At 43.7% G+C, this 72,089-nt stretch overlaps 1 long non-coding RNA gene across 1 annotated transcript; it reads left to right on the top strand.

Annotated features, from left to right (window-relative positions):
• Positions 1-36,725: 36,725 nt before the first annotated feature.
• LOC121570605 lies at positions 36,726-47,716 on the top strand. The gene is made up of 3 exons (XR_006001487.1): positions 36,726-36,766; positions 46,666-47,357; positions 47,480-47,716. It is a non-coding gene; the product is annotated as an uncharacterized LOC121570605 (long non-coding RNA).
• The last annotated feature ends 24,373 nt before the right edge of the window (positions 47,717-72,089 follow it).

Below are 72,089 nucleotides of genomic sequence, written 5' to 3'. Positions count from 1 at the left end.
CTGCAACAATGGCCCACTTTGATTCCCTCTTTCCCTAACAACAACAACATTGTGTTTTGTTAACAATGCGTACGTTGTGTTAGTGTGTGAGTTACAGTGAGGGAAAAAAGTATTTGATCCCCTGCTGATTTTGTACGTTTGCCCACTGACAAAGACATGATCAGCCTATAATTTTAATGGTAGGTTTATTTGAACAGTGAGAGATAGAATAACAACAATAAAATTCTGAAAAACGTTAAAAAATGTTATAAATTGATCTGCATTTTAATGAGGGAAATAAGTATTTGACCCCCTCTCAATCAGAAAGATTTCTGGCTCCCAGGTGTCTTTTATACAGGTAACGAGTTGAGATTAGGAGCACACTCTTAAAGGGAGTGCTCCTAATCTCAGTTTGTTACCTGTATAAAAGACACCTGTCCACAGAAGCAATCAATCATATTCAAAACTCTCCACCATGGCCAAGACCAAAGAGCTCTCCAAGGACGTCAGGGACAAGATTGTAGACCTACACAAGGCTGGAATGGGCTACAAGACCATCGTCAAGCAGCTTGGTGAGAAGGTGACAACAGTTGGTGCGATTATTCGCAAATGGAAGAAACACAAAATAACTGTAAATCTCCCTCGGCCTGGGGCTCCATGCAAGATCTCACCTCGTGGAGTTGCAATGATCATGAGAACGGTGAGGAATCAGCCCAGAACTACACGGGAGAATCTTGTCAATGATCTCAAGGCAGCTGGGACCATAGTCACCAAGAAAACAATTGGTAACACACTACGCCGTGAAGGACTGAAATCCTGCTGTGCCCGCAAGGTCCCCCTGCTCAAGAAAGCACATATACAGGCCCATCTGAAGTTTGCCAATGAACATCTGAATGATTCAGAGGAGAACTGGGTGAAAGTGTTGTGGTCAGATAAGACCAAAATCGAGCTCTTTGGCATCAATTTAACTCGCCGTGTTTGGAGGAGGAGGAATGCTGCCTATGACCCCAAGAACACCATCCCCACCGTCACACATGGAGGTGGAAACATTATGCTTTGGGGGTGTTTTTCTGCTAAGGGGACAGGACAACGTCACCACATCAAAGGGACGATGGACGGCGCCATGTACCATCAAATCTTGAGTGAGAACCTCCTTCCCTCAGCCAGGGCATTGTTAATGGGTCATGGATGGGTATTCCAGCATGGCAATGACCCAAAACACACAGCCAAGGCAACAAAGGAGTGGCTCTAGAAGAAGCACATTAAGGTCCTGGAGTGGCCTAGCCAGTCTCCACACCTTACATTTAGCAGACGCTCTTATCCACAGCGACTTACAGTTAGTGAGTGCATACATTATTATTTATTTTATTTTATACTGGCCCCCCGTGGGAATCGAACCCACAACCCTGGTGTTGCAAACGCCATGCTCTACCAACTGAGCTACATCCCTGCGGCCATTCCCTCCCCTACCCTGGGCCAATTGTGCGCCGCCCCATGGGTCTCCCGGTCACGGACAGCTACGACAGAGCCTGAATTCGAACCAGGATCTCTAGTGGCACAGCTAGCACTGCGATGCAGTGCCTTAGACCACTGCGCCACTCAGGAGACCATAGAACATCTGTGGAGGGAGCTGAAGGTTTGAGTTGCCAAACGTCAGGCTCGAAACCTTAATGACTTGGAGAAGATCTGCAAAGAGGAGTGGGACAAAATCCCTCCTTGTAACGATCCCGGCTGTCTGAGTCGGGTCCTGGTCATAATCTCCAGTTTCCCGAGGGTTCGGGAACGCTCCGGGGAGCGCTCTGGTTTCCGCACCTGCTTCCCATTAGCAATCTGCACACCTGGGCCTAATCAGCACCTTTCTTAGGCTCTGGCCCAACATCCAGTTCCGGCCGGATCGTTAGCCATGAACAGTAGGTGTATCTGCGTATCAGTTAGAGTATCTAGCGTGAGTTTTTGTTGTTTTGTACTTTGTTGAGTTTTGTGTCCTTACCTCCGTTTTTGTTTCACCTGCAGTCACACGTCCGGAACCTTCACCCCACCTCTGCCTGATGGTCGGCGGCTGCCGAGCCATCACTGGACCTTGCACTGCACCCCCAACTACTCATCCACGCCGCCCGCTCTGTCCCTGGAATATTCTGCACCTTTTGTTTGTATCCGAATAAACCCTCACTTTCGTTCAACTCTCCTTGTCCTGGTCTGCTTTTGGGTTCTGGCTGAGGGAACTGTGACAGAACGATCCGGCCAATTATGAACCCAGCGGACCTGGACTCCGTTCGCCATGCCATCACCCAGCAGGAGAAGATGTTGGGCCATCATAGCACGGTACTACAGGAGATCGCGTTGGCAGTTCGGAACCTCTCTACCGGTCTGACGGAGGTCCAGGACCAGCGCAAGTTTCCGGTGGAGGATCCACTACCGGTTTCACCCATCCCGCCTGCCGCTTCTGGAGCTGTGTCCTTCCGTGAGCCCGAGGTTCCGACGCCGGATAGATATGAGGGGGAGCTGGGAAGATGCCGTTCCTTCCTTATGCAGTGTGGATTAGTGTTCGATCTACAGCCCTACTCTTATGCCACAGACAAGGCTAGGATAGCCTTTGTGATTGCGTTGCTGCGTGGTCGAGCGCTGGAGTGGGCTTCAGCCGTTTGGGAACGACAAGACCCCTGCATGGCTTCATACCAGGGGTTCACGGCCGAGATGAGGAAGCTCTTCGACCATTCCGTCCGAGGGAGGGACGCAGCTAGGCGCCTGTTTTCGCTTCACCAAGGTACTCGCAGCGTGGCCGACTTCGTGATCGAGTTCAAGACGTTGGCTGTGGAGAGTGGGTGGAACGAGGAGTCTCTGCAAGCGGCCTTTTACCAGGGTCTGTCGGAGCAGCTCAAGGATGAGTTGATCTCCTATCCGGAGCCTAGTGACCTGGACAGCTTGGTAGCCTTGTCTATTCGGGTGGATAATCGAGTCCGTGAGCGAAGGAGGGAGAAGCAATGGGGTCCATCCAATCGATCAGCTTCTCAGTTCCCAGTCGGGTCGGGTGGTGGTCCAGAACACGTCGATCATTCTCCTCCACAAAGGATTAGTGGAGAGGTCCTCTCTCCCGATTCTGAACCCATGCAAGTGGGGCGGCACGGGTTAACCAAGGAGGAGCGTCAACATAGACGTAGGACCAACTGCTGCCTCTACTGTGGTCGCTCGGGACATTACATCTCCACTTGCTCCCTGCGGTCGTCAAACTGCCCGGCTCGCTAAAGTTGGGAGGACTTTTAGCGAGCCAGTTTCAACCTCTCAGTACCTCTGTCAGACCCCGCTTCCCGGCTACCCTTGTGAACAGGAATCAGAGCTTAGCGCTTAACGCTTTTATCGATTCAGGTGCCGATGGAAGCTTTCTTGATGCCGAGTTGGTGGAACAGCTGGGGCTTTCCAAGGAGCAATTGCCGGAAGCCATTGAAGCGACCACTCTGAACGGCAGTAGTCTGGCACGTATCACGATGAGGACTGAACCGGTTAAGATGCGGTTGTCAGGGAATCATTCTGAGATGATTTCATTTTTTCATTCTGCCGTCTTCCCATGTTCCTCTGGTCCTTGGATACCCCTGGCTGAAGGAACACAATCCCACGTTCGATTGGGTGACGGGCAAGGTAACGAGTTGGAGCCTGGATTGTCATGCTAACTGTCTCAAGACTGCCTGCCCTCATTCGGTTACCAGTCAGGTGATTGAGGCTAAACCTCCAGATTTGTCCCTGGTTCCCGAGACATATCACGATTTGGGGAAGTTTTCAGTAAGCAGAAGGCTCTGTCACTCCCCCCCACCGACTCATATGATTGTGCCATCAACCTGGTTCCTGGAGCTGTCTACCCCAAGGGAAGGTTATACAGTATCTCCCGACCTGAACGTGAGGCGTTGGAGACCTACATCAAGGAGTCCCTAGCTGCTGGTCTCGTTCGTCCCTCGTCATCACCCCTGGGGGCAGGATTCTTCTTTGTGGGTAAGAAGGATGGCTCTCTTCGACCATGTATTGATTATCGGGGGTTGAATGACATCACGGTCAAGAACAAGTATCCCCTGCCCTTGATGAGTTCTGCCTTCGACTCTTTACAGGGTGCTACGGTGTTCACCAAGTTAGACCTACGCAATGCGTATCACCTGGTCCGGATCAGAGAGGGGGACGAGTGGTTGACGGGTTTCAATACACCGATGGGGCACTTCGAGTATCAGGTGATGCCGTTTGGACTGACCAATGCTCCAGCGGTATTCCAGAGTATGGTGAACGACGTCCTGAGAGATATGATCGGTCTCTTCGTGTTTGTTTACCTGGATGACATTCTGATCTTCTCGAAGGAACCTTCCGACCACGTCCAGCATGTCCGGCAGGTTCTGCAGCGATTATTGGAGAATCGCCTGTTCGTGAAGGCCGAGAAGTGCGAGTTTCACGCCCACACGACATCCTTTCTCGGGTACATCATCTCCAGGGGTGAGATTAGGATGGACCAGGAGAAGGTTAGAGCGGTTCTGGAATGGGCCCAGCCCGGTACGAGATTGCAGCTCCAGAGATTTTTGGGGTTTGCGAATTCCTACCGCAGATTCATCCGGGATTACAGCCGTGTGGCCGCTCCATTAACTGCCTTGACTTCCAGCATCAGGACCTTCAAGTGGAATCCGGAGGCGGATCGAGCGTTTCTGGATTTGAAGAGGCGATTCACCAACGCACCGATTCTCTCTCAACCGGACACGGCCCGTCAGTTCGTCGTTGAAGTGGACGCGTCTGATGTGGGAGTTGGCGCCATCCTGTCGCAGCGATGCTCCACGGACAGTAAACTCCATCCCTGCGCCTACTACTCTCGTCGCCTTTCGCCTGCGGAGAGGAATTACGATGTGGGTAACCGGGAGCTGCTCGCGGTGAAACTTGCCTTGGAGGAGTGGCGCCACTGGTTGGAGGGGCGGAGCAACCGTTTATTGTCTGGACTGACCACAAGAATCTTGCTTACGTGCAATCGGCTAAACGTCTCAACTCCCGTCAGGCCAGGTGGGCGTTGTTTTTCGGACGATTCAAGTTTGTCCTGACGTTCCGACCTGGATCTAAGAACGGCAAGGCGGACGCCTTGTCCCGGATGTTCTCCAAGACGGAGGAGAGTGGGTCCAAGACCGAGACAATTCTCCCCCGGAACTGCGTCGTGGGAGCAGTTATGTGGAGGATTGAGGAGGAGGTGCTGGCGGCCCTTCGGACTCAGCCCGGTCCCGGTAACGGTCCACCCGGTCGGTTGTTTGTGCCTGAGTCGGTTCGTCCTGCTGTTCTCAAATGGTCCCACGCCAGTAAGATGGCTTGTCACCCTGGCGTGGCTCGGACTATGGCGTTTCTTCGCAGACGTTTTTGGTGGCCTGCCATGGCCGAGGATACTCGGGGTTTTGTTGCTGCCTGTCCAGTGTGTGCGCAGAATAAGAGTACCAATCGGCCCAGCTCTGGACTACTTCACCCCCTTCCTATTCCCCGGCGTCCATGGTCGCATCTGGCCCTGGACTTCGTCACGGGGTTGCCCGCTTCTGAGGGGAACACGGTCGTTCTGACTATCGTGGACAGGTTCAGCAAGTTCGCCCACTTTGTGCCTATTGCCAAGCTTCCCTCTGCCTCGGAGACGTCCGAGATCCTGGTCAGGGAGGTTTTCAGGGTCCACGGTTTGCCCAGTGATATCGTTTCCGACCGTGGCCCTCAGTTTACCTCTGCTGTCTGGAAGTCCTTCTGTTTGGCCATTGGAGCTACAGTCAGTCTCACATCTGGTTTTCACCCCCAATCCAATAGTCAGGCGGAGAGAGCCAACCAGAAGATGGAATCCACGCTACGCTGTCTGGTCTCTTCCAACCCCACCTCCTGGGCCTCTCAGTTGCCTTGGGTTGAGTATGCCCACAATACTCTCCCTACATCTGCCACTGGGATGTCTCCCTTCCAGTGCCTGTATGGCTACCAACCTCCCCTGTTCCCTTCTCAGGAGAAGGAGCTCTCTGTGCCTTCTGTTCAGGCCCATATTCGTCGTTGCCACCGGACCTGGCATCGGGCCAGAAAGGCACTCCTTAGAGGTTCGGACCGGTATCAGCTCCAGGCGAATCGTCGCCGGACCCCCGCTCCCACCTATACCATCGGAGATAGGGTTTGGTTGGCCACACGGGATCTTCCGTTACGGACTGAGTCTAGGAAGTTGTTACCGAAGTTTATTGGTCCGTTTGTGGTGGAGAAGGTGATCAATCCAGTGGCAGTGCGACTCAAACTACCGAGGACGCTCAGAGTCCATCCCACCTTTCATGTCTCCTGCCTCAAGCCTGTCTTCCTCAGTCCTCTGTTGCCTCCTCCGCCTCCTCCTCCTCCTCCTCGGATGATCGGAGGTGGTCCTGCCTACACGGTGCGTCGCATTATGGATTCCAGACGGCGGGGCCGGGGTTTCCAGTATCTCGTGGACTGGGAGGGGTATGGTCCTGAAGAGAGGAGTTGGATTCCGCGGCGACAGGTCCTAGATGCGGATCTCATCAGGGACTTTTACCGCCTCCATCCTGGCGCTCCGGGAGTCCGCCCGGTGGCGTTCGTCGGAGGGGGGTACTGTAACGATCCCGGCTGTCTGAGTCGGGTCCTGGTCGTAATCTCCAGTTTCCCGAGGGTTCGGGAACGCTCCGGGGAGCGCTCTGGTTTCCGCACCTGCTTCCCATTAGCAATCTGCACACCTGGGCCTAATCAGCACCTTTCTTAGGCTCTGGCCCAACATCCAGTTCCTGCCGGATCGTTAGCCATGAACAGTAGGTGTATCTGCGTATCAGTTAGAGTATCTAGCGTGAGTTTTTGTTGTTTTGTACTTTGTTGAGTTTTGTGTCCTTACCTCCGTTTTTGTTTCACCTGCAGTCACACGTCCGGAACCTTCACCCCACCTCTGCCTGATGGTCGGCGGCTGCCGAGCCATCACTGGACCTTGCACTGCACCCCCAACTACTCATCCACGCCGCCCGCTCTGTCCCTGGAATATTCTGCACCTTTTGTTTGTATCCGAATAAACCCTCACTTTCGTTCAACTCTCCTTGTCCTGGTCTGCTTTTGGGTTCTGGCTGAGGGAACTGTGACACTCCTGAGATGTGTGCAAACCTGGTGGCCAACTACAAGAAACGTCTGACCTCTGTGATTGCCAACAAGGGTTTTGCCACCAAGTACTAAGTCATGTTTTGCAGAGGGGTCAAATACTTATTTCCCTCATTAAAATGCAAATCAATTTATAACATTTTTGACATGCGTTTTTCTGGATTCTTTTGTTGTTATTCTGTCTCTCACTGTTCAAATAAACCTACCATTAAAATGATAGACTGATCATGTCTTTGTCAGTGGGCAAACGTACAAAATCAGCAGGGGATCAAATACTTTTTTCCCTCACTGTAGATGGCGTTAGAGATCGTTCAAGATCCTGGCAATAAAACAACACTTTGTTACCTCTGCTGCCGATTCTTGAAAAGTGCAGATCTGGTACTTTTTAATGATTTGACTCTTTCAAAACGAAATCAATTATCTTCTTTATGGATAACATATGTAGGCTAGTTGCTCAGTTAGCTAAAAATGAATCTAAACCATATGCAGGACAGACCAGACCTGGCCTTACACAGAACTGTACTCTCATTCTATGTAGCCTAGTCGGCGAAACGGAAAATGAATGTAGCCTAACCCTCATAGAAAATTATAAAATCACAACTATTTGTTATATTACTAGATAGCTTACAAATACTAGTGTCCAATTAATAAAGTAGGCATGGGGGGAAAAAATTGATTGTATATCGATACTATGACTCCAAGTATTGATTTGTTTAAAATGATGTATTTCTTGCTAGGTAGTTAACGTTAGCTAGCGCAAGTCAGCTGTACCTGCACCAAAACTCTGGTAGTTCTCATCCTATAGCTTGTTCTCAATATTATTTTTCAATGTTTTAAATGGTGTGCCAACATGTTTTGAGCACTTTTATCGGCAAAACAAATTTTCTCATGGCTCTCACTTGTTCCTCTGCTGCAGACATATAGTGAGCAATACGTTTGGAACATCAAATCACAATAAATCACAATCTCGAATCGCAATACATATAGAATCGGCACCTAAGTATCGTGATAACATCGTATCGTGAGGTCCGTGGCAATTCCCAGCCCTATAATAAAGCAGGGTGCTTTCTTTTAGAGTCAAGTGTGCTTCTGGCAAGGGCATGACTTGTTTGTAATGAAATAAATAAAGGTATTTTTAGATAATCTCGGAGAAGAGAAGAAGGCATCCGCCCTGACTGGTGGCTAGTGGCTACAACACCATGGTCGCGTCCCGATTGGCACCCTATTCCCTATATAATGCACTACTTTTGACGAGAACCCAATGGGCCCTGGTCAAAAGTAGTGCACTACATAAGAAGGTTGGAGGAGGATGATGACAGTTTCCAGGTTGACAGTTTGGTGTCAGATCCTTATTCATGGCCTCAGTAGGAGGGTGGAAGAGACTGAGAGAGAGAGGAGAGAGAGAGAGAGAGAGAGAGAGATACCTAGATTAGGGCTTAGAGGACACAGATGAAGAGCCCTAATCAGGAAATTGATGTTAGGTTTATAGCTACTTTAAATAAGAAAAAAGTAACAAACAAGCAACAGTGAAGTCTAGATTGATGGTATCCAACAGATAGCCTAAGCAGAAAGGATAGTGCACTGTAGGCCTATATAAAGAATGTGTTAAGCTGTTTGTACTTGATAGCCCTCAATAAAAATATCTGCACGCAGACTAGCAGGCAGACATACGCTCACATCCAAACAATTTTGTGGAGAAGACAACATCTGACATTCATCATTATAGCTCTGGGCGTTGTAATAGTTTCTGGAACTGAACGCTGACAAGGAATGAATGAAGGACAAATTGGTGTTGGTTACTCATTCCTACATAAGCATTAGTGATTAACTATTAATGTTTCTTCAACTTATAGCCTATCTACTTGACTACATATAAGCCTAAGGGACAGTTAGAAATTTACTGGTGGGGGGGAGGGGGGCGATTGGGGTCCAAAATGGGGGAGGGCATTTTTTTTGCTTTCGGGAGGGTTGTGTGTTTTTTTTATTGAGCACAGGGGAGGGTAGTACGTTTTTCTCCTGGTTTACATTCACAGTTTTGCAGGTTTTCCTATATAATTTATTCCATCCTAACCAACTTTCTCCATCAACTTGCATGCGCCTTATACACCAGCCTACATCACAGTACCCACATGGGTTGCTGCTGTCGGCTCCGAGCTCATATTCGTCACACTCACACCTTTGATATTTGCCTATCCAAAGACATGAAACAACATCTTTCATTGCCCATGGTGAGGCTTTTTATCAGAGTTATTGACCTCACAACAAGCCAGATTCCAGTAACTTCCATGACAGCTTTGTGGTGCTGAAACATGAAGCGGCAGCCGCGGTGCAATCGGGAGGTGGACAGCACATGGTGCCAAAAATGTGGCTAATTCAAATAATTAATTTACTAATTAACAGTCTTACTTTTAATTCTAAAAACTAACAAGAAGAGGGCTTTGTGTTGGAGCTTATTTATGGCTATTTAAGAAATAAGAGGTAGGCCTACCTGTTTGACAGATTAAATTATAGGCTATCTATAGATTTGTCCGCCAATTCCTCCAATAGTGTCACCTCTTTGTCCGTGAAGGGCTTGGCCTGTTAAGTTAAAACCAGTGCGCGAATTGAGGGGGTAGGCCTATGTGAGCTTATGCCATAGCCTACAATTTGTTAAAGAAAATGGCAAAAAGCTTAGGATTTTGAAGAAACTAAAACGGATTCTGACTATATCAAGTGATCTACAGGTAACTGCCAAAATAAAGAAAAAACTTGAATAATGAGGGGAACCAAGTATATTGATAGCAGGTGCTTCCACACAGGTCTGGTTCCTGAGTTAATTAAGCAATTAACATCCCATCATGCTTAGGGTCATGTATATAAATGCCCAGTTGCCTATTATTTTGGCTACCATGGCTAGAAGAGATCTCAGTGACTGAAAGATGGGTCTCAAAGAAGCATAGGGGGTTAAAAGGGTTTCGTTTAGTTTATTTGCACAAATAGAAAGACTGTTTGTACCAGTAAAAAAAAAAACGATGTGCAGGAGGGGGAAAAAAGTTGAGTACCCCATTGGTCATAAAACACAGATTCAGCAGTGTGGACAAACAAACAAATGATAAATGAAAAAATTGACGTACCGATCCCATGGCATAGTGTTTATGAACTGATACGCAAAACGACACCAGATTAAAAAATTATAATCTTTCAATTTAAATTATTATATAAAATTCTTGCTACCAATAGAATGTTATTTATATGGGGGATACAATCTTCCCAGCTCTGCAGATTTTGCTGTGAAGAGACAGAATCATTAGATCATTTGTTTTGGTACTGTCCATTTGTAGCTTGTTTTTGGACACAGGTCCAGGAATGGCTAAAGGATTGCAATATTTACCTGGAGCTAACCTTGCAGATAGCATTACTGGGTGATCTGAAAAGTCATAGTCAATCGATCAATAATTTAATAATAATTTTAGCAAAAATGTTTATTTTTAATTCACAATCTGTAGAAACAATGAGAATAGAAAGGTTCAGAATTTTTGTAAAACATCACAGTACAGTTGAAATATATATGGAAAATAGAAATCCTATATGGATGGTGTTAAGAGATAGATGGGAGATGTTGAATGGAGCTGAAGGATGGGACTAATAACAACTAACAACAAAATAATAACAAGATAACTAATAATGTAAGCATACTATGTCCATAATAAGTATATATGTTGTATGTTGGGAGCTTTTTGGAAAGAGCACAGTTAGAAAGATATGGCATATAGAAGCAAACCGGATGGACATCATGAAAATGATCGGAGAGGTTGAGAGTAGAAGAAGTTCAGGAGAAAAAAACAAACAAAATATAATTATTGTAAAATTGACTGTGGAAGTAGAGGCCTAAGCATTGTTGTTCACTAGTTTACCCCAAGTAGGGAAAGGATGGCGGGGTTGGAAAGTAATAAAGGGGAATATATATATAAAAAACATGGGGGATTGGAAGTGATGCAGACAATTACATTGATGGAAGTTACAATCTATCTGCAATATTAAGCTGATCTACCCCCCAAGAAAAAAAAGAAAAAAAATCAAAAAAAAAAAGATAAAATAAAAATTAGACGCAAAAAAGATAAAGGAATAGAAAATCAAAACAGAAAGTCAAACTACTGGGCGTGTAGAACTGTGATGGACAGTAGGTGCCTCTTAACATTGTTTTTAAACAAAGACGGGGATAGCTTGGTAAAATCAGTTCCAGATCATAGGGCCTCTATAGGTAATTTGGAATTGAGAATTTGGTTGTTCTTAAATATTGGTGACGTAGCTGTTGTCTGTTTCTTGTTGAGTAGTTACGGAATTCATATGTGGCTGTAAAATAGTTTTTGAAGAAAGAGCGTCAAAAGTGATTTAAAGTGCCGTAAACAAATTGAGCAACTTGAAAATAATAAAAAATTTGAAAAGTGGTGCTGAATGGTCTCAAAACCGGCAGATTATATTATTCTTACAGTGTGTTTCTGCAGGCGATAGATTGATAGTAGTGTCACGACTTCCGCCGAGGCTGCCTCCCCTCCTTGTTCGGGCAGGCTTCGCCGTTCGTCGTCACCGGCCTTCTAGCCACTGCCGCTCCATTATTCATCATTCCATTTGTCTTGCCTTGTCAATCACACACACCTGGTTCATATCACCTCATTAGTCTGTGTATAAGTGTTCCCTCTGCCCCCTTGTCCTTGTGGGTGATTGTTTTATGTGAGTTGAGTGTAGCTCGGTGGAGCTACTCGTACCTTGTATTGCCGGGGTAGATTATTCCCCTGTGCCTGTATTTTGTTGGAGCTACTCGTACCTTGTATTGCCGGGGTAGATTGTTCCTCTGTGCCTGTATTTTGTTGGAGCTACTCGTACCTTGTATTGCCGGGGTAGATTATTTCCCTGTGCCTGTATTTTGTTGGAGCTACTCGTACATTGTATTGCCGGGGTAGATTATTCCCCTGTGCCTGTATTTTGTTGGAGCTACCCGTACCTTGTATTGCCGGGGTAGATTGTTCCTCTGTGCCTGTATTTTGTTGTCGCTATCCAGCGCAACTGTGTACGACGGAATAAACTCTGTATTCGGTGATTCACCCTCCTGCCCTGACTCCTTCTCATCAAACTCATCACAAGTAGTTTGGTATGGTGTGTGCTGGCCGATATAATGTTACAGTAACTGATGAATGGGAAGATCATTGTGTAATAGAGACTGAGAGCAGTGCTTCTGTTTAGGGCAGGGGTGTCAAACGTACGGCCCGCGGGCCGGATCAGGCCCGCAAACGGGTTTAATCTGGCCCGCGAGATGATTTTTAAATAAATAAATAAAAATAAAAAATATATATATATATTGTAAAGTATAAAAATGCGCTGCAATTTTTCAATAAAATAAACTGCTGTTACAATTACGTCCACTGGATGGCGCAATAGCAATTGTGTTAAGCAAGCAAACTGTTTATACCGGGGCAGAGCAAGTAGGTCAAGCACGTGCAGCCAATGAGCTACTTTGTTTTGCCCGCGATATTTATTACGGCTTCTACTTTTAACATTATGTGCTTTGGCACCCTCATTGCCCCAATATGTCTCTGTCAAAAAAGAGAAAAGTGGACGCAGAGTGTTCCAAGAAAAATGGTCATCCTATTTAATCACGGAATTGAATGGAAAAGCTGTATGTTTGGTGTGTTCAGAGCATGTTGCAGTGCTGAAAGAATATAACCTTCGTCGCCACTATGTGAGTCTTCATGCCGACAAATATGACAACTTTCAAGGACAGCGGAGATGAGAGAAGGTGAATGAACTGTTGGCGGGTCTAAAGAAACAGCAGTCTGTGTTTACTCACAGCCGAGACATCAGTGACGCTGCAGTGAAAGCTAGCTACCTCATTGCTAATGAAATCGCAGTGGCTTCAAAACCATTTAGTGAGGGTGAATTTGTAAAAACATGCATGATGAAGGCAGCGGAGATTGTGTGCCCTGAAAAGCGGCAGGCTTTTGCAAATATCAGCCTGACAAGAAACACAGTTGCAGACAGGATTTCCGATCTTTCAGTGGATTTGGACAGCCAGTTGAAGCAAAAAGTAAAGTCATTTATTGCGTTTTCGGTTGCAATTGATGAAAGCACGGACATTACAGATGTTGCACAACTGGCCATTTTTTCATCCGCGGAGTTGATGACACATTGACCGTCACCGAGGAGTTCGTGGAGTTGGTGCCGATGACAGATACAACGACAGCAGCTGATATTTTTACCGCACTCGTCGGCGCGCTGGACAGGGTCGGAGTGGACTGGTCCCGCGCTGTCAGCCTGGCTACAGATGGTGCGCCCTCAATGATCGGGAAAAAAGCAGGCGTTGTGACAAAGTTCAGAGAGAAAGTGCAATCTGCAAATGGAGGACGTGATTTTTTGACTTTTCACTGTATTTTGCACCAGGAGGCTTTGTGTTGCAAGTCATTAAAGATGGATAACGTCATGAATGTGGTCATCCAAACTGTTAATTTCATCCGATCCAGAAGCCTGAATCACCGTCAGTTTGACAGCCTTCTCAGAGAGAAAGACCACATCTATGGCCTGCCATACCACACTGAGGTAAGATGGTTAAGCCGAGGTGCTGTGCTGAGGCGTTTCTTTGATTTACGAGAAGAAATTGAACAGTTCATGGAAGAAAAGGGCAAACCAGTGTTAGAATTTCATTCCGCAGAATGGATGCCGGACCTTGCATTTATGGTGGATGTTACAGAGCACCTGAATAACTTGAACAAACAGCTGCAAGGGCGCAACAAAGTTGTCACGCAGTATTATGACAGCATACGTTCTTTCAAGTTGAAGCTGTCATTGTGGGAGACGCAACTTGCCGGTGGTGATGCAGCTCACTTCCCCTGTCTGAAAAATGTGTGCGCGACTCAACATGTGGCAGACATGAAGCGGTTCAAAGATAAAATAACGGGACTGTTACGGGAGTTTGAGCAACGCTTTCAGATTTATGTTTATATGTTTTTATGTTGATGTGCTATTGTTTTTAATTGATTTTATTTTATTTGTATATTTAACCTATTCTTGACTCTGTGGTTCTTGCACTTGTTTGGGGAACAGGATTTCATTATTTTTATCTACATTTCTGCCTGAGAAATGACACCCTGATATAGTTCTGTGATCTGTGAAACAGTTCTGTTAATCACTGAGGCATTGTGTGTTTGTGTGTTCTTTTTCTTTAGAATTTTCAAATAAACTTGACGTGTTTTATGATTAATAGTGATGTTGTGCTTGTACTATTTTGGACACACTGTCCTCAGGCTCCAGCTTTATGTTGTATGTCGATCGTATTAAAACAAAGAAAACAATCTGAAGTTGTTGTTTTTAAGTTATATATACCATGATTTTTCCGGTCCGGCCCACTTGGGAATAGATTTTCCTCCATGTGGCCCCTGAGCTAAAATGAGTTTGACACCCCTGGTTTAGGGGATATCACATTTTGCCAAGTATCCCCGTATTTTTGGCGATCTTAGAGGTTATTGTCTTTTTGTGTGGTTTCCATGACAATTCATCATCAATCAGAACACAGGGTTGTACAGGCATGATCAACAGGTATATTATCAGTATGGATCCCTATATAATCTGTACTGTATTTTCTAGTCTTTGGACCAAATAATAATTTGATTCAGTGACAATTTGTTAATTTTAAACCACCCAACCCAATTGAACACTTATGGGAGATTCTGGAGTGGTGCCTGAGACAGCGTTTTCCACCACCATCAACAAAACACCAAATGATGGAATTTCTCGTGGAAGAATTGTGTCGCATCCCTCCAATCGACTTCCAGACACTTGTAGAATCTACAGCGCCTTTCGGAAAGTATTCATACCCTTGACTTCATCCACATTTTGTTACGTTACAGCCTTATTCTAAAATTGATTCAATAAAACATTTACCTCACACACAATACCCCATAATGACAAAGTGAAAACAGGTTTTTAGAAATATTTTGCAAATTTAAATAAAATAAAAAACAGAAATACCTTATTTACGTAACTATTCAGACCCTTTGCTATGAGACTCGAAATTGAGCTCAGGTGCATCCTGTTTCCATTGGTCATCCTTGAGATGTTTCTACAACTTGATTGGAGTCCACCTGTGATAAATTCAATTGATTGGACATGATTTTGAAAGGTATACACATGTCTATATAAGGTCCCACAGTTGACAGTGCATGTCAGAGCAAAAACCAAGCCAAGGCACAGATCTGGGGAAGGGTATAAAAAAAATTCTGCAGCATTGAAGGTCCCCAAGAACACAGTGGCCTCCATCATTCTTAAATGGAAGAAGTTTGGAACCAACAAGACTCTTCCTAGAGCTGGCCGCCCGGCCAAACTGAGCAATCGGGGGAGAAGGGCCTTGGTCAGGGAGGTGACCAAGAACCCCATGGTTACTCTGACAGAACTACAGAGTTCCTCTGGAGATGGAAGAACCTTCCAGAAGGACAACCACTCTGCAGCACTCCACCAATCAGGCCTTTATGGTAGAGTGGCCAGACGGAAGCCACTCCTAGGTAAAAGGCACATGACAGCCCACTTGGAGTTTGCCAAAAGTCACCTAAAGACTCTCAGACCATGAGAAACAAGATTATCTGGCCTGATGAAACCAAGATTGAACTCTTTGGTGTCACGTCTGGAGGAAACCTGGCACCATCCCTACGGTGAAGCATGGTGGTGGCAGCATCATGCTGTGGGGATGTTTTTCAGCGGCAGGGACTGAGAGACTAGTCAGGATCGAAGCAAAGAGGAACGGAGCAAAGTACAGAGAGATCCTTGATGAAAACATACTGGGGCGAAGGTTCACCTTCCAACAGAACAACGACCCTAAGCACACAGGCAAGACAACGCAGGAGTGTCTTCGGGGAAAAGTCTCTGAATGTCCTTGAATAAATCCTGTTTTTGCTTTGTCTATATGTATCACAGCTCAGGCTAACACCCAGATGCAGACACAGGAGGCGGATAGTACGAGTCTCAGAGTTTATTATAGTACAAGGGGCAGGCAAAAGGTAAGTCCAGGCAGGTAAATAATCATAATCCAAATCAGAGTCAGGCAGGTACAGGACGGCAGGCAGGATCAGGGTCAGGACAGGCAGAAAGGTCAGAACTGGGAAGACTAGGAAAAGCAAAAACTAGAGCACAGGGAACACGCTGATAGGACTTGACGGGACAAGACGAACTGGCAACAGACAAACAGAAAACACTGGTATAAATACACAGGGGATAATGGGGACAAATGGGAGACACCTGGTGGGGGGTGGAGACAAGCACAAGACAGGTGAAACAGATCAGGGCGTGATATTATGGGGTATTGTTTGTAGATTGATGAGGGGAAAAAACAAACGTACCAAAATATTTTCAGAATGCACTGTATGCCAATGAACATTGAAGCTGTTCTGGCGGCTTGTGGTGGCCTAGCCCTTGATCATGACTCAGTTCCATTACATTACATTTAAGAGTCATTGAACGAAGACATCTTCTGTACGGGGTTTTTGTTTAGAGCCCTGACACTCAATCTGAACATTAACACGCGTCGTTTGCGGCACGATTTTGGAAGCATAAGGACCTTATCTTTCATATCAGCTAGAAATAATAATAAATACAAAAAAAGGTTAAATTGATACACACCTTGATAGGGTTATGGTTAGTGTTCCCACTCCGCCATATATCCATGTTACAGCGCTTGTTCACGGAACAACCACCTGTGCTAATTAGCTATCTAGCATGCTCTGAACACCTGTGTGTAAGCGTAACTTGGGAAGTATAGCAGAAGTGTAGTTTCGGTGGATGGAGGCACCCATAGCTGTATGGATCTGTGCAAAACTATTACAGTAAGTGTATCTTTTTTATTTGAAGGATTCTTTCTCGCTGATGAAAGTAAGGGCCATACTGTATGTTTCGAAAGCCTTATCACAAGCGATGATAATTGACGTTTCTAAACGTTAAAACACAGCGTCGGTATTGTAGTTCACATGAGCCAGTCGTGGGCGAAGCTAATGGCTGAAAAATGTATGGAGAAGGCAGAATGCCCCCTAGAGTTTTTAAGAGCTAGTGGTGGCACAAAACCCTATTAAGGCACTTTATGTTGGTGTTTCCTTTATTTTGGCAGTTACCTGTATAGAGACGCTTTCCTCCGCAAAGCTTAATGCTAGAAACGAGCAGCAAAATGCAGAAGAAAGACGCAACTCCGATGCATATGGGGTTATATATTTGGTTAGTCTCTATGACATTTAGAGGTTGAGCTACAAAGTTCTATAGCAGAGAAGTACAAACATGTCCTTTGCTTGGGAAGTAATCTAATTGGCCTACAATGTGTAACTCTGTCACTATCAATTGAGCTAGGCCTATTCACTTTCTGTAAAAGAGAACATGTTTAAACCCAGGGAGCTTTTAGGGACGAACTTGTGACCTTCTCATGTTGGGGTAAAGCCACGGAAGAGTAGCCAGGAGTTAAAGCTTATATTTTTCTGCGTCTGGCCTCTGTCTGGGGTGGAAAGGTAACTTTTGAAAATAGGCTACAATTCATGACGGCTCAGATTGAATTATATGCAAACATTGAAAGTTTAATTGCAAACAAAACACTGGTTTGGCATTGGAGAAATCTGGTAAGATCAACGCATATGGCATATCTCTCTGTCCATTCTTCCCTGAAACGTATATTTTCTAAGTCTGCATTTTGAGAGTTTTTATTGTATTATTTATTTATTTTGCGATATTTTCTCTTGCAAGCAAGCTGATTGTTTTGAGCTAATAAAAAGTAGGGTAGACTACTATCAACGCTACTATCAGCACACAGAGAAATAGACATAGGCTACAAAACTCATTTACTAGAGACATTGGTTATTTTATCTAAATTATTATTTTATTGTCATTGAATTGTTACTAACAAGATGTTTTAAAAATGGTGTTCAAAATAGTGTAGGTCTATGAATTGAGCTGCTATTATAGTATGATAGTGTTTCACAGTTTTTCTTACCCGCCAGTGTTGTGATTGGCTGTACATTTTGCCTATTGATTTCTCCCACCGGAGCGGCATCTGTTGTCAAAATGGGAAAGCTGTTCTAACTTTGTGGCTGTGTTATCTAGTGGAAATCGCTCTGTCATTACCTGGTTTTAAAAATTCTACACTGTTTGCTCAATTTCAGTTTATGTGAGAAAACAAGCACTGAATAGTGTAGGGAATCATTGTACCATCTAAATCGCTGTGAAATATATTTTCAATAACAACAAAATCTAGTTTTTACAGCTGTTTGAAGCTGGTGGACCAAAACTGAAAGTAAACGGCTCAACTAGCGCTTGACAACAGATGCCGCTCCGGCGAGAGAAATCAACAGGCAAATATCACAGCCAATCACAACACTGGTGGGTAAGTACTACTGTGAAACACTATCATTACACTATTACCAGAGATATATTATAGACATTTTCTGAAATTACAATGCAAAGATTCAAAAAATATGTGTAGCTCGTTTAAGCTAGGCTTTATTGAGATTTTCTGTTGCAATAGAACTAATAGAATAGTTGCAAAAGGGCAAACCCCATCCATCTGGCATGGTAAAGCAAACTGTAAAAGTATTTTAAAGATTTTAAATAGTATTTGAACCCAGGTCTAGCAGAGACCCAGAGGAGGACATCCCATCCGCTCGCTGCCCCAAATATTCCTTCAGATGAGCCACAACTCTGTATTGATCCAAACATCATTGGCCAGACCAGACCACTGGGGGAGGGGCCAACAACATTCCGCTAACAGCCTCTTTATTGTTTGGCTTTGTGACACGGAACGGCTCGGCGCTTCCTGAGGATGTGCGTCGATGGCTCGAGGAAACAGTGGCGGTTGTCGCAAGTGTTTTCCAATCAGCTCTCTCAACAGGACAAGCCTCTAAGTTTCTCTGAGACGCTGTGGCGAAGGCTGAGAGGGAGTGCTTCCCAAATGGCACCCTATTCCCTATATAGTGCACTACTTTTGACCAGGGCCATTAGCCTGAGCCCAAATGGAACAAATGGCCAAACACAGGGCCATATTTCATCCACACCGTTACCCCAGCCCAGAATAATGTGGTGCTCCCTCCACTATAACTCAGAGAGGGCCGGGTGGTGTGGGAGTGTGACAGGGAAACTATCCGGTCCCCTCTGTCCCGAGCCCAGCTCACTGTGTCCTCTCTCTCTGTCTCAATCCTCTCTTTGTCTGTCTGTCTGTCTGTCTCTGTCTGTCTCTGTCTGTCTGTCTGTCTCTGTCTGTCTGTTTCTCAGCCTTCTATTAAACAACTGAGGGTGAGGGACCCTGGCTGGAACATGTGTACTACTTCCATAATGTTCAAGTCCATCTGGCTGGCTACTTCTAGCTGGCTACTTGCATTGTTTACAGTTTAAGTGACACCAGTTGAGTGAAATTATCAACTACATGACAATGATTGATCTCATATTGACACAATGTTTAGCAAATAGAGTTTGACAAAGCTATCGGTTTGTCCTTTTCTATAACCACTGCAACGCCACCAAATTGCAATCAACCGACGCTGCCTCACTCTGTCAACAACATGCCATCTTTCTATCTATCCACACCCTCTCCTCAGTAAGGGTAGGGTACAGCTCTAGACCTAACAACAATGTCGTCCACTGATTCAATTAGTTCATGAGGTAATACTTAAAACACCCACCAACTTATTTTGTTTAACTGCTCCCATGACAATGTTTTCCTTTTGTGAATCGCAGATTTCTTACGGACAATAGCATGTAGGCTGTTCGCTCCACATATTCTGCGTCCCAAGTGGCACCCTATCCCCTACATAGTGCACTACTTTTGACCAGGGCCCATAGTAGTGCACTCTATAAGGAATAGGGTACCATTTGGGATACATACAAAAGTAGTGTACTCTATTTGGGATGCATCCATTGTTTCCCTCCAAAACTTGACAGAGTGGGAGTGAGTGAGCGAGTCAGTGGCTGAAGTATCAAAGACCCTGATGGATCAGGTAGGTTGGGACGGGATGTTATGTTCTTCTTCAATGGAGTCAGTAACACATTACAGACCACAGACTTAATTCACTATAGACACACTAGCGTGATCTACTCAAACAGTATCATACATCTTTTTAATGCTCTGCTGATTTGTCAATTATTGTTAAACCTAATTCTGATGAGGAAAAACCATAACGGACAGTATTGCAGTGTGAAAAAAATCCAAATTGAATGTTTTGTTGCATATTAGTGTTGTACAATAGCCCACTGGGCACAAACCGGTTGAATCAACGTTGTTTCCACATCATTTCAACCAAAATAACTCTATGCCCAGCAAACAGGGAACATTCCCAGAACATTAGCTAAGATTCCCATTGTTCTAGTTACGGTTTTATCTAACATTAGGATAACATCCCAAAAACATTCAGTGAATGTTTTTGATAACAAAATATGTATCTTTTTCAACAACAAAAAAATATATACAGTTGAAGTCGGAAGTTTACATACACCTTAGCCAAATATATTTAAACTCAGTTTTTCACAATTCCTGACATTTAATCCTAGTAAAAATTCCCAGTCTTAGGTCAGTTAGGATCACCATTTTATTTTAAGAATGTGAAATGTCAAAATAATAGTAGAGAGAATGATTTATTTAAGCTTTTATTTCTTTCATCACATTCCCAGTGTGTCAGAAGTTTACATACACTCAATTAGTATTTGGTAGCATTGCCTTTAAATTGTTTAACTTGGGTCAAACGTTTCGGGAAGCCTTCCACAAGCTTTCTACAATAAGTTGGGTGAATTCTGGCACATTCCTCCTGACAGAGCTGGTGTAACTGAGTCAGGTTTGTAGGCCTCCTTGCTCGCACACGCTTTTTCAGTTCTGCCCACACATTTTCAATAGGATTGAGGTCAGGGCTTTGTGATGGCCACTCCAATACCTTGACTTTGTTGTCCTTAAGCCATTTTGCCACAACTTTGGAAGTATGCTTGGGATCATTGTCCATTTGGAAGACCCATTTGCGACCAAGCTTTAACTTCCTGACTGATGTCTTGAGATGTTGCTTCAATATATCCACATAGTTTTCCTTCCTCATGATGCCATCTATTTTGTGAAGTGCACCAGTCCCTCCTGCAGCAAAGCACCCCCACAGCATGATGCTGCCACCCCCGTGCTTCACGGTTGGGATGGTGTTCTTCGGCTTGCAAGCCACCCCCTTTTTCCGCCAAACATAACGATGGTCATTATGGCCAAACAGTTATATTTTTGTTTCATCAGACCAGAGGAAATTTCTCCAAACAGTACGATATTTGTCCCCATGTGCAGTTGCAAACCGTAGTCTGGCTTTTTTATGGCGGTTTTGGAGCAGTGGCTTCTTCCTTGCTGAGCGGCCTTTCAGGTTATGTCGATATAGGACTCGTTTTACTGTGGATATAGATACTTTTGTACCTGTTTCCTCCAGCATCTTCACAAGGTCCTTTGCTGTTGTTCTGGAATTGATTTGCACTTTTCGCACCAAAGTACATTCATCTCTAGGAGACAGAACGCGTCTCCTTCCTGAGCGGTATAACGGCTGCGTGGTCCCATGGTGTTTATACTTGCCTACTATTGTTTGTACAGATGAATGTGGTACCTTCAGGCATTTGGAAATTGCTCCCAAGGATGAACCAGACTTGTGGAGGTCTACAATATTTTTTCTGAGGTCTTGGCTGATTTCTTTTGATTTTCCCATGATGTCAAGCAAAGAGGCACTGAGTTTGAAGGTAGGCCTTGAAATACATCCACAGGTACACCTCCAATTGACTCAAATGATGTCAATTAGCCTATCAGAAGCTTCTAAAGCCATGACATCATTTTCTGGAATTTTCCAAGCTGTTTAAAGGCACAGTCAACTTAGTGTATGTAAACTTCTGACCCACTGGAATTGTGATACAGTGAATTATAAGTGAAATAATCTGTCAGTAAACAATTGTTGGAAAATTACTTGTGTCATGCACAAAGTAGATGTCCTAACCGACTTGCCAAAACTATAGTTTGTTAACAAGAAATTAGTGGAGTGGTTGAAAATCAAGTTTTAATGACTCCAACCTAAGTGTATGAAAACTTCCGACTTCAACTGTATATCCTTGGAATGTTCTCCTAACATTCACTAAAATGTTGTGTACAACATCTGTAACAACCAGCACAGAACATTCCCCAAAAGTTCTCATTAGGTTTCCAGGTAATTGGTTCTGTGAAAATTCCCAGAACATTTCTTAGGTCGCGGCAAATGTTTTCATAACACAAAAACTGTCAATTTGTGGTGATGATTATAGAACGTTTGTAAAACATTCACCACAGAACCAATTTTGGTTTGCTGGGTGTGATGACGTTGAATCAATGTAGAAAACTGATTAGATTTGAAAAAAGTTATCAACGTAAGGGCATTTAGTCTTTTTTTCACACAACTTTTAACCTAAACCCAATGACATGGTGACATGTTTTGTTGATTTCACATTGAATTCATGTTAATTGACAATTCAACCAAATGTAAATTAAAACTAGACGTTGAAATGATGTCTGTGCCCAGTGGGAGGCTTAATCCCCATTGTTTCAAAAGGCTTAGCCTTATTATTCTGAAACGTATTTAAAATAAATTAATTGACGTCATATATCATGTTTTTCAATGGAATCCAGTCCACACCCCACTCCAGTTTTAAAACAAAACATGTAAAAGCATTGGCAGAAACTCGTTGTTCCAAAATACTTTGCCAATGCAAGCATATGATAACATTTACAGTGTAAAAGACTTCTTGGAACATATTGAAAAGCCTCTGTCTGAAACATTAGCAGGTTAAAGCCCCTGATATACAGTTCTCTGCAGTTCCCAAAAGAATTGCATCAAGTATGACTAACTCTCCAAGGAGATGTTGTTTTGGTTTTTGACACATATAAATAGAATTACGGAACGTTGACTTGAATGGAGAGGTTCCAATGTTCCATTCTAGTAATTATATTTCTATGTGTTTTTGACCTGGTCCACTGCTCAGCTTGTCTTCACATGGTCATTAGTCCTCATCAAGGTTCTGGGGCTACCTTGAGATGACAAAGGCACGGTTTATCAGACAAAACCACTGTGATCAAAGGATTAACACACTACAGTACACTAGCACGCTGCTAATCAGGTATGGACAGACTTGGCAGGCAGCTGAACACTCAGTCTTCAGTGAAGGGGGGAAGAAAGGAGAAAGAATCAAAACAAGTTCTGAGACAAAAAGTCCAGAACTCAAAATGAATGACTGATATCATACTCTCTGATAAGGCAAAATCTGTGTCAGCTGCTATCTTATGAACTACTCAATAACATCCTACAGAACAAGTGCAGGTCAACAGACCAAAAGGTGGTGGGGGGAGTCTCTCTGGCTAACTGACTTATTGCTGTATGGCTCCTTGAGATACAGTGGGGAGAACAAGTATTTGATACACTGCTGATTTTGCAGGTTTTCCTACTTACAAAGCATGTAGAGGTCTGTAATTTTTATCATAGGTACACTTCAACTGTGAGAGACGGAATCTAAAACAAAAATCCAGAAAATCACATTGTATGATTTTTAAGTAATCATTTTATTGCATGACATAAGTATTTGATACATCAGAAAAGCAGAACTTAATATTTGGTACATAAACCTTTGTTTGCAATTACAGAGATCATACGTTTCCTGTTGGTCTTGACCAGGTTTGCACACACTGCAGTGGGATTTTGGCCCACTCCTCCATACAGACCTTCTCCAGATCCTTCAGTTTTCGGGGCTGTCGCTGGGCAATACAGACTTTCAGCTCCCTCCAAAGATTTTCTATTGGGTTCAGGTCTGGAGACTGGCTAGGCCACTCCAGGACCTTGAGATGCTTCTTACGGAGCCACTCCTTAGTTGCCCTGGCTGTGTGTTTCGGGTCGTTGTCATGCTGGAAGACCCAGCCACGACCCATCTTCAATGCTCTTACTGAGAGAAGGAGGTTGTTGGCCAAGATCTCGCGATACATGGCCCCATCCATCCTCCCCTCAATGCGGTGCAGTCGTCCTGTCCCCTTTGCAGAAAAGCATCCCCAAAAAATGATGTTTCCACCTCCATGCTTCACGGTTGGGATGGTGTTCTTGGGGTTGTACTCATCCTTCTTCTTCCTCCAAATTGTCTCATCCTTCTTCTTCCTCTATTTTTGTCTCATCAGACCACATGACCTTCTCCCATTCCTCCTCTGGATCATCCAGATGGTCATTGGCAAACTTCAGACGGGCCTGGACATGCGCTGGCTTGAGCAGGGGGACCTTGCATGCGCTGCAGGATTTTAATCCATGACGGCGTAGTGTGTTACTAATTGTTTTCTTTGAGACTGTGGTCCCAGCTCTCTTCAGGTCATTGACCAGGTCCTGCCGTGTAGTTCTGGGCTGATCCCTCACCTTCCTCATGATCATTGATGCCCCACGAGGTGAGATCTTGCATGGAGCCCCAGACCGAGGGTGATTGACCGTCATCTTGAACTTCTTCCATTTTCTAATAATTGCGCCAACAGTTGTTGCCTTCTCACCAAGCTGCTTGCCTATTGTCCTGTAGCCCATCCCAGCCTTGTGCAGGTCTACAATTTTATCCCTGATGTCCTTACACAGCTCTCTGGTCTTGGCCATTGTGGAGAGGTTGGAGTCTGTTTGATTGAGTGTGTGGACAGGTGTCTTTTATACAGGTAACGAGTTCAAACAGGTGCAGTTAATACAGGTAATGAGTGGAGAACAGGAGGGCTTCTTAAAGAAAAACTAACAGGTCTGTGAGAGCCGGAATTCTTACTGGTTGGTAGGTGATCAAATACTTATGTCATGCAATAAAATGCAAATTAATTAGTTACAATGTGATTTTCTGGATTTTTGTTTTAGATTCCGTCTCTCACAGTTGAAGTGTACCTATGATAAAAATGACAGACCTCTACATGCTTTGTAAGTAGGAAAACCTGCAAAATCGGCAGTGTATCAAATACTTGTTCTCCCCACTGTAAGTGATGGAAATTAAACTGGTACAGTATGAGTCACTTAGCTAGGCTACATCTACGCAACGCCTTTGGAACGTTGTGGCTGTGCTGACCAGCCCTTTCCTTTCCTCTCCTCTAGTACTGCCGGAATTAATGAGCCACTTCCCTCTTTACCCCCGTCTCCCGGGGGCATCCAACGGGCCTTACTTTCTCACACCAACCCTGCCAAAGGAGGGTATGTGTCAAAACACACACTCACACACAATCTCTCTCTCTCTCTCAAGCACACGCACACACACACTGAACTCAAACCCCAGAGCCAAACTTGTGAAGGTGCATCTCAAGGAGTTTCTCCCTCTCTATTTACATGGCCAGTGTCTGTTCTGTTCTCTTTCGAAAACTACAGTGATGTTACCAAAAGACAACAAAGTGTCAATCTAAGAATGCCAGAGAAATAAGATTGTAATAACATTATTACAAATGTAACTGAAGAAGTCACAGCTAACATTAACCTCTCACACTGTGCCTGTTGTTTGAGTATCTGTTCTCTGTCTAGACAATGCAGTTTAGTCTACTGCTTCCTCTAACTGTTGTGAATCAATGGGCTCACCTATTTGTGTTTGTATTTATTAGGGAACCCTATTAGCTGCTGCCAAGGCAGCAGCTACCCTTCCTGGGGTCCAAACACATTAAAGCACTTACATTACATATAAAACAAAATATAAAACAGCACATGACATTATTACACCACTACCTATCTACAATACAAAATGTTCAATACCACCATACAACAATCACAAAACAGTCCTGTAGCGTAGCATCCGCGTCATCTGACCACTTCTGTATTGAGCGAGTCACTGGTACTTCCTGCTTTAGTTTTTGGTTGTAAACTGGAATCAGGAGGATAGAATTATGGTCAGATTATAATGGCGCCGGAGAGGATGGCTGCCGTTTTACGGGCTCCTAACCAACTGTGCTATTTTGTTTGTTTTTTCGCATTGTTTGTAACTTATTTTGTACATAAAGTTGCTGCTACTGTCTCTTATGACTGAAAAAAGCTTCTGGACATCAGAACAGCGATTATTCACCTCGAACTGGACAAAGATTTTTTCTTTAATGAGTCCAATGTGAAGGATATACTGCTTTCTGGAGACCAGGCCCAAATCCCTGTCATTCGTGTGAAGAAAACGCAGAGATATAGAGGGAAAAGTGTTGGGGTGCCTTGTGAGGATTCGGAGGAGAGTGAGTAAATCGCCACTACCATTGGTTCTATTGGCCAATGTGCAATCACTGGAAAACAAACTCGATGATCTACGGTCGAGACTATCCTACCAACGGGACAATAAAAATGTTAATATCTTATGTTTCACCGAGTCGTGGCTGAACGACGACACAGATAATATAGAGCAGGCTGGATTTTTCGTGCATCGGCAGGACAGCGAAGCTACGTCTGGTAAGATGAGGGACAGGGGTGTGTGTCTATTTGTCAATAACTGCTGGTGCAGTTATTGTCTAATATTAAAGAAGTCTCGAGGTATTGCTCGCCTGAGGTAGAGTACCTCATGATAAGCTGTAGACCACACTATCTACCAAGAGAATTGTCATCTATATTATTCATAGCCTTCTATTTACCACCACAAACCGATGCTGGCACTAAGACCACACTCAACGAGCTGTGTAAGGCCATAAGCAAACAAGAAAATGCTCATCCAGACGTGGCGCTCCTAGTGGCCGGCGACGTTAATGTAGGCAAACTTAAATCCGTTTTACCTCATTTCTACCAGCATGTCACATGTGCAACCAGTAGGGGAAAAAAACTATAGACCGCATACAAAGCTCTCCTTCACCCTCCATTTGGCAAATCTGACCATAATTCTATCCTCCTGATTCCTGCTTACAACCAAAGACTAAAGCAGGAAGTACCAGTGACTATCTCATTACGGAAGTAGTCAGAAGACGCAGATGCTACGCTACAGGACTGTTTTGCTAGCACAGACTGGAATATGTTCTGTGATTCATCCAATGGCATTGAGGAGTATACCACCTCAGTCACCGGCGTCGTCAATAAGTGCATTGACAACGTCGTCTCCATAGTGACCGTACGTACATATCCAAACCAGAAGCCATGGATTACAGGCAACATCCGCACCAAGCTAAAGGCTAGACCTGCTGCTTTCAAGAAGTGGGACACTAATCTGGACGCTTATAAGAAATCCCACTATGCCCTCAGACGAACCATCAAACAGGCAAAGCGTCAATACAGGACTAAGAGTGAATCCTACTACACCGGCTCCGATGCTCATCGGATGTGGCAGGGCTTGCAAACTATTACGGTCTACAAAGGGAAACCCACCCGCGAGCTGCCAGGTGACGCGAGCCTACCAGACGAGCTAAATGCCTTTTATGCTCGCTTTGAGGCAAGCAACACTGAAATATGCATGAGAGCACCAGCTGTTCCAGACAACTGTGTGATCACGCTCTCCATAGCCAACGTGAGCAAGACCTTTAAACAGGTCAACATTCACAAGGCCACGGGGCCAGACGGATTACCAGGTCATGTACTCAGAGCATGCGCGGACCAACTGGCAAGTTGGAAACCCTAGACCCACTCCAATTCGCATACCTCCGCAATAGGTCCACGGATGACGCAATCTCAATTGCACGCCACACTGCCCTTTCTCACCAGGACAAAAATAACACCTATGTGAGAATGCTGTTCATTGACTACAGCTCAGCGTTCAACACCATAGAGCCCACAAAGCTCATCACTAAGCTAAGGACCTGGGACTAAACACCTCCCTCTGCAACTGGATCCTGGCCTTCCTGACGGGCCGCCCCCAGGTGGTAAGGGTAGGCAACAACACATCTGCCACGCTGATCCTCAACACCGGGGCCCCTCAGGGGTGAGTGCTTAGTCCCCTTCTGTACTCCATGTTCACCCACGACTGCATGGCCAAGCACGACTCCAACACCATCATTAAGTTTGCTGACAACAAAACAGTGGTAAGCCTGATCACCAACAACGATGAGACATCCTATAGGGAGGAAGTCAGAGACCTGTCAGTGTGGTGCCAAGACAACAACCTCTCCCTCAATGTGAGAAAGACAAAGGAGATGATCATGGACTACAGGAAAAGGAGGGCCGAACAGGCCCCCATTAACATCGACGGGGCTGTAGTGGAGCGGGTTGAGAGTTTCAAGTTCCTTGGTGTCCACATCACCAAAAAACTATCATGGTCCAAACACACCAAGACAGTCGTGAAGAGGGCACGACAACACCTTTTCCCCCTCAGGAGACTGAAAATATTAGGCATGGGTCCCCAGATCCTAAAAAGGTTCTACAGCTGCACCATCGAGAGTATCCTGACCGGTTGCATCACCACCTGGTATGGCAACTGCTTGGCATCCGACCGCAAGGTTCTACAGAGGGTAGTGCGTACAGCCCAATACATCACTGGGACCAAGCTGCCTGCCATCCAGGACCTACACTACCGGTCAAAACCACCTTAATTTGGTTGAGGTCGGGGGATTGTGGAGGCCAGGTCATCTGATGCAGCACTCCATCACTCTCCTTCTTGGTAAAATAGCCTTTACACATCCTGGAGGTGTGTTGGGTCATTGTCCTGTTGAAAAACAAATGATAGTCCCACTAAGCCCAAACCAGATGGGATGGCGTATCGCTGCAGAATGCTGTGGCAGCCATGCTGGTTAAGTGTGCCTTGAATTCTAAATATATCACAGACATTGTCACCAGAAAGGCACCCCCACAACATAACCCCTCCTCCTCCATGCTTTACGGTGGGAAATACACACGCGGAGATCATCCATTCACCCACACCGCGTCTCACAAAGACACGGTGGTTGGAACCAAAAATCTCCAATTTGGACTCCGGACCAAATGACATATTTCCACCGGTCTAATATCCACTGCTCGTGTTTCTTGGCCCAAGTCTCTTCTTCTTATTGGTGTCCTTTAGTAGTGGTTTCTTTGCAGCAATTCGACCATGAAGGCCTGATTCACACAGTCTCCTCTGAACAGCTGATGTTGAGATGTGTCTGTTACTTTTTTTTGCATTTATTTGGGCTGCAATTTCTGAGGCAGGTAACTCTAATGAACTTATCCTCTTCCATTCCTATGGTGGACCTCATGAGAACCAGTTTCATCATAGCGCTTGATGGTTTTTTATGACTGAACTTTAAGAAACTTTCAAAGTTCTTGAAATGTTCCGTATTGACTGACCTTCATGTCTTAAAGTAATGATGGAATGTCATTTCTCTTTGCTTATTTGAGCTGTTCTTGCCATAATATGGACTTGGTATTTTACCAAATAGGGCTATCTTTTGTATACCCCCTTACCTTGTCACAACAGAACTGATTGGCTCAAACACATTAAGAAGGAAAGAAATTCCACAAATTAAATTTTAAGAAGGCACACCTGTTAATTGAAATGAATTTCAGGTGACTACCTCATGAAACTGGTTGAGAGAATGCCAAGAGTGTGCAAATCTGTCATCAAGGCAAATGGTGGCAATTTGAAGATTCTCAAATATAAAATATATTTTAATTTGTTTAACACTGTTTTGGTTACTACATGATTCCATGTGTTATTTCATAATTTTGATGTCTTCACTATTATTCTACAATGTAGAAAATAGTAAAAATAAAGAAAAACCCTTGAATGAATAGGTGTTCTAAAACTTTTGACCGGTAGTTTATATACTAGGTGGTGTCAGAGGAAGGCCCAAAAAATTGTCAAAGACTCCAGTCACCCAAGTCATAGACTGTTCTCTCTGCTACCGCACGGCAAGCGGTACCGGAGTGCCAAGTCTAGGTCCAAAAGGCTCCTTAACAGCTTCTACCCCCAAGCTATAAGACTGCTGAACAATTAATCAAATCAAACTTTTTACTATCTATGCATAGTCACTTTACCCCTACAAATTACCTTGACTAACCTGTACCCCCGCACATTGACTCGGTACTGGTACGCCCTGTATATAGCCTCGTTATTGTTATGTAATTGTATTGTGTTCATTTTTATTTTATTTTTTACTTTAGTTTATTTAGTAAATATTTTTAAAACTCTATTTCTTGAACTGCATTGTTGGTTAAGGGCTTGTAAGTAAGCATTTCACGGTAAGGTCTACACCTGTTGTATTCAGCGCATGTGACAAATAACATTTGATTTGATTTGATTTAAAGCTTTGCAAGAAGCCTACTGGTTCTTCTAAATGAATAAACCGCTCAATACTGAAGTGTCTAATCATTCTATTAGAGTGCTCCACAGGCTCAGTCTCATGCAGAGTTGTTTTAGCCACACCTTATATGAGATCCAATAAGAGTGAGTTCAGACCAATGATGTATATAAACCCTGGATTGCTGATGCTATTTATTGGCCAGTGAGAGGCTTTGACCATCCTCCATAGAAATTAATGTTTCAAGGACAGAATGACATGTATTTACGTTGTTTTGTTGTAGTGACATTATAACTTTTAAAAATTTATACTTTAAGGATAATGTTTTTTTATTTTTTATTTTATGTTTAGCTCACATAATATAATTTAAAAGTATACATTAAGGTGTCTGTAATACAATAAACGTGGCATAAACAAATGTAGACATGAATAAATGCATTTCTATAGCTTCCAAAATATGTTTTACAATGGTGACAAGATGGAGGGGCGGTGGCTTCAAAATAGTGCCCCCTGTAAGTGTATCTAGTGTATATATAAATAATTGTATCAGACTAGAGTATGTGAGCAGAGTGGAGCTTGAGGAGCGGAGCGTGCCTAATTTGACTGGAGGGCAGTGCGAGTTTTCCTAAGGCTGGAGCATCAGCCTTCTCGCCCACTCCAATTTCGCTCCATACCACTCCAGTAGTGCTCACTTCACTACACAAGTTCAGGACATGCCCAACCCAGCATGCATTTGTAGGCTACTTGTGTACTGTTATAGCCCCTTGCTTTAGCTACTGTCATGGAGTTTGGTAAATATTTTCATAAAGAAACTGATAAAACACACAGATGCAAAATCAAGGTGACTTACAAAGATGAGGAGAACCAAGACAAGAGAGCGAGTGCGGTGATGTAGTGTCCACAGCTAAATAATCATTGTGGAATCTGAAAATACACATATCCCGAAATCATGATGGTGTACTATGTGCACATGCTAACAGAAAAGAACGAGGTGGGTAGCTAGCTAAGTGTGCCATTGTAGCAAAGATCAGATCTCTTAAATGTTTTGTTCATTTTCATTCTAATTTATTATCTATACAATATGCTATCATTGATTTTGGCCCAATAGGCCTGACATACAGTGCATTCGGAAAGTATTCAGACCCCTTGACTTTTTCCACATTTTGTTATGTTACAGTCTTATTATAAAATTGATTCAATTGTTTTTTTCTCCTCATCAATCTACACACAATACCCCATAACGACAAAGCAAAAACAGGTTTTTATAAATTTTTGCAAATTTATAAAAACAATCAACTGAAATATCACATTTACATAAGTATTCAGACCCTTTACTCAGTACTTAGTTGAAGCACCTTCGGCAGCGATTACAGCCTCGAGTATTCTTGGGTATGACGCTCCAAGCTTGGCACACCTGTATTTGGTGAGTTTCCCCCATTTTTATCTGCAGATCCTCTCAAGCTCTGTCAGGTTGGATTTGGAGTGTCGCTGCACAGCTATTTTCAGGTCTGTCCAGAGATGTTCCATCGGGTTCACGTCCGGGCTCTGGCTGGGCCACAAAAAGGACATTCAGAAACATTCAGTCCTGAAGCGACTCCTGCGTTGTCTTGGCTGTGTGCTTAGGGTCGTTGTTCTGTTTAGAAGGTGAACCTTCGCCCCAGTCTGTGGTCCTGAGCGCTCTGAAGCAGGTTTTCATCAAGGATCTCTCTGTACTTTGCTCCGTTCATCTTTCCCTCCATCCTGACAGAAAAACATCCCCACAGCATTATGCTGCCACTACCATGCTTCACCGTAAGGATGGTGCCAGGTTTCCTCCAGACATGAAGCTTGGTATTCAGGCCAAAGAGTTCAATCTTGGTTTCATCAGACCAGAGAATCTTGTTTCTCATGGTCTGAGAGTCCTTTAGGTGCCTTTCGGCAAACTCCAAGAGGGCTGTCATGTGCCTTTTACTGAGGAGTGGCTTCCGTCTGGCCACTCTACCATAAAGGCCTGATTGGTGGAATGCTGCAGAGATGGTTGGCCTTCTGGAAGGTTCTCCCATCTCCACAGAGGAACTCTGAAGCTCTGTCAGAGTGACCATCGGGTTCTTCGTCACCGCCCTGACCAAGGCCTTTCTCCCCCGATTGCTCAGATTGGTCGGGCGGCCAGCTCTAGGAAGAGTCTTGGTCGTTCCAAACTTCTTCTATTTATGAATGATGGAGGCCACTGTGTTCTTGGGGACCTTCAAAGCTGCAGTCATTTTTTGGTACCCTTCCTCAGATCTGTGCCTCGACACAGTCCTGTCTCGGAGCTCTACGGATAATTCCTTAGACCTCATGGCTTGTTTTTTGCTCTGACATGCACTGTCAACTGTGGGACCTTATATAGACAGGTGTGTGCCTTTCCAAATCATATCAAATCAACTGAATTTTCCACAGGTGGACTCCAATCAACTTGTAGAAACATCTCAAGGATGATCAATGGAAACAGGATGCACCTGAGCTCAATTTCGAGTCTCTTAGCAAAGGGTCTAAATACTTTTGTAAATAAGGTATTTCTGTTTTTAATTTTTTATAAATTTGCAAAGATTTCTAAAAACTTGTTTTGACTTTGTAATTATGGGGTATTGTGTGTAGATTGATGAGGAAAATTTTTTATTTAATAAATTTTAGAATAAAGCTGTAACGTAACAAAATGTGGAAAAAGGGAAGGAGCTTTCCGTTTTGATAGGGTTATGTTGCCTAAAAACCTTTACGCCTACCTATAGAAAAATAAACTACATATCCCTGCCCAGCCTGGCAAGAGTGGGCCGAAAGGTGTTTAGCATCCCCAGTGGCTCTGCAAGCACAGAGAGGGTATTCTCTGCTGCTGGCCTGCTCTACAGGAACCATCGCATGAGCGAGCCTGAAGCCACAGACTGTGGCCAGACTCGTGTTTCTAAAAGTGAATTCAAAGGCCTAATAAGGCATTTTTCGTCACAGCCTATATGCACAACTTATAGACTACAACGATTTAATACAATGAAATGTTTTTTAAATGCTGACCGCTTAATGTTCCTGCCAGCCTAGTGTCACACTCGCAAATGCTTCACAATTTATTTATTTGTAGGCTATAGCCTTAATAATAATACATAATTTAGGCTATAATAATATAGCCTAAATTAGGCTACCTGTCTGGCTCCTGACCTATTTAGAGTGTTTATATGCTGTTTAATATGACATGTAGCCTATTTGAAATGATGAGCGCTTCTTACAGTCACCTTTTCATGTTGTTTATTAAAATACTTATCATTCAAATCATATGGTTTGGTTTCCATACTTCAAAACCAAATGGTAGGTCAAGGTAGTCACAAAAATAGATGGGTGTTGGTTAAATGGGGATTTTAATGAATGGTGCGAATTTGGAGCGGCAATTTTTTTTTCTTTCTGTGAGCGAGGAGTGGTTTTTAGTGTTGCGGTTGGAAAGGACATGGATGCCGGAGTGGTGAGCAGGATTTCCAACCGCTCAACTCCACTCACATACTCTGGTTCAGACAGAGTAAGTGTGCGGTCGTCACTAGTTACCACAGCCACAAAGTCAGAAGGCCCACCTACTCGACCAATCAGATGACGGACTGTGAAGACGCGTATTCTAGTTTGCGGGATATGCCTAATTTTCTAAATGGCATATTTCGAGTTCAAGTTTGAGGACCGATGCAGCGTTCATTACAACTGGGAACTCGGAACTCGGAAATCTCAGACTTTCGACTTCAGTGCATTCAAGACAACTGGGAACTCTGAAAAAAACGCACTCCGACTGGGAAAAATTGCTTTGAATGGTCATCCAACTCGGAGTTCCAAGTTGGGAACTCTGGCCTCTTGCTAGAGCTCCCAATTTCCGACCTGAAGATCACTGACGTCATGATTTGACCTTGTTATTTTTGGTGTTTCTCAGATATCTTGATAGCACCAAGAATAACTAAATACATTTGGCAACAAGAATTGGTAACGTCACTAAAATTCATAACATTGAGAAAGGATAAATGTTTTAGGCAAAAGGATAAGTTGTCTTTTCTTTTTTAGATAACTAGTAGCTAACTTTTGCTACTCTCATCTAAAATTAGCTAGCTAGCATAAGGGACTCCATTCCAAGCACAGTGGAGTTATTATATTTGACAGAGCAACGTTGTTAGTTTCCCTACAAGCCTTTCATTCTAATAATAATATACTGTATCATATTCTTGACCTTCAACAGATGCACTGCCTTTGGCAGGCAAAAAAATCAGTTGGGAGAGTAAAAGTCTCCCATTCAATGGTGTTACGTTTCAAGCTGTGGGCACAAAGATGTATGAATGCATCCAGGGGAAAGATACAAACAAAAGCCAAAAAGAGAAATATGCTGCTGAAATGAACAAGAAGGCAGTAAGTTCAAAGACAGATCACTGTAATTTGTAATTTATAAACATACACTTTTACAACATTAATTTCATTTTAATATTGTTGAAGTACTAATGAACAATGGAATGTTCCTCAATAAAAGAAGAAGATGGGACTTTAAACAGGTGTCTCAACTTTGTGGTCACTAAAGATCCCATGGGGGGGGGTTCTTATATTTGTAATGTTTTCACTGCATGTGTATATCAAACTGTTTTCCTATCATGTAATACTGTGTATAAAAGCACCATGCAGGTAAAGTGTATAAATAATGTAGATGTAACAAAATATCTGTAAAAAACTAAAATGTAAAACAAAGCCAATAAGATAAATGCAAATAAAGAGTATGTACTGTTAGTGGGGTTAGGGTGGTGAGTTTCCCCTTACACTGTAAAGAGCTTTGGGTGTCTAGAAAAGTGCCATGTTAGTCCAATTATTATTAAATGTTTTGCTTCTATAGCTTGAAGACCATGCCTTTGTACAGAGATGGAAACTGGTACAAAATACCAAAAAGGTGGACTGCAGGGCTATGTTAAGTTAAATAAATAAATGACTATAGTAAGTGCCTAGGTGCAAAATAAAGTAACAGGGTTGAAGTTGTCATCTTAAATCAGCACAAAAATCTGATAATTTCAACAACAAAAATAATTTCTGTAAACATTTGTGAAACTGTGTACGTTTTACTTGTGGATTACGAAAATAAAAACCTCAACTCTGTGTTAATTTGTTTGTCTACATGCCATTTTAAAACTGATTGTGTTAAGACAAGTAACTATGAGTAAGGGCAAACATCATGATAAGCTTGCAAGCTGAGTTTGAATAAGACATCCGACTAACACTTTGCTGCAATGAATACTCAGGGAGAAAAAGGTGTAGATTCACGCGCAGAGCGCGGCAGGTGTTTATTTCGCAGAAGGCAGGAATCGTGGTCACAGGCAGGCAATGGTCATACACAGGCAGGTGAAACAAAACTAGGACAGAAGGCTATAACTGGTTCTCACAAACGAGCTAGGAAAAGGCTTAGTAGGGTCAAAATGAACAATACCTCACAAGGCACAAACAGAATGAACTGAACTAAATAAGGAGCTGATGAGACCAGGTGAGTAACTAACACAGGTGAAATCAATGAACAAAAATGAAAGACAGGGCTACGTTCAAGAACACAAAGAAACAGGGCTATGTTCAAGAACACAAGGTGAACTAAGAATATAAATACAGAACCTTACATTTGCATTGTAACGGTTGGTTTTACTATATCTAATAAATAACCAGTGGCGTGTATTCATGGCTGCCAAGGGAAGCCATGCTTCCCCCAGAAATGGACCCAAAACAAATGTAAATACAATTATTTATCTTTTGTCTCTCTGTGTTTCATAATTTTCCTTCAATTCGCAAGAGGCTGAATGTATCTCACAGGCCTAAGCATCAGAGTGAGCGAAACAGCGCCCCTCTGTCTCTCTACGTGTAGGCCATCTATCTGATGCTGCCTGGTCTAAACGAGTATGACATTGTTGCCGCCCGTAGCATTGAATGCAAGGGAAGCCAGCGAGCATTTGGCCTCCCTTGATAAAAAAGCCAATCAGCGTTGAGCTAAACTGAGCGAGCTCAACTGTGAATGTCCTGGCGCACCAAAAAAAAAGTGTCAAGGTAAGCCAGCTTGGATTTTGGCGTCACTCCTAGCAAATCCCATTGAGAGCATATGTCATTGACAGAAAAACTTGAATTGTTGCATCTCGTGTTGTTGTCCTCCGGTGGCTAGCTAGCTAGCAAAAAATGTCTCTTTCCTAAATTAGTCATGGATGGAGATAGGGATTTTGACTTGTGGTTTTACTTAATTCTACGTACTGGCCAATGATTATAACGGCGATTCTGATCCAACCGTTAATTCATACATTGTTGTGCCCCTGGCCTGAGAGGATGGAAGTTCAGTGTGTAGCTAGATGTAGTAGGCTACTGTTAACTAGCTGGCTCATCGTTGCCCATGAAAGGAAGTTAGGCTAGCGAGCAAGCATTTTAGCCAGTTAGCCAAGGACAACAAAAAATAAAAGCGTGTACTGTATGACAGAGTTAGAGACCATTTCATCAACATGAAAGAGAGGAGGATGGCATTGCCATTTCTCTACAAGTAGGGTGAGTCAACATGTTTTTCTACTTGCACGAACACGCACACACACACACACACGCACACAGAAATCAGAACCATGGACAGCCACATCATATTTAGCTTTCGTTGATTGGACTAAATTGTTTTTGGTATCTTTTAGTTGTCACTGTATTAGACCAAGCAGAGGTGATTTGATGATGTTGAAATGTTGAAGTTGAAATGGTGCTGGAATAGTGGAGGCAGCTCCTGTTTTCTTTGCGACTTACGGTAACTCTCTGTGGTTCTAAATCAATAGTTGTTTAGTGGTCCGAAAATGTTGGAAACATTAACTTCCTTGACCATGCTGTAGGTCATGTAACTGTCTGTTACTGTACATGCAATATGCTTTGGGGACTTCACTGGACAGAGGTTGCTATCCGGTTTTGTGATAAAACAAAGGTATGGTGTTGAATTTATTCTGCCAATGTCTTCTTATTGTCTCTGCCTTTAGGCCAATATATCACGGTCGCAAGGCATATGAATTAACAGGTTATAGAGCAAACAACGCAATTATCACAACCCATAGGTAGTAATATGGATTTTGGCTTCCCCAGTGACTTTACCCATACACCACTACTGTAAATAACCAAATAATTGATGGATTAATAGAAATGCTTAACTCTCGTCTGCCCCTGCAAGCCGGTCGGCATAGTCACACTCACTCACCTGAAATTGTAATTTCCCACGAACCGTAAACAGGCATACGCATCATCACACTCCCTCATCTGATTGGTCGAGTAGGCAGGCCTTCTGACTTTGTGGCTGTGGTAACTAGTGACGACCGAAGTATGCTGGCTGGCTGGCTGAGTGTAACAGATTGTTATTAAATCAAATTAAAACATACAACTTGTTTATAGCAAAGATAGGATGCATCTCAAATGTCACCCTTTTCCATATATAGTGCACTACTTTTGACCAGGGCCCATAATAATGCAAAGTTGAGTGACAGCACTGCAAAACACATAGTGTATGATAATGACCTATGACCTTTATTTAGATTCCTGAACTTCTAATTGAACTTGCCAACTGAACTACAAGTCTCTGGTCTCCAGTCTAGACTCAGACATCCGCCCTCTAGAGGACACTAAGGGAAAGGTCAAGAGAAAGATATCGGCAGGCTTTCAACACCCATCTACTCCATTCGCATGCTTTTCATTTCATATGGCCTAGTATGTCTGTATGCATAATTTTCCATTTATACACAATCACAATGTATAGGGCTTTGGTTTTCTCGTTGGTGATTTTATAAGCTGATCTTAAAACGTATTGCATGGTCTGGTCACCACTCAGTTGAGGTTATTATTACTAATATTATAAAATCACTAGACTCATACATAGGCATGTGTTACAGTCAGCCTTCATTATCAGTGTTTTCCAGGAAGCAGACCTTACTTTTCTCCACGTAATCCAAGATAAGTGACACCTGGAAAAACACTCCTCTTCTTTTCTTTCCTTCGACCCCACTCCTCTCCTCCTCTCTCCCTAAAGGTTATATTGAGTTCTCCTAGGTGACAAAAAACAGACCCAGTAAGTGGGAATAAGTGGTAGAGTCAAGTTCTCATACAGCATCACAGAATGAGCCATGGGCTAGACAATCTGAACTGTCAGAATGAAGTGAAACAAGGCATTACCCTGTTCATTCTTTGTGCAATACTCATCATGACCCTCAAATTGCATACAGGTATTACCATCTTGCTATGTTTTTCTTTACTCACAAGAGGACGAGAAATACAAACGGACCTGATGGTCCTCATATGCTGCAGTGGTAGACTACACTAACAAGCAGTGTGGCCGACTAATATGAATGTATTAAAATGGAATAGCCTATGCTAGCTTAGTTGGTTGACCATGAACATCCATCCCATCAGTTGTTGACCTCGTCCCCTTGCGCCTGTTATCATCACCATAGCTCATTTCCCCAGGAGTTTACACTTCAGCACGCGCAGCTTCTCTCCATGTCTGTCAAAAGTCAGTGTCAGTCACATACACATCGCCTAGGCTACAGCTCAAATCTGTGAGTAAATGTCTCTATTGTTGTTAAATTATTGTCGCTATTAATCCACCAGAATAACACTATTGTAGAACGAACCGCTTTAATAGTTTTTAAAGTTCGACCAAATGGGACAAATGTATAGTGATGATTGGTTGTTGTTGCAAATGTGGACGCACGTGTGACTGAGAAGATGCTGCAAGTGCGACAAACATAAAAGCTAGCCGCCTAAATTTTACAGACCAAACCATATTCCATTGCTGGGTCATTGCTATTCTCACTGCCATTTGTTGTTGTTAGTTACAAATATTTCAAATATAACTGCCCCGTGTAGCTAGCAAGATTGAAGGTGTTCGTGCTCATTGGATTAAACGCTGTACTGTTAGGCTTTAGGAATATCTTCTGTGCGGTTAAACATTTTAACATTTACTAGATAACTGATATGCAAATGCAACTTATTGTACAGATAGCCACAATGTTTGTATTCAAATATTCAGAAAGCTATTGATAGCTGGCTATATTGTAAACCTTTGCTAAATGTTCAGTATTGCTTGCTAGGTATGTCTGAAGCGCAGTTGCAGGTAATGCTTCAGTGAGGCTAGCTAGCACTCAATATGGAAGTTGAAAAATAAATCTGTAAGCGGTCATTCCGTTCGTGGTCCCCGTTGCTCAGTCATCCATTCCCCAATTTTATCCTATCTTTACATCCCATTATTATCGACATACTGTGAGCTAACTAGATAAAATGCTAGCAAATATGAAGATCACCAGCCAGCCAGACTGAGGTTGCAAGTTGAGGCACCGTTAGCAGATGCACCTCTGCTCTGTTTACTTCATACCAACAGCATTATTCAACCTTCTCTCCCTCTGCCGAATATGTATCCAGCGGACACAGCTAAATATTACTCGATACCATATCAAATTCGTCGTTTTCTTGCATTACATTTCACACATAGGCTACGGCTATCATCACCCTGAAAATACGCATGTATAGACATTTTTGTTTTACCTGGGAGATGCGTCTGGTCGCGTTGCCTTATCGTACTAGTTCCCTGCGCTCATCATCTGCCGCTGAGAGAGCTCTGTTCTGTACTGAGTATTTGCAGCGTGCCTATTCGGGGGCGGCAACTGGAGGGGCGCAGGAGCAGACAGTTCCCCTCAATGCGCCCTATTAGCAGCAAGGAATATATTTTTTTCACCGGTAGTGCTGCTGGATGATTTTGTGCTCTAGTGATGGGCCTGATTTTTTCCACTTTTCAATTAGCCTAGCAAACTAATTGAGATCATGATAGTAGCCTTAACTAACAGTTACCTAACTTGAGAGCTTCAAGTTCCCTGGGGTCCACATCACCAACAAACTATCATGGTCCAAACACACCAAGACAGTCGTGATGAGGGCACAACAAAGCCTATTTCCCCTCAGGAGACTGAAAAGATTTGGCATGGGTCCTCAGATCCTCAAAAAGTTATACAGCTGCACCATCGAGAGCATCCTGACTGGTTGCATCACTGCCTGGTATGGCAACTGCTCGGCCTCCGACCGCAAGGCACTACAGAGGGTAGTGCGTATGGCCCAGTACATCACTGGGGCCAAGCTTCCTGCCATCCAGGACCTTTATACAAGGTGGTGTCAGAGGAAGGCCCTAAAAATTGTCAAAGACTCCAGCCACCCTAGTCATAGACTGGTACCGCTTGCTGTGTGGTAGCAGAGAGAACAGAGCGCCAAGTCTAGGTCCAAAAGGCTTCTTAACAGCTTCTACCCCCAAGCCATAAGACTCCTGAACAGCTAATCAAATGGCTACCTGGACTATTTGCATTACGCTGCTGCCACTCTCTGTTTATTATCTATGCATAGTCACTTTAACTCTACCTACATGTACATATTACCTGGAGGGAGGGCCTGAGTGAAAAGGTTTGGGAACCCCTGGTGTAGAGACTCATTGTCAAATCTAAACTGCTTTGAAATATCTTTTCCATAACCAAAAATATTGTATTTTCAGCTGTTTGAAGCTGGTGTACAAAACCGAAAGTAAAAGACTCAAAAACTAAATGTAAGAACGGGAAGCATAGGAATAGTGCACAAAACACTATTTATTATTAAAACAGATCTACCGCTTCTTAGACTTGCTTTCAATGAGAATGACAGATCTGTAACTCACATTTCTATGTGAATTTGGTCGGGTCGCCTGAAAACACACACACAGGTCGCTTTAACACACACACACACACACACACACACATACACACAGAAATACAGTAGGACTACACCCGCAATCGCGCATCCATACACACATACCTGAATGTTTTCATTGCTGAATGTTCACAGATGGAGAGTTGTTCTCTTTTTTCCACCACTTAGAAGAACAGAGGAACCAAAAGACCTCCATAATATTGACACAGATGTTGCAAATAACTGAATCAACCAAAACTGAGGGGTGGGGGGGGGGACTGGCATTTTCTGTCTGCCTCAACCTGTGTATTCCCACAATATAAATAATTCCAGAAGTAGGCTATAACGTCTGTGATGTTTCAATATAGGTCTATTGCCTAATTTATTTGTAATGGCCCCTCTGCCTGCTGTTAATATGCTCCCTTGGTGATTGACCCAACAATATGCTCATGTTTACAGAGTGCGCACCCCAAATGGCACCCTATTCCCTATATAGTGCACTACTTTTGACCAGAGCCCTATTGGCCCTGGTCAAAAGTAGTGCACTATATAGGGAATAGGGTGTCATTTGGTACAGCCAGAGTCTGGGATACTTAAGGATTTTGGCAATGAAGCCCTTTATATACTTCCCCAGAGTCTGCGTGCAGTTTGAAGGAAGTTGCTAACTAGTGTTAGCGCAATTGCTAACTAGCACTAGCGCAATGACTGGAAGTCTATGGTAACTGCTAGCATGCTAGTAGATACCACAGACTTCCAGCCATTGTGCTAACGCTAGTTAGCATTGGCTTGCAGGACTACCTCTAACTTCCTTCATACTGGATGCAGATAAATAAAAATGGTATCCATGAGTTCATCTGACTCTGGGGAAATAGATAAACTGCTTCATTACCAAAATCCCGAAGTATCCCTTTAACTTCAAATTACTTAGTTGATGCTTATCTGCTTCCTGTAACCTAGCCATTGTTTGAGTCTGTGGCCAGCGGCCCATAGTCATCTCCTGTGGGCCATTATATATGTAAGAACAACTTTAATAAGGCAAGTCATAGTGTGTATGTACAGTATGTGTGTGTGTGACAAGGGACCATCCATGGTCTCTATTGTATGTGTATGTATGTGCAATAAAACCCTTATAAATAATTACCGTAGGTCTATACCACAGCTGTATAGATAGAACCTTTGGCTGACATGTAGACTTCGCTGAGACCTGGCTCTCTGAATTGGAGGAGAGGAGATATAGGCTAATCTCGTCCACCACCCGGCTCTAGCAATTGAGCCTGGGGATGAGGTTATGGGATATAGGATTATCAAGTCATAATGTCCTCGATATTATCAATTCCAGTACATACTGTAGCTTATATAATACAAAACAAGATATATAAATGATGAGATTGACAGAACCATGACGTAATCACGTCACCACAGTGTCACTGAAGTTCATTGGTTTGTTTTGAACCAATCTGTTACTCATTGTTCAGGCTATGTCTTTGCCTTTCTGTCTTTATATCTGCACTCAATTTTATTGCTCACTCTGTTTCATGTTGTAATAACGATATGTTCCTAAGATGTGATGCGCTGTAATATGCAACAAGCTGGATTCAGATGGTGATGTAATTAATGTCAGCCCATTCTTTGTGCTCGATGCTGAGTTCTGGTGTGTGTCCCACATGGCACCCTCTTCTCTATATAGCACACTACTTTTGACCAGGGCCTAGAGGGCTCTGGTCAAGCATAGTGTACTATAAAGGGAATAAGGTGCCATTTGGGATGCAACCTTAGTCATATCTAAGGTTTGTCTTTATTTAAGACTGGGCCTGTACCAAAGGCACCACTACAGGAAAAGAGGCTTGTTGCTGTAGGCTTTAAATAGAGCATCGGGTAATGGGCTTTGGAGGCCAGCTGGGTATAGTACTGATAACTAGTGTGGCCACTGTATACCACAGAGCTTGTTATAGGAGAAAGTAGATATGTGACTCGTTTCAGGAAACTAGGCGTATGTCGCGCTTCACTACTTCACAGGACAGGCATTTAAACCTAAAGTTTTTTTTTTATCGAAATGTGTTTTTTGGCAGAAATGCCTTCTGGAACATGTGAACTTTCATGTGCCTTAATAACAACCTTGTACAGTGGCTGGCGAAAGTATTCACCCCCCTTGGCATTTTACCTATTTTGTTGCCTTACCACCTAGAATTAAAATTGATTTGGGGGGTTTTGTATCATTTGATTTACACAACATGCCTACCACTTTGAAGTTGCAAAATATTTTTTTATTGTGAAACAAACAAGAAATAAGACAAAAAAACTGAAAACTTGAGCGTGCATAACCCCCCCCAAAGTCAATACTTTGTAGAGCCACCTTTTGCAGCAATTACAGCTGCAAATCTCTTGGGGTATGTCTCTATAAGCTTGGCACATCTAGCCACTGGGATTTTTGCCCATTCTTCAAGGCAAAACTGCTCCAGCTCCTTCAAGTTGGATTGGTTCCGCTGGTGTACAGCAATCTTTAAGTTATACCACAGATTCTCAATTGGATTGAGGTCTGGGCTTTGACTAGGCCATTCCAAGACATTTAAATGTTTCCCCTTAAACCACTCAAGTGTTGCTTTAGCAGTATGCTTAGGGTTATTGTCCTGCTGGAAGGTGAACCTCCGTCCCAGTCCCAAATCTCTGGAAGACTGAAACAAGTTTCCTTCAAGAATTTCCATGTATTGAGCACCATCCATCATTCTTTCAATTCTGACCAGTTTCCCAGTCCCTGCCGATGAAAAACATCCCCACAGCATGATGCTGCCACCACCATGCTTCACTGTGGGGATGGTGTTCTCAGGGTGATGAGAGGTGTTGGGTTTGCGCCAGACATAGCGTTTTCCTTGATGGCCAAAAAGCTAAATTTTAGTCTCATCTGACCAGAGTACCTTCTTCCATATGTTTGGGGAGTCTCCCACATGCCTGTGTTTGCTTATTTTTTTCTTTAAGCAATGGCTTTTTTCTGGCCACTCTTCCGTAAAGCCCAGCTCTGTGGAGTGTACGGCTTAAAGTGGTCCTATGGACAGATACTCCAATCTCCGCTGTGGAGCTTTGCAGCTCCTTCAGGGTTATCTTTGGTCTCTTTGTTGCCTCTCTGATTAATGCCCTCCTTGCCTGGTCCGTGAGTTTTGGTGGGCGGTCCTCTCTTGGCAGGTTTGTTGTGGTGCCATATTATTTCAAATTTTTTATAATGGATTTGATGGTGCTCTGTGGGATGTTCAACGTTTCTGATATTTTTGTATAACCCAACCCTGATCTGTACTTCTCCACAACTTTGTCCCTGACCTGTTTGGAGAGCTCCTTGGTCTTCATGGTGCCGCTTGCTTGGTGGTGCCCCTTGCTTAGTGGTGTTGCAGACTCTGGGACCTTTCAGAACAGGTGTATATATACTGAGATCATGTGACACTTAGATTGCACACAGGTGGTCTTTATTGAACTAATTATGTGACTTCTGAAGGTAATTGGTTGCACCAGATCTTATTTAGGGGCTTCATAGCAAAGGAGGTGAATACTTATGCACGCACCACTTTTCCGTTATTTATCTTTTAGAATTTTTTGAAACAAGTTATTTTTTTTATTTCACTTCACCAATTTGGACTATTTTGTGTATGTTCATTACATGAAATCCAAATAAAAATCAATTTAAATTACAGGTTGTAATGCAACAAAATAGGGAAAACGCCAAGGGGGATGAATACTTTTGCAAAGCACTGTATGCCATCTGTAACTACGAATCAAATTGTTAAATTACGAGTTGGTTTAGCCACAGAAAAAGACAGAAACCTTCCCGCTAGCCATAATTGGCTGAGATAATGGATGGGCTGGACATGCCGAGAGATGAGTTCGGATTGGTCTGCCATGTACAGTTGAAGTCGGAAGTTTACATACACTTAGGTTGGAGTCATTAAAACTCGTTTTTCAACCACTCCACACATTTCTTGTTAACAAACTATAGTTTTGGCAAGTCGGTTAGGACATCTACTTTGTGCATGACACAAGTAATTTTTCCAACAATTGTTTACAGACAGATACTTTCACTTATAATTCACTGTATCACAATTCCAGTGGGTCAGAAGTTTACATACACTAAGTTGACTGTGCCTTTAAACAGATTGGAAAATTCCAGAAAATGATTTAGAGGCTTTAGAAGCTTCTGATAGGCTAATTGACATCATTTGAGTCAATTGGAGGTGTACCTGTGGATGTATTTCAAGGCCTACCTTCAAACTCAGTGCCTCTTTGCTTGACATCATGGGAAAATCAAAAGAAATCAGCCAAGACCTCAGAAAACAAATTGTAGACCTCCACAAGTCTGGTTCATCCTTGAGAGCAATTTCCAAATGCCTGAAGGTACCACGTTCATCGGTACAAACAATAATACGCAAGTACAAACACCTTGGGACCACGCAGCCATCATACCGCTCAGGAAGGAGAAGCGTTCTGTCTCCTAGAGATGAACGTACGTTGGTGCGAAAAGTGCAAATCAATCCCAGAACAACAGCAAAGGACCTTGTGAAGATGCTGGAGGAAACTGGTACAAAAGTATCTATACCCACAGTAAAACGAGTCCTATGTCGACATAACCTGAAAGGCCGCTCAGAAAGGAAGAAGCCACTGCTCCAAAACCGCCATAAAAAAGCCAGACTACGGTTTGCAACTGCACATGGGGACAAAGATCATACTTTTTGGAGAAATATCCTCTGGTCTGATGAAACAAAAATAGAACTGTTTGGCCGTAATGACCATCGTTATTTTTGAAGGAAAAAGGGGGGATTGCAAGCCAAAGAACACCATCCCAACCGTGAAGCATGGGGGTGGCAGCATCATGCTTTGGGGGTGCTTTGCTGCAGGAGGGACTGGTGCACTTCACAAAATAGATGGCATCATGAGGAAGGAAAATTATGTGGATATATTGAAGCAACATCTCAAGACATCAGTCAGGAAGTTAATACTTGGTCACAAATGGGTCTTCCAAATGGACAATGACCCCAAGCATACTTCCAAAGTTGTGGCAAAATGTCTTAAGGACCACAAAGTCAAGGTATTGGAGTGGCCATCACAAAGCCCCGACCTCATACCTATAGAAAATTTGTGGGCAGAACTGAAAAAGCGTGTGCGAGGAAGGAGGCCTACAAACCTGACTCAGTTACACCAGCTCTGTCAGGACTTATTGTGGGAAGCTTGTGGAAGGCTACCTGAAACGTTTGACCCAAGTTAAACAATTTAAAGGCAATTCAACCAAATACTAATTGAAACTTAAACTTCTGACCTACTGGGAATGTGATGAAATAAATAAAAGCTGAAATAAATCTTTCTCTCTACTATTATTCTGACATTTCACATTCTTAAAATAAAATGGTGATCCTAACTGACCTAAGACAGGGAATTTGTACTAGGATTAAACTTCAGGAATTGTGAAAAACTGAGTTTAAATGTATTTGGCTAAGGTGTATGTAAACTTCCATCTTCAACTGTATTTGGTTAACTTTAGCTAGCTATGACAATCGGTTTGTATTGCTAGTACTCTATGGATTGGTATTATGGTTCATTGTTTAGCTAGCTAGCTACATGTCTAAACGAAAGACTCCACTTCGCCAGATGATTACATGACCCATCAAGCTAGCCAGGTGTGTCTGACGGTGATTATGGCTATCTATTGTATAATAATGCTAAAATATTTGTATCTGGAATTTGTCTTTCAGCATCAGTAGAACACGTCTGACTCTCCTCCACCAGTCATACAAGGAGAATGGTTTAATGCCTCCCATCAAAAAGAGAGCTGGCACAAGCAAGCACAGGTTACACCTGAAGCATGAGGACTTGCAGCGAGTTGTGAACTTCATCAACAACTACGCAGAGGATAATGCAATAGTATTACCAGGACACTACCCAGGACACAAACACTTTGGTGGAAAGCTGCTGCCATCTAATGTGACAGAAGCAGCGGTGTGGCTTCTCTAAAAGGAATCGAGGACAACATTTGGTATGTAAAGCATAAACAACACGTTTTGATTATTTAATTTACCTCCAACATGATTGCCACTACTTTTATTGGTACGGGTAGTCGGGCTGTCTTCCTTCAGGAATCTGTGTAGAAAATTGCTGCTTCACATCTCAAGCACAGACCTGTGCTGGCAGTGCCAGAGGAACAACTATCAGGTTTTCAGATCTGCCAATCTGCCAGAATTGCCCCCGACTGGTGCTTCGGCCTCATCAAGCAGCGAACACTTTGTCCGAGATTGCTGGTGTTATGAAGGACAGCACTGTGACAGGGGTCAACATCCCACAGCTGGTTGGACTGGAGGATGGTACAGTGCTGGAGGAAAGATATGGCTGGCAACAACACCTGACTCCGTACTTCAGGCCACTGCCACAAGCAGTACCAGCACTTCAGGTGAATATAATTGTAATTGCGTTGTATGAGGTTATTCCTTTTATCTAAACTTGGGAGGTGAATTGATGTTATGCAAGGTTGTAATGTCTTCTAATTTTTGTTTGTTATTTCCTGTTTTACAGCTTCGATGCTCTGGAGCCTGGTGTTGTTGGCACCAAGGAGCATTCGGACTCAGTCGGGACCAGGTTTCAGCTGCTGCGCAACGCTGATATCCTTCCTCCCATAAATGGATTTCACCACTATCATAAACTAAGGAAGTGGGCAGAGCGGTCAAGAGGTGGAAACTGGAGACAGTGGTGGGGGAACCAAAGAGGGAGGGGTTAAGCTAAAATGTATGTAAAATGACTATATAAACTGAGAGCTGGGAGGTGGAAGATCAGATGCTCTGCAGACCACCTCCGCTCTATTGCTTGTGTAATAAAGTCTATCTTAATTCTACAAAAACTCTGGAAATACTTTGGGTTTTTAATAAGTATGAGGATGAATTTGCCACAACAGCAGCTATGGACATCACATGCCCTGCACCAAAGTCAAGGGCTGGACAGAAACAGGCTCTCCGAATATAGATTCCCTTGTTCATGCTTGGTTCGGGTGGACCAGTTCATCACTGGCTGTGAGTTCCCAGTCATCAGCACTATCTGCAGTGCCTCTATTCACATGACTCTCTAACACACACGCCATACGTTGCTGCTGCTATATACATTTTTTATCCTGCTGCTCAGCCACTATACCCCTGATTGTGTGCATATAACTACCTCATCTATCACTGATTACTTTGTTGATATTGTTCTTGTATATTATTTTGTTATTTCTCTACAGGCATTGACACTTTTCTTTTTCTTTATATTGACACTATCTATTTTTTATATTGCTACTATGCAAGTAACCATTTCGCTGTACTGTTTACACCTTCTGTAGAGACCCATCCACTTAGACAAGTGTGTCTGGGTAAGCATCATCTAATATTTATAAAATATTTTAATCTGGAAACTTTCTGTTTACCTGGAATTTGTCCTTATTGTAGGCTACTACTTTTACAACTTTTATTCTTAATCTTTACTACACTACTCACTGTTTAGCACACAACCTCACATGTGAATCCTTAAAGAGATGGGTGGGGCTGGCTTAAGAGGGTGTGAACAATGCTGAATGGGTGTAGACAAAGAAGAGCTCTCCAGTAGGTGTACCAAAACATTCAAGGGCCATTTTCTCAAAGGTGGGGTTACAAGTTTATCAACTTTCAAAGCATAATTACTTTCCCATTGTTCCTCAAATGCAGTGTATGATATACCATTTTGTAGCTCTGTGTCTCTGCTTTTATCCAATGTAAAAAACATCATTTCAAATTTTGCTACAGAAGACCGAATCAAGGCGGTCGGTCACATATTCAGAGCCATATCCATGTAATGCTTAGAGAAGATCTAATGATGTGTTATTGAAGTGTTGTGGTTGCAGGTTCACTTGGCACATCTAAAGCCTTTTCTTTTGGGGTGTTGCTATTGGCCACAAAGTGCTAAAAGCCAGTATATAAATTATATGTGTGAAATGCTTGATAGTGTATGTGATGTAAACAGAGAGGTCTACTTTCTTGGGAACCTGAATATTGACTGGTTTTTATCAAGCTGTCTGCTCAAGAGGAAGCTTCTCACTGTAACCAGTGCCTGCAATCTGGTTCAGGTTATTAATCAACCTACCAGGGTGTTTACAAACACTACAGGAACAAGATAATCCACATCTATTGATCAAATTTGTATTAATACTTTAGAACTTTGTTCTAAATCTGTATCCATACCCATTGGATGCAGTGATCACAAAATAGTGGCTATATCTAGGAAAGTCAAAGTTCCAAAAGCTGGGCCTAAAATAGTGTATAAGCGGTCATACAAAATATGTTGCTGTAACTCTTATGTGGATGATGTTAAAAATATTTGTTGGTCTGATGTGATTAATAAGGAGCATCCAGACACTGCACTTGATGAAGTTATGAAATTGCTTCTTCCAATTATGATGAGGAATTGAAAAACTGTATTGTTGAAAGAGATGGGGTAAAAGGAGTGGCTAATAAGTCTGGCTGCACATCTGACTGGCTGACTTTTATGTGACTAAACTCAACGAAAGAAGAAGAAACTGATTAATGAAGCCAAGATCAATGATATAAAGAATGATGGAAAAAGTACTTTAAATGAAATTATGGGCAGAAAGAGAAATTCAACACCATCTTTCATTGAATCAGATGGCTTATTCATCACAAAACCATTTGATGTTGCCAATTATTTCAATGATTACTTCATTAGCAAATTGGGCAAACTTAGGCAGGAAATGCCAACAATGAACAGTGAGCCATCGTACTCTTGCATAAAAAAACAAATAATGAAAGAAAAGCATTGCAAGTTTGAATTTTGTAAAGTTAGTGTGGGAGAGGTGAAAAAAGTATAGTTTTTTAGTCATTTTAGCAGACGCTCTTATCCAGAGCGACTTACAGCAGTAAGTGCATACATTTTCATACTGGTCCCCCATGGGAATTGAACCCAGAACCCTGGCATTGCAAGAGCCATGCCCTACCAAGTCAACAATGACAAACCCAACGTAAACATGTCAGCACTTATTGTCCAGCATTTGGCTGGCATATCCTATAGGCTAGGCCTAGGGCAAGTTCTCAATAATAACTGTCAATAAAGATCTAGCCTAGTTGGTAAGATAATTTAGACATGTTTTGGAGTGTACCACTTTTGACAAAGAATTCATTGCGAGGGTTCAGATTTCTCTTCTTGATGAAATACATTTGCTTAACTTGGCCCAGCTATACAGATATAGGATCTTAATTTGATCACTGTTGCAGGAAATGTAAAACTTGTATTGTATTGTATGTTTAAAAAGGCTTCTGAAGTTTGTAATTTCCACTTTGATATTTCAGACTTGATTTTCCCTTACGAAAAATGGATCAACCCCCTACAAAAATGTCCATTCATTATAATCCACATAATAATTCACATATCCTGTTGCTTCAGGATTATTTTATTGCTGTAGTAAACTTGCTCAAATTAAGATCCTACATCTGTAATAACTAACTGCATGCAAGGCCTCCTCCATGCACCAAAACCGTCCATTTCCCTTCAGAGGCTTTACTCCGGACCTATAATTTGAACTGACTATTTCAGGAACTCAAGACTATCCTGTGGCTACTCTATCCTCATAATCTATCACAAAGAACCACAAGACGTCCCAAACCAACCCAAACAATCGGGCCATAGTACTAGTCCAGACACAAAACTGCATCCCAAGTGGCACCCTATTCCCTATGAGCCCTGGTCAAAAGTAGTGCACTATTAAAGGAATATGATGCCATTGGAACACAGGCTGTTTTCCCAGTACTTTCCTATGTTCATCACATTTGATTGCCTTTGACACCAATGTCCGGTGAACCAACCAGCACCCTTTGAAACCACGCTCAACATTTCTAGCATGGTCTAGCTGCAACACAACAATGTGCTACTGAGTTATTATCTAATACATGTGGTTGAAGTAAAAACAACAAAACAAAATCTCTCGATACCTGTTAAAAGTATGTTGAAACGTGAATGATCCATTTTGTGGATGATATATGAATGATCTCATTGCACCACATGCTGTAACCTATCCCTCACTATCTAAATCTACTCCGTTTTTTCCTCCGGAAAGCTTGTCTTTTTTAAAACTCTGCTTTTCACTATAGCAAAATTAAAATAAAGCAATTTCTAAATAGAGTAACTGCGTAAATCAATATGGTACAAACACACAGTTTGCGTCGCAAATGGCATCCTATTCCCTATAGTGCTGTACTTTTGACCAGGGCCCAGACGCAACAACACTGTCTGTCACGTTGCATAAGGGCCACAGTAGATGTCTGGTAGTGTACACCCACTGAACCGCTTTCAGGCCTCCTCTCAGGCACGTAATAAACCCATAATCAAACTAGCTCTAAACCAACAAAGCAAATCCTTAAATGACTGGGTTTCACAGAGGTAAGCTCCTCCTGTAACAGATCACAGATGGAGAGGGAGGGAGGGAGGGAAAGAGAGAGAAAGACAAGCAGTATGTGGTTCGTCTCTGGTCTGATCCTGAAGCCTGCCCTGAGCCATGCCTGGGTTCAAATACTACTTCAAATCATTTGGCACCGCATGCTGGCTAATGCAAATGCTAAAAGTATTAGAAAGATTTTAAATATGATTTGAACCAAGGTCTTCCCTGAGTCTAGCTTGGTGGTGCAAAGTCACCCAGAGAGGCATCTGCTCCAGAGATCAGAGGGCTGCCGGCTGCTGTAAGGGTTTTTGTTTTGGCTCTGCAGCTGTGGGATCTGATTATTGTTGTAAGGTAAGGGATCTGTGGAGATCTGTGGAGAGAGGGGGCACGGAATACTCAATACAGGGAGAACATGTAAAGCTCCTCACCTCTGAACCGACAGTGCAAACAGCTGTCTATTGTTGATACTGAAGTCACTTTGATCCACTTCCTTGTGAAACAAGCCGCACAACCGCAGATTCATAAGCTACTGAGCTTCTGTTCTGTGGGGAAAGGTAATTACAGTATCTACACAATCTACAGTCTCCAACAGATCCTACTATTTGCATCTCAAATGGTACCCTATTCTCTATACACTATACAGTGCTGTGAAAAATAATTTGCCGCCTTTCTGATGTTCTTAATTTTTGCATATATTTGATACTGAATGTTATCAGATCTTTAACCAAAACCTAATATTAGATAAAGGAAACCTGAGTTTACAAATAACAAAACAAATTGATACTTATTTGAGTGGCAACTGTAAAGTTTGGTGGAGGAAGAATAATGGTCTGGGGCTGTTTTTCATGCTTCGGGCTAGGACCCTTAGTTCCAGTGAAGGGAAATCTTAATGCTACAGCATACAATGACATTCTAGATGATTCTGTGCTTCCAACTTTGTGGCAACCGTTTAGGGAAGGCCCTTTCCTGTTTCAGCATGCCAATGCACAAAGCGAGGTCCATACAGAAATGGTTTGTCAAGATCGGTGTGGAAGAACTTGACTGGCCTGCACAGAGCTGTCACACCCTGGTTCTGGGACTCATTATGTTGAGCCAGGGTGTGTTCATTCATTGGGTGTATTTCTATGTTGGTATTTCTGTTGTGTTCATTTCTATGTGTGACTGAGTGACTCCCAATCAGAGGCAACGAGTGTCAGCTGTTTGCTGGTTGTCTCTGATTGGGAGCCATATTTAACTGTCTGTGTTTCACTTTGGGTTTGTGGGTTTTTGTTCCGTGTTCGGTCAGTGTCACCGTGGACTTCACGAGTCGTGTTTTGTTTTGTAACTTTACCTAATTAAAGTCATGTTTGTTTCACACGCTGCGCCTTGGTCTACTCACTCATACGACGATCGTGACAGAAAAACCCACCATACCAAGACCAAGCAGCGTGTCCAGGAGCAGGCAGCCTGGACGTGGGAGCAGATCTTGGACGGGCAGGGGTCCTGGACCTGGGAGGAAATCCTGGCCGGGATGGATCGCCGGCCATGGAGTGAGACGGTGGAGGCGCGCCGTAGAGAGGAGCTACGGCGTGATCAGGGTCGTCATCGGACGGTCGTGATGCAACCCCAGAAAATTTTTAGGGGGGGGCACACGGCATGGACGACGGGGCTGACGGAGGAGAAAAGGGGGCGGATCCAGAAGGCCACCAGGCCAGGGGTACACCGCCCTGTACGTCCTGTGCGGATGCCTCATACAGAGTGTGTGAGGGTAGGCATTCAGCCAGGACGGGTGGTGGCCGCTATTCACTCCAGGCCTCCTATCCGTCTCCACAGCCCGGTTCGGCCTGTCCCTGCTCCACGCACCAAGCCTACGGTGTGCGTCGCCAGCCCAGTCCGGCCTGTCCCTGCTCCACGCACCAAGCCTACGGTGTGCGTCGCCAGCCCTGCCCGGCCTGTTCCTGCTCCACGCACCGGGCCTGCGGTGTGCGTCGGCAGCCCGGCCCGGCCTGTTCCTGCTCCACGCACCAAGCCTACGGTGTGCGTCGGCAGCCCGGCCCGGCCTGTTCCTGCTCCGCGCACTAAGCCTACGGTGTGCGTCGCCAGCCCTGTCCGGCCTGTCCCTGCTCCACGCACCAAGCCTACGGTGTGCGTCGACAGCCCAGCCCGGCCTGTTCCCGCTCCACGCACCAAGCCTACGGTGTGCGTCGTCAGCCCAGCCCGGCCTGTCCCTGCTCCACGCACCAAACCTACGGTGTGCGTCGCCAGCCCTGTCCGGCCTGTCCCTGCTCCACGCACCAAGCCTACGGTGTGCGTCGACAGCCCGGCCCGGCCTGTTCCCGCTCCACGCACCAAGCCTACGGTGTGCGTCGTCAGCCCAGCCCGGCCTGTCCCTGCTCCACGCACCAAGCCTACGGTGTGCGTCGACAGCCCGGCCCGGCCTGTTCCCGCTCCACGCACCAAGCCTACGGTGTGCGTCGTCAGCCCAGCCCGGCCTGTCCCTGCTCCACGCACCAAGCCTACGGTGTGCGTCACCAGCCCTGTCCGGCCTGTCCCTGCTCCACGCACCAAGCCTACGGGGTGCGTCGTCAGCCCGGCCCGGCCTGTCCCTGCTCCACGCACCAAGCCTACGGGGTGCGTCGCCAGCCCTGTCCGGCCTGTCCCTGCTCCACGCACCAAGCCTACGGTGTGCGTCGTCAGCCCAGCCCGGCCTGTCCCTGCTTCACGCACCAAGCCTACGGGGTGCGTCGTCAGCCCGGTCCGGCCTGTTCCTGCCACCCGCACCAAGTCTACGGTGCGCGTCGCCAGCCCGACCCGGCCTGTTCCTGCCACCCGCACCAAGTCTACGGTGCGCGTCGCCAGCCCGACCCGGCCTGTTCCTGCCACTCGCACCAAACCTACGGTGCGCGTCGCCAGCCCGACCCGGCCTGTTCCTGCCACTCGCACCAAACCTACGGTGCGCGTCGCCAGCCCGACCCGGCCTGTTCCTGCCACTCGCACCAAACCTACGGTGCGCGTCGCCAGCCCGGTCCGGCCTGTTCCTGCCACTCGCACTAAGCCAGGGGTGCGAGAAGTCAGCCTGGTAAGGCCCGTTCCTCCTCCACGCACCAAGCCAGGGGTGCGAGTCGACAGACTGGACCAGGGGCACTATGGGGGGTTTATTGGAGGGTGGTGGTCAAGGCCGGAGCCAGAACCGCCGCCGAGGAGGTATGCCCGCCCAGCCCTCCCCTGTTTTGTTTAGTTGAGGCGCGGTCGCAGTCCGCGCCTTTAGGGGGGGGTACTGTCACACCCTGGTTCTGGGACTCATTATGTTGAGCCAGGGTGTGTTCATTCATTGGGTGTATTTCTATGTTGGTATTTCTGTTGTGTTCATTTCTATGTGTGACTGAGTGACTCCCAATCAGAGGCAACGAGTGTCAGCTGTTTGCTGGTTGTCTCTGATTGGGAGCCATATTTAACTGTCTGTGTTTCACTTTGGGTTTGTGGGTTTTTGTTCCGTGTTCGGTCAGTGTCACCGTGGACTTCACGAGTCGTGTTTTGTTTTGTAACTTTACCTAATTAAAGTCATGTTTGTTTCACACGCTGCGCCTTGGTCTACTCACTCATACGACGATCGTGACAAGAGCCCTGACCTCAACCCCATTGAACCCCTTTGTGATTAATCAGTGCCCGACCTCACTAATGCTCTTGTGGCTGAATGGAAGCAAGTCCCCACAGCAATGATCCAACATCTAGTGGAAAGCCTTCCCGGAAGAGTGGAGGCTGTTATAGCAGCAAAATGGGGACCAACTCCATATTAATACCCATGATTTTGGAATGAGATGTTCGATGAGCAGGTGTCCACATACCTTTGGTCATGTAGTGTAGTACGGGCCCTGGTCAAACATAGTGCACTATATAGGGAATAGGGTACCATTTGGGACAGACTTTATGTGAAAATATCAATAACTTATTATCTGAAGTTAATAAAGATGTTAAAGTAAAGACATGGACTGTTCTTTCTGCAGTGTTCTTTTACTACTTTTACTACTTTCAGGCTTCGCATCAGATGTGACCTCTGGCGTGTGATATTTGAGTCATCTGTCTGAAAGTGTCTTTGCCTAGACAGCATGGCTAATTGTCTCTCAGTGTGTGTGTGTGTGTGTGTGAGTGAGGCATATCTAATTCAATACGTCCTGTGCCAGAGATGACATCAGATAGAGCACTTAACAGAGAAGAGAGAGAACCCAGGCATCTAGGGGAATCACTATGTGACAATGCAGTGAATTGATGAGGTCATGTTGGTCCACCGCTGTCGCGGTTAACATGAGAACTCTGGGATCTCCATTTTAAAAAATAACATCTGGGCTGAAAATCTGGGCCAAAAGATGCTGCACAACAACACAATTATCTACCGTAAGTCATTTCATTTGATTTACATTGATAAAGACGAGGCCTTTCCACCATGAGAGAAGTGCAATGTGTCATCCCTTTAAAAACACAAACAGCTCTCTTCAAGAACTAGTTAGAAAGCTCCATGAATCACTGTGTATGTTTTAACGTCCGAGTGGCCTGTTTGCACAGCTTCATGCTCCAAGTATCACCTTGCTGTTACATGAAAGAACACGCAACCCTTCCCGTAATTCTACAGGGGTCATGCCAAGGAGGGAACATGGGCCCATTTCCATATTGATCTGACTAACAGAGTCCCATAAACACACACACTGCATGCCTAGTATGTACCGTAACAAATGATAATGTAAGTAAATAGGTTTAGGGCCAAGTGGAAACAAAAATATTTCAGTCAGATGTTAGGTTATGATACTTTTTTAATCAGTTAATGGTGGATCTAATTAATGTTTTCTATGGGCTCTATAATAACAATATGCAGAGTAGGGACTACACATCTCTGGTATTGGAGGAGGGATGATTAGGTGGGACATAGAACACAATAGACTCTCTAGAGCAGGGGTTCCCCAACTTTTTTGATTCGGGAGATTATCAGTGGTCTTGTATGTCTTCCATTTCCTAATAATTGCTCCCACAGTTGATTTCTTCAAACCAAGCTGCTTAGCTATTGCAGATTCAGTCTTCCCAGCCTGGTGCAGGTCTACAATTGTGTTTCTGGTGTCCTTTGACAGCTCTTTGGTCTTGGCCATAGTGGAGTTTGGAGTGTGACTGTTTGAGGTTGTGGACAGGTGTCTTTTATACTGATAACAAGTTCAAACAGGTGCCATTAATACAGGTAACGAGTGGAGGAGAGAGGAGCCTCTTAAAGAAGAAGTTACAGGTCTGTGAGAGCCAGAAATCTTGCTTGTTTGTAGGTGACCAAATACTTATTTTCCACCATAATTTGCAAATAAATTCATTAAAAATCCTACAATGTGATTTTCTGGATTTTATTTTCTCATTATGTCTGTCATAGTTGACGTGTACCTATGATGAAAATTACAGGCCTCTCTCATCTTTTTAAGTGGGAGAACTTGCACAATTGGTGGCTGACTAAATACTTTTTTCCCCCACTGTATCTTGCTTTGTTACCTCCCTATTGGAACCCCATATTAACCAAACACATGCAATCATCAGTGGGGGGGAATATAATGCTTAGGAACATTAGCTTAGATAAAATACACATCTTAAAAATATTTATTCTACATTATAGAGCTGAGAGAAAATGTTGCAGTTATAAGCAAAGTTCCTGCAATTCTACATATTTCGACATGGCTAATGCTGTCTTCTTATGCTCAAACATTATAACAAAATCAATGGGGGCCTGATTGTCTAGCTTTTATTTAGATGATTCAAAGATTCTCAAAGATTTTAGGCTATTATCAAAAAATATATAGGTCCATTATCTTTTCTACATACTTTCTATTTGGTTTTAGTAATTTAAGTTTACAGAAAGTGTTTTTCCATCCTGAATTGATTTTATATATATATATATATATATATATATATTTTTTTTTATGTCATCCCCATAAAAGACTACCCAGTGAAGTTCACTGTTGAGGCATTCTTCTCTTCACCACAGACCTCCTACAGACCTATACCACAACTCTGGAACGGTGCTCATTCAGTCCTTCCACAGAGCAAAACAACATCCATGTTTGGAGAGGTTAGATTCCATCAGGATCAGCATAGAGAAAAACAACAAACCCTTTTAGACGTTTTGGCTTGGCTTCTATGCCCTCTGTCTTTACCTCTGCGAACCAAAGCACATGCATTCATTGTAGCTCAACAAAAAATAACATTGTCATATTTTCCTCCCGAAAAGTGATTTAATGTTCAATTGAGCCTGAAAAGCCTGGTGGGCTTTTGTTTTTCTATTCTCACACAGCACGTCTCCCACTCGCTCCCTAACTCATACCTCTCCCTCTATCTGGATCCTGTAGGTCATGGTGTTGTGAAATAAATTGAGGCTTTGTGGTACACTTGACCTGCAAGATACTGTGAGTGTTGGGTGGGCCACAATGGAAGTGCATGTCATGCGAAGCGATTGCCCCTGTTTGTTATAATAATATTATGCAATTTAGCAGACGCTTTTATCCAAAGCGACTTACAGTCATGCGTGCATAAATTTTTTGTTTTTTTTGTGTATGGGTGGCCCCGGGGATCGAACCCACTACCTTGGCGTTACAAGCGCCATGCTCTACCAGCTGAGCTACAGAGGACCACAGGCTTCCATTATGGCAGAGCAGCACCTGGGTTCAAATAGTATTTGTTTTCTTTCAAATACTTCAGCTTTGTGTGATTGAGTTTGCCTGGCGCAAACCCTACCTGATCTGGCACTCCAGGCATGCTCAATCAAATGCTCTAAGTTATTTGAAAGATACAAAAAAAAAGTATTTTAACCCAGGTATGCTGCTGCAGAGAGTACAGAGCCAGACTACTACTCCCAGTTAAAAACCTCCACATCTGGCGAGTGGAGGGAGGACGAGGACTCACTGGCCTACACTGGCCAGACGTGGAGGGGGGGCGGTGTAGAGATGGGACGGGGTGCAGATAGGATGACACTATAATTAGTCACCCCAAGGATACTGGGAAAAGCAAATAGCAAATAGCGACCTGAGAGAGTCCTAAGAGGTCCTAAGAGGCCGGGCGGAGAGAGTGTCTCCCTCTTTCTATCAAAGGAAAACATTGTGTGTGTCCCAAATGGCACCCTATTCCCTACATAGTGTACTACTTGTATCCACTAGAAATAGGGTTCTGGTCAAAAGTAATGCACTATTAGGGTTTAGGGTGCCATTTGGGACACAGACATTGTAAAAGATGGTGAGAAAACTGAAAGAGGAGAGGGAGGAATCCCAACAATGTCTCATGTGTACTGTACCTTGGCCCTAACCCATGTGGGTCATCCATCTACGTGTGCTTTCTGTCGGCCCCTACGAATTGAACAATGCCCCTAATGTCTTCTCAGAGACTGGGCCCTGCGTCCCAAATGGTGTCTTCAGAAAGTATTCAGACCCCTTGACTTTTTCCACATTTTGTTACGTTACAGCCTTATTCTAAAATGGATTAAATTGTTTTTCTCCCCTCATCAATCTACACACAATACCCCATAATGACAAAGCAAAAACAGGTTTTTAGAAATCATTGCAAATAAAATAAAATAAAATGGAAATATCACATTTACATAAGTATTCAGACCCTTTACTCAGTACTTTGTTGAAGCACCGTTGGCACCATCTTCTCTGCAGATCCTCTCAAGCTCTGTCAGGTTGGATGGGGAGCGTTGCTGCAAAGCTATTTACAGGTCTCGCCAGAGATGTTCGGGACGTTCAGAGACTTGTCCCAAAGCCACTCCTACATTGTCTTGTTTGTGCTTAGTGTCGTTGTCCTGTTGGAAGGTGAACCTTCGCCCCAGTCTGAGGTCCTGAGTGCTCTGGAGCAGGTTTTCATCAAGGATCACTCTGTACTTTGTTCCGTTCATCTTTCCCTCTATCTTGACTAGTCTCCCAGTCCCTGCCGCTGAAAAACATCCCCACAGCATGATGCTGCCACCACCATGCTTCACCGTAGGGATGGTGCCAGGTTTCCTCCAGACGTAACGCTTGGCATTCAGGCCAAATAGTTCAATCTTGGTTTCATCAGACCAGAGAATCTTGTTTCTCATGGTCTGAGAGTCTTTAGGTGCCATTAGGCAAACTCCAAGTGGACTGTCATGTGCCTTTTACTGAGAAGTGGCTTCCGTCTGGCCACTCCATACCATAAAGGCCTGAGTGCTGCGGAGATGACCCTGGACAACACCCTGTCATTCTCCGCTAACATCAAGGCGGTGACCCGATCCTGTAGGTTCATGCTCTACAACATTTGGAGAGTACGACCCTGCCTTACACAGGAAGCGGCACAGGTCCTAATCCAGGCACTTGTCATCTCCCGTCTGGATTACTGCAACTCGCTGTTGGCTGGGCTCCCTGCCTGTGCCATTAAACCCCTACAACTCATCCAGAATGCCGCAGCCCGTCTGGTGTTCAACCTTCCCAAGTTCTCTCACGTCACCCCGCTCCTCCGCACACTCCACTGGCTTCCAGTTGAAGCTCGCATCTGCTACAAGACCATGGTGCTTGCCTACGGAGCTATGAGGGGAACGGCACCTCCGTACCTTCAGGCTCTGATCAGTCCCTACACCCAAACGAGGGCATTGCGTTCATCCACCTCTGGCCTGCTGGCCCCCCTACCTCTGCGGAAGCACAGTTCCCGCTCAGCCCAGTCAAAACTGTTCGCTGCTCTGGCACCCCAATGTTGGAACAAGCTCCCTCACGACGCCAGGACAGCGGAGTCACTCACCACCTTCCGGAGACACTTGAAACCCCACCTCTTTAAGGAATACCTGGGATAGGATAAAGTAATCCTTCTACCCCCCCTTACCCCACCCCCCAAAAATATTTTAAAAAATATTTAAAAAATAAACATATTGTAAAAGTGGTTATCCCACTGGCTATAAGGTGAATGCACCAATTTGTAATTCGCTCTGGATAAGAGCGTCTGCTAAATGACGTAAATGTAAATGTAGATGGTTGTCCTTCTGGAAGGTTCTCCCATCTCCACAGAGGAAATCTGGAGCTCTGTCAGAGTGACCATTGGGTTCTTGGACACCTCCCTGACCAAGGCCCTTCTCCCCCGATTGCTCAGTTTGGCCAGGCAGCCAGCTCTAGGAAGAGTCTTGGTGGTTCCAAACGTCTTCCATTTAAGAATAATGGAGGCCACTGTGTTCTTGGGGACCTTCAATGCTGCAGAAATGTTTTGGTACCCTTCCCCAGATATGTGCCCCGACATAATCCTGTCTCTGAGCTCTACAGACAATTCCTTCGACCTCATGGCTTGGTTTTTGCTCTGACATGCACTGTCAACTGTGGTACCTTATATAGACAGGTGTGTGCCTTTCCACATCATGTCCAATCAATTGAATTTACCACAGGTGGACTCTAATCAAGTTATAGAAACATCTCAAGGATGATCAATGGAAACAGGATGCACCTGAGCTCAATTTCGAGTCTCATAGCAAAAGGTCTGAATACGTATATATACATTTGCTAAATTTTCAAAAAAACTGTTTTCTTTTTGTCATTATAAGGTATTATGTGTAGATATATGAGGAAAAAGTTGAATGTAATTAATTTTAGAATAAGGCTGTAACGTAACAAAATGTGGAAAAAGTCAAGGGGTCTGAATACTTTCCGAAGGCACTGTAACTATATAGTGCACTACTTTTGACCAGAGCTACTTTTGACGGGCCCCGTGAGCTCATTTGGTAGAGCATGGTGCTTGCAACGCCAGGGTTGTGGGTTCGATTCCCACAGGGGGCCAGTATGAAAAAAAGTAAAATATGTATGCACTCACTAACTGTAAGTCGCTCTGAATAAGAGCGTCTGCTAAATGACTAAAATGTAAAGGCAATAGGGTGCCATTTGGGACACACCCTGTGAGTGACGGGAGGAAGGGTCTATGGGGGGACCCCCTGGGCTCTGTCTAGCAACACTTTATAGGTAGGGTGACCACATGTCCCGGATTGTGCAGGACAGTCCCGCATTTTGGGCCTTTGTCCCACAACCAAACAATCATGTCCCGCATTTTATCAATTAATTCAAACACTACTAATTTACAAAAAAGTTTGATTTGTCCCATATTTCAGTCAGACATTCCAAGCTGTGTCTTTTGTAGTCACGTTGCGCTTTTGACAGTAATCATAAGGATGTCGTACTGGTGATGTTAAACACTTCTCCAATCGTTGTCGAGATCTGAACAACATGTGTTCATGTAGACTACAATGTCCCGCGAATGTCCCGCAAAATCATCCCTTTGTCTCGCATTTGGGTATTTTAAATGTGGTCACCCTATTTATAGGGGATCATTAGCATTATTAGTGGTCAGTTGTAAATGAATGAATGTCTGGCAGGCTGGTACAGGAAGGAAAGGTGGAAGGTTTCAACATCAACAACTGTCAACCAGAAGTTCAAGTTGTTGTGGAATTTTACCCCAGCTTTGATAGGCATCGCTTACTATAAATTCCACCCTCTAACCCTTAGAGGTTTTCTTGAAAGGTTTAAATGTTTATTTCTCTCTCAGCATGGTACAGGCTGTTATTGGAGATGTTCCATTGAAGATGCACTATGGAGAAATCGCTCCGCCATTTCCTGGTTGCAAAAATTCTAAAATGTGCCTACTCAAGTAAAGTGTAGAGAATCATTGTACCATCTAAACCGCTGTGAGATAGTATCTTGTCCATAACCAAAATATGTATTTTCAGCTGTTTGAAGCTGGTGTACAAAAGCGAAAGTAAACGAAACATAAAATTGTGAAGCTTAAGAAGTTTTGCTTATGGTCTTGCCTACGCCTAGCGAACAGTTTTTGAAATTATATGAGAAATAAATATTCAATTTTATTTGGAACGGCAAGCCAGACAAAATTAAACGGGCCTATTTATACACTGCTCAAAAAAATAAAGGGAACACTAAAATAACACATCCTAGATCTGAATGAATGAACTAATCTTATTAAATACTGTTTTCTTTACATAGTTGAATGTGTTGACAACAAAATCACACAAAAATTATCAATGGAAATCAAATTTATCAATCCATGGAGGTCTGGATTTTGGAGTCACACTCAAAATTAAAGTGGAAAACCACACTACAGGCTGATCCAACTTTGATGTAATGTCCTTAAAACAAGTCAAAATGAGGCTCAGTAGTGTGTGTGGCCTCCACGTGCCTGTATGACCTCCCTACAACGGCTGGGCATGCTCCTGATGAGGTGGCGGATGGTCTCCTGAGGAATCTCCTCCCAGACCTGGACTAAAGCATCCGCCAACTCCTGGACAGTCTGTGGTGCAACGTGGCGTTGGTGGATGGAGCGAGACATGATGTCCCAGATGTGCTCAATTGGATTCAGGTCTGGGGAACGGGCGGACCAGTCCATAGCATCAATGCCTTCCTCTTGCAGGAACTGCTGACACACTCCAGCCACATGAGGTCTAGCATTGTCTTGCATTAGGAGGAACCCAGGGCCAACCGCACCAGCATATGGTCTCACAAGGGTTCTGAGGATCTCATCTCGGTAACTAATGGCAGTCAGGCTACCTCTGGCGAGCACATGGAGGGCTATGCGGCCCCCCAAAGAAATGCCACCCCACACCATGACTGACCCACCGCCAAACCGGTCATGCTGGAGGATGTTGCAGGCAGCAGAACGTTCTCCACGGCGTCTCCAGACTCTGTCATGTCTGTCACATGTGCTCAGTGTGAACCTGCTTTCATCTGTGAAGAGCACAGGGTGCCAGTGGTGATTTTTGCCAATCTTGGTGTTCTCTGGCAAATGCCAAACGTCCTGCACGGTGTTGGGCTGTAAGCACAACCCCCACCTGTGGACGTCGGGCCCTCATACCACCCTCATGGAGTCTGTTTCTGACTGTTTGAGCAGACACATGGACATTTGTGGCCTGCTGGAGGTCATTTTGCAGGGCTCTGGCAGTGCTCCTCCTGCTCCTCCTTGCACAAAGGCGGAGGTAGCGGTCCTGCTGCTGGGTTGTTGCCCTCCTATGGCCTCCTCCACGTCTCCTGATGTACTGGCCTGTCTCCTGGTAGCGCCTCCATGCTCTGGACACTACGCTGACAGACACAGCAAACCTTCTTGCCACAGCTCGCATTGATGTGCCATCCTGGATGAGCTGCACTACCTGAGCCACTTGTGTGGGTTGTAGACTCCGTCTCATGCTACCACTAGAGTGAAAGCACCGCCAGCATTCAAAAGTGACCAAAACATCAGCCAGGAAGCATAGGAACTGAGAAGTGGTCTGTGGTCACCACCTGCAGAACCACTCCTTTATTGGGGGTGTCTTGCTAATTGCCTATAATTTCCACCTGTTGTCTATTCCATTTGCACAACAGCATGTGAAATGTATTGTCAATCAGTGTTGCTTCCTAAGTGGACAGTTTGATTTCACAGAAGTGTGATTGACTTGGAGTTACATTGTGTTGTTTAAGTGTTCCCTTAATTTTTTTGAGCAGTGTATAATGAATATGAATTCGGAGGACAGAAATGATTAAATATTAAAGCATTAGACCTATCACTAAAAGCTTCAGTCATACAAAAGTTATTCTTAAATCCGAACTGGTTCTCTAGCAAATTAGTAAGATTGTCTCACCCAATGTTCAAGAATGGCCTTTTTCCCTTTATTCAGATTACAACCTCTCACTTTAAGTTATTTGAAAAGGAAATAATCTCCCAAATATCACTATTTCTTAAACAAGCCATAGAAAGTTGGTTACAATTTAAATGTAATCCTCCAGAAACGACAGAACAAATAATGCAACAAATATTGTGGTTAAACTCAAATATACTAATTAATAAAAAACAAATTTTTTTGACAAAATGTTTAAAAAAGGTATAATCTTCGTAAATGATATTATCGGTAGGACTGGTGGAGTTATGTCGCACATGCAGCTAACAAAAACATATGGAAATGTCTACTTTACCCAAAATTACAACCAAATAATTGCAGCATTACCGCAAAAATGGAAAAGGAAAGTGGAAGGGGGAAAAAATAAGGAACTTGTCTGTCGGCCTTGCATTAAAGAATATAATTGGTTAAAGAAAATTGTGATAAATAAAAAAGTATACCAGTTTCATTTAAGGACCAAAGGATTGACAGCCGTCCCAAATAGATTGCAAAATAGTTGGGAAGAGATTTTTGATGTACCGATTCCATGGCATAGTGTTTATGAATTGATACGCAAAACGACGCCAGATTCAAAACTTCGAATTTTTCAATTTAAATTATTATATAAAATTCTTGCTACCAATAGAATGTTATTTATATGGGGGATACAATCTTCCCAGCTCTGCAGATTTTGCTGCGAAGAGACAGAATCATTAGATCATTTGATTTGGTACTTTCCATTTGTAGCTTGTTTTTGGACACAGGTCCAGGAATGGCTAAAGGATTGCAATATTTACCTGGAGCTAACCCTGCAGATAGCACTACTGAGTGATCTGAAAAGTCATAGTCAATCGATCAATAATATAATAATACTTTTAGCAAAAAATTGTATATTCAATTTACGATCTGTAGAAACAATGAGAATAGAAAGGTTCAGAACTTTTGTAAAACATCACAGTACAGTTGAAAAATATATGGCAAATAGAAATCCAATATGGATGGTGTTAAGAGATAGATGGGAGGGGTTGAATGGAGCTGAAGGATGGGACTAATAACAACAACTAATAACAACAAGATAACTAATGTAAAGCATACTGTGTCCATAATAAGTATATAGGTTATAGGTTGAGAACTTTTGTGAAAGAGCACAGTTAGAAAGATATGGCATATAGAAGCAAACCAGATGGACATCATGAAAATGATCGGAGGAAGTTCAGGAGTAAAAACAAACAAAATATAATTATTGTATTTGTGTCCATAAAATGTATATAGTTTGTATGGGCTGGAAGTAGAGGCCTAAGCGTTGTTGTTCACTAGTTTACTTCAATTGGGGAAGGGGTGGTGGGGTTGGAAAGTAATGAAGGGAAATATAATTTTTAAAAGGATATGTGTTTGTGTATATGTGTATGTATATGTGTGTTTATATATTTTTTATTTATATATGTATGTATGTATGTATATACTGTATATATTTGCGAGAAAAAAAACATGGGGGATTGGAAGTGATGCAGACAATTACATTGATGGAAGTTACAATCTATCTGAAATATTAAAGCTGTTCTACCCCCTAAAAATAAATAAATCATAATAATAATAATAATATTTTTTTATTTTTTTAAACTACAAAAAAAAGAATGGGAAGCGTAGAAATAGCTCACATAGAACAGTTCTACCGCTTCTTAGACTTGCTTTTAATGAGAATGACAGATCTATAACACATATTTCTATGTGATTTTGGTTGGGTCGCCCAAAAAGTTACATATTGCTGCTTTAAGTCTATGTGAGTTGATTGATGTCTTACTGTGTTCTTGAGTATTATGGTAGTGGTCTCATTCAGCTCTGTAATTATTATGTTAGTGAGCCTTAACCATTAAATGTTCCTCGTCTGTCGACTCAGTTGGGTGTCGGAGTGAGGGGGCGTTACCAACCATCACAATATTGACATCACAATATAATTGACTCGCTTGTGTTGTGTTGCCCTAGTCAGTGCTGTATCGAGTTATCTCATCACATGTCAGTGGTGCCTTAGTACACTGTGGGGCTGAAAGGCTGGGCTTCCACAGCTCACCACCCTCCACCCTGGGTAGGGGCTGGGGATCGGGGGCTGTGCCTGGTACCAGCTAGGACAAGGATGACATCACTCAAAGCACAAACATCATTTTAAACATCACTAAGCTCCCTCTTCGCTCCCTTTTCTCCTTCTCTCCTTTGTCTCCCTCCTAATGTTATTCTGTTGCCCCATCTTTCCTTCCATCTTTCCCTCTATTTATCTTTAAATGTTAGACCCATGTGGATACCTAAATGCCTACATGCATATTCAACCACATACACTATATATACAACAGTATGTGGACATCCCTTCAAATTAGTGGATTCGGCTATTTCAGCCACACCCGTTACTGACAGGTGTATAACATCGAGCACACAGCCATGCACTCTCCATAGACAAACATTGGCAGTAGAATGGCCTTACTGAAGAGCTCAGTGACTTTCAATGTGGCACCCTCATAGGATGGCACTTTTCTAACAAGTCAGTTTGTAAAATGTCTGCCCTGCTAGAGCTGCCCCGGTCAACTGTAAGTGCTGTTATTGTGAAGTGGAAACGTCTAGGAGCAACAATGGCTCAACCGCGAAGTGGTAGGCCACACAAGCATGACAATGCCCCTGTGCACAAAGCGAGGTCCATACAGAAATGGTTTGTCGAGATCAGTGTGGAAGAACTTGACTGGCCTTCACAGAGCCCTGACCTCAACCCCATTGAACACCTTTGGGGTGAATTGGAACGCCGACTGTGAGCCAGGCCTAATCGCCCAACATCAGTGCTCGACCTCACTAATGCTCTTTTGTCTGAATGGAAGCAAGTCCCCGCAGAAATGTTCTAACATCTAGTGGAAAGCCTTCCCAGAAGAGTGGAGGTTGTTATATATCAGCAAAGGGGAGACCAACTCCATATTAATGCCCATGATTTTGGAATGAGATGTTCAACAAGCAGGTGTCCACATACTTTTGGTCATGTAGTGTATCTCTCCATCAGCATATGAAATAAAGCTGACTACATAACTCAATGAAAGGTCACACACACAGCTACATCTCACTGGACTTTTGCTTAGCTAAATCCAGCTCCCATCCATCCACTGCAGCCAGGAGTATGTGAAAACAACCCACACAGTTGGGGTTTTCCCACCCATATGCCAGTGGTGCATAACAGCCCTGTACCACTTCAATCTGCCTTTAGAAATTTCTGACTAGACTGTATCATCAAACCTGAGCCAAGTGGGACCACCAACATAGTGCCTGGCCTTCCTTTGTAGTCCTGTTTAGTGGTTTATTCTCCCCCATTTTCTGAGGACTACAGGGTTTTCTGTCCGGTGGTTCACTGGGCTGCTTACGTCTGCGGCAAACAGTGTAAAATACATTTGGAAACATTGAAACTTACACCAACACAGTGTTTTGATAGTAAGGTCAAATATGGGAAAAGGAAATTTAATTGAGAACATAATCTTGTCTCTGTTATGTAGTGTTATGTGGGTGATGCGTCGAGCACAATGTCGCAGGTCACTAAAAAGACAAAGAAATGGCCAAAGACAAGAATGCCATTGAGAAGTATCCATTTTTTTATTCATTTTTTTATTTAACCTTTATTTAACCAGGTAAGCCAGTTGAGAACAAGTTCTCATTTACAACTGCGACCTGGCCAAGATAAAGCAAAGCAGTGCGATAAAAACAACAACACAGAGTTACATATTGGGTAAAACAAAACATAAAGTCAAAAATACAACAGAAAATATACAGCGTGTGCAAATGTAGCAAGTTATGGAGGTAAGGCAATAAATAGGCCATAGTGCAAAATAATTACAATTAGTATTAACACTGGAATGATAGATGTGCAAGAGATGATGTGCAAATAGAGATACTGGGGTGCAAATGAGCAAAATAAATAACAATATGGGGATGAGGTAGTTGGGTGGGCTAATTTCAGATGGGCTGTGTACAGGTGCAGTGATTGGTAAGGTGCTCTGACAACTGATGCTTAAAGTTAGTGCGGGAGATAAGAGTCTCCAGCTTCAGAGATTTTTGCAATTCGTTCCAGTCATTGGCAGCAGAGAACTGGAAGGAATGGCGGCCAAAGGAGGTGTTGGCTTTGGGGATGACCAGTGAGATATACCTGCTGGAGCGCATCCTACGGGTGGGTGTTGCTATGGTGACCAATGAGCTAAGATAAGGCGGGGATTTGCCTAGCAGTGATTTATAGATGGCCTGGAGCCAGTGGGTTTGGCGACGAATATGTAGTGAGGGCCAGCCAACAAGAGCGTACAGGTCACAGTGGTGGGTAGTATATGGGGCTTTGGTGACAAAACGGATGGCACTGTGATAGACTACATCCAATTTGCTGAGTAGAGTGTTGGAGGCTATTTTGTAAATGACATCGCCGAAGTCAAGGATCGGTAGGATAGTCAGTTTTACGAGGGCATTTTTGGCAGCATGAGTGAAGGAGGCTTTGTTGCGAAATAGGAAGCAGATTCTAGATTTAACTTTGGATTGGAGATGCTTAATGTGAGTCTGGAAGGAGTTTACAGTCTAACCAGACACCTAGGTATTTGTAGTTGTCCACATACTCTAGGTCAGACCCATCAAGAGTAGTGATTCTAGTCGGGTGGGCGGGTTCCAGCAGCGTTCGATTGAAGAGCATGCATTTAGTTTTACTAGTGGGAATGTGAAGGTTCAACGGCCGGCTGGGATGGTGTTTTCAACTGGGGGCTCACATTAAATTAGCTTAACAAAGCAAGAGCTCTCTTTCTCTCTCGGTCTCTCTCGCTCTCTCTCTCTCTCTATCTCGCTCTTTCTCATTCTCCCCCATATCGCTTCTTCTTCTCTCTCTCTCTCTCACTCTACAATTAGGGTCTCCACAGGTTATCGTCAACAACTGCTCTTCATTACAGTCAAACTGTGACTTTTAACTGTGTGTGTCCACCTCCTTCACACAGGACACAATCTACGACCAGATACACCCATTCCCTCCCTGTGGGAGTGGAGCCAGCAGCGATACCAAGCCACATTCCCAAAGATAAAGTCATGGGAAAAAGAGATAGTCCTATCAGAGCCTTGTGATACCACCACTACAAACAGGGTGGTGATAACAACAAACGATAAATACTAGAGCTCAAGACAGACAGACAGACATCTATTGATAAGCATCCTCTGTTCTGTTCTGCAAACCAGTCTTTCAATCACATTTTTCCTGATGATAATTGAATGCTCTATGTAATTCACTTTTTAAACCTACTTGACTTGTGACTTTGACTTACTGACTTAAACCCTTTTCCTCTTTGAGGAGCGTAGGTCATTCTCAAACTTCATCCCTCACTTATCTTGCGACAGCACAGACATTCTATTTAGTTTTTCGGTTCAACTCACTTCTATGTAGGTTTGAGAGACTGTAGGAGTAATGCTGGGTTGTAGGACTGTCTGATACAGTAATTACTGTTCTTAGAACACACCTCCTCCACAACATTACTCATGTAAATATGACTGATGACTGGGAGAGTTCATGCAAAGTGCTTCTGAGCCCCCAGTTGAAAACACCATCCCAGCCGGCCGTTGAACCTTCAACCCTGTGATGATGACAAAGTGTGCATCCCAAATGGAACCCTATTGCCTATTTAGTGCACTATATAGGGAATAGGATGCCATTTGGGACGCTGACAAAGGCAGGTTTCCCTAATCACTGTGCTGTTCCACTCTCCACCAGCCTCCCCATCACCCCAACCCCCTAACCCCCTATCTCCTCCTAAAACAAGCCATCCAGCCATCCATAACAAACAATGTTGTGCTCCTTATTTGGGTAGAAAATCAGATCACGGTTGTGATTTGGGCCTCTGATAAGTTGGAAATGATTGAAGTTGTGTTGTCCCAGAGGTAGAGCATGTACTGCAGGAGTAATGAATTGCTGAGGGACAAACAGCCCTGATTCATGTCTGACACACTTCAGCTCATGCATTCACTCACTCACTGTTAGGCCGCATCCCAAATGGCACCCTATTCCCTTATATAGGGCTATCGGCCCTGGTCAAAAGTAGTGCACTACATAGGGAACAGGGTGCCATTTGGGAAGCGTCCTTAGTCTGAAAACTATTTCAGCAGCATTTCAAGGCCTGTATGAAGCCTATAGTAAGCTAGTGCCAAAAATAGACAATCTGAAAGGGTCTGTAGTGTATCCCCCCCTCTCTCTCTCCCAGAAGGGTGGATGAGGAGCTGCCACTAGCAGGTCAGACATTAGAGGAGGAGGGGTCAGGGTATAATCTCGGGGGCAGGGTGGTCACTCTCACGGGTCATCGCCCAGAGACTCTCCAGGCCTCACAGGACTAACTCCTAACTCTGGGGGCGAACAGGGTCACTCGTTTGCGTGCTTGAGCAATGACACACATTACACTAATCAGAGCTTTACGAACCAACTAAACAAACAAACAGGTACTTTTTAATGAGAAAATGTGGTGGGTGCCTTTGTATAAGTCGGGTTTGAAGTGGAAATTAAAATAGATTTTAGTCTTATTTAGTCTGCAGCCGATAAGGAAAATAAACGTAGAGCTGCAGCTCAGATCTCAAATCAAGCTCATTGGCAGAAGGCTGAACCTCAAACCCAAACCACCCATCATAGATTTAAAAGACCATGATTATACGCACATGATTATATATGTATGCTGCTATATGCAGAGCACCAGCATTAAAGTGTGCGATTAAAATATGTGACTAAGCAGGTAATGGTGTGTGTACATTCACACAAACACACACAGACTCACACACACACAGGCATACAGTGCATTCGAAAAGTATTCAGACCCCTTCCATTTTTCCACATTTTGTTACATTACAGGCTTATTCTAAAATGGATGAACTTATTTTTTCCCTCATCAATCTACAAACAATACCCCATAATGACAGAGCGAAAACAGTTTTGTTGAAATTTTAGCAAATGTATTACAAATAAAAAACAGAAATACCTTATTTACATAAGTATTCAGACCCTTTGCTATGAGACTCGAAATTGAGCTCAGGTGCATCCTGTTTCCATTGATCATCCTTGAGATGTTTCTACAACTTAATTGGAGTCCACCTGTGGTAAATTCAATTGATTGGACATGATTTGGAATGGCACACACCTGTCTATATAAGGTCCCACAGTTGACAGTGCATGTCAGTTCAAAAACCAAGCCATGAGGTCGAAGGAATTGTCCGTAGAGCCCCGAGACAGGACTGTGTCGAGGCACAGATCTGGGGAAGGGTACCAAACCATTTCTGCAGCATTGAAGGTCCCCAAGAACACAGTGGCCTTCACCATTCTTAAATGGAAGAAGTTTGGAACCATCAAGACTCTTTCCTAGAGCTGGCCGGCTGGCCAAACTGAGCAATCGGGGGAGAAGGGCCTTAGTCAGGGAGGTGACCAAGAACCCAATGGTCACTCTGACAGAGCTCCAGATTTCCTCTGTGGAGATGGGAGAACCTTCCAGAAGGCCAACCATCTCTGCAGCACTCCACCAATCAGGCCTTTATGGTAGAGTGGCCAGACGGAAGCCAATCCTCAGTAAAAGGCACATGACAGCCTGCTTGGAGTTTGCCAAAAGAAACCTAAAGGACTCTCAGACCATGAGAAACAAGATTCTATGGTCTGATGAAACCAAGATGGAACTCCAGAGCACTCAGGACCTCAGACTGGGGCGAAGGTTCACCTTCCAACAGGACAATGACAATAAGTACACAGCCAAGACAACGCAGGTGTGGCTTTGGGACAAGTTTCTGAATGTCTTTGAGTGGCCCTGCCAGAGCCCGGATTTGAACCCGATCGAACATCTCTGGAGATAGCTGTGCAGCGACACTCCCCATCCAACCCGAGAGGATCTGCAGAGAAGAATGGGACAAACTCCCCAAATACAGGTGTGCCAAGCTTGTAGTGTCATACCCAAGAAGACTTGAGGGTGTAATCGCTGCCAAAGGTGTTTCAACAAAGTACTGAGTAAAGTCTGAATACTTATGTAAATGTGATATTTAAGTTGTGTAAAAAAATAAATAAATTGTCAACATTTATAAAACCCTGTTTTTGCTTTGTCACAATTTAATCCATTTTA

This window comes from Coregonus clupeaformis, chromosome 7 (assembly GCF_020615455.1).
Source record: "Coregonus clupeaformis isolate EN_2021a chromosome 7, ASM2061545v1, whole genome shotgun sequence".
Lineage (NCBI taxonomy): Eukaryota > Metazoa > Chordata > Actinopteri > Salmoniformes > Salmonidae > Coregonus > Coregonus clupeaformis.
Note: the sequence above shows the minus strand (reverse complement) of the source record. Positions and strands in the feature narration are given on the sequence as shown.